The sequence below is a fragment of the Heterodontus francisci genome, unplaced genomic scaffold, assembly GCF_036365525.1.
Source record: "Heterodontus francisci isolate sHetFra1 unplaced genomic scaffold, sHetFra1.hap1 HAP1_SCAFFOLD_329, whole genome shotgun sequence".
In the NCBI taxonomy this organism is placed as follows: domain Eukaryota; kingdom Metazoa; phylum Chordata; class Chondrichthyes; order Heterodontiformes; family Heterodontidae; genus Heterodontus; species Heterodontus francisci.
In genome coordinates, this window is record NW_027140434.1 from 512,082 (window position 1) to 584,170 (window position 72,089).

The following is a 72,089-nucleotide window of genomic DNA, read 5'->3' on the forward strand; positions in this document are numbered from 1 at the left end:
TAGTATAATGGAAATAAACTTTCAGTTCATGATGTTTTCTGACACTGTTGTCTGGGCGGTGAAATGTGAAATTTGTGTACATGTTGGATGGGTGATTCAATGGGATACATGTGACTTGAACTCGGAGGGCTGAAGTTTGTCACACAGTGACCACAGTCGGGGAGGGAAAATGCCGCGGATAGCGGTGCAAAGGAAGCTCGACGTCATTACACTATTAGGTGATATTCCCGGAATCGGACGAGCTGGCGGGTGGAGGCTCCACTTTAAGGCGCTGGTCAGGTAACTGAGCCTATAAAACAGGAAATGCATGGCAATTTTCTAAACCATTCACAATTTAGTGAAAGGCGGGCGAGAACAACATTTTTCAGAGACTCTCCACCTGTAAAGAGGGGGAAGGTCAGTGGAAGGTCAGTTGTGGCTGTGAAAAGCATTACGTCACTGGAGGGAGGGTGAGAATTACGGCATTGGCAATCTGGAGGCTGACCTATCTTGCCGATCACAACAGAGGTATTCAGGGTGAGCATCTTCTCCGACGTGTAACATATGTATACAAAGTAGGAAGATTGGTGACATTGAGAAATAAGTGCAGCTATTTACAATAGGTCTCAGCCACTCCGGCTTTGAGGGCTCACATTGTGGAGGAGCATCAGAGATGGAGAGAGCTACAGTCCCCGGGAGTTGGGCTGCATCACCCAGATAGTGACAAGAATCATGAGGCTGGAAGACAGAGTGGATCAACAGGGCACACAGTAGCACGCAAGCAGCATCTTGAGTGCAGGAGATGCTACCCACCAGAGAGGGTTTACCATCAGGGGCTCTTCTTCCTGCAAATGTCAGAGCAGCAGTCTCACTGAAGACTGTGCCTCTCCACGGAGGCAGTCACTGAGCTGTGCACTATGATGGTGGAGGATCTGAACCAATGAGTGGGGGTACCCCTTCTCCAATTTCATTTATATATTTTGTGACATTTAAGGTCGTGAGCTTAATGTTAGGCTCTGCACTCACCTTGCCATGCTACATACTAGATCATCTTCCTGCACCGAAGCTTCTTACCTGGACCACCACACGGCTGCACACCTGCTCCTCAGTCTCCTGCCATGCCCTCGCTGCCTGCCTAGCCGGCCTCCTTCACCCATCCCGATGGGGAAAGCGCTTCCCTACTTGACCTTGCTACCTGGAGGAGCACTTCCAGGGAGGCATGAGAAAACCTGGACGCCAACCTTGCTCTGGCTGCTGCCATCTGCCAAACACACAAGTTGTCAGTCCTCCCACTCAATGTCCTACAGTGCTCCTGCCTTTCAATCGATTGCTGGGTGCTTAAAAATATAGCAGGGGCCTAAGAAGACTCAGCTACTGCGACACGATATGGTCCTAAAATTTACCAGCGTCTAATCGCACTACAGATGAAGATCAGTCTACCCTGGCCGGCTCAGGTAGATTGACGTCTGATGATATCATTCTAAGCATTCAGTGATACAATTTAATTTAATTTCAGTGAAAATCATTATTTCCTCCCAGGTCTGTTTCCGGGTGATAATGATGATGTTCAGACTGGAGCTATTGAAACTCAGGATGGTCACTTGTTGCTGGACAGTGTTCCTAATGATCTCTTCACACTGACAAGTGCCGGCGGTGATCTCTCCACTCTTGGTGAGTTAAACTCCCACAGTCACCAGCTCTCTGTCACTACTTTGAATTTCATTCCAATCGGCGATGTCACAGACCCTGGTTGATTCAAATTCATGCTGTGATTAAAGGAAATTAGTCTAATCAATGCTTGACTTATTTTAGCAAAGACATCCTGATGTTATTCCGTGTGTGATATCTCTCTTATTAACACTCCCACGGGAAATCCTTCAGGTGCTCAATCTGAGCTCTGTGATTCAGGCTCAGCAGATCCACTTCATCTGCTTTCACCCAGCGGGAAACTAACAACACAGTGAATGGAGCTGGAAAACATTCAAATTCCAGTACCCATCACCTGATTGACACTTATTTCGATGACCCGCACTGAAATTCGCTTTCAGTCCAATCATGTATCCATAATCTTTCTCTCCACAGTCTACAGCTCTCAGACCCGCAACGAACCCACTTTCAGTCCAATCATTAATCCATAATCTTTCTCTCCACAGTATGCAGCTCTCAGACCCACACTGATCCCGGTTTACCGGTTCCCTCCATTCCTGAAGACAATGAGGATGTTCACTGTGACACGTTCACAATAGTAGACATTCCACCAACGATGGGCCGTGACTGTGTGCTTCAACATATTACATCTACATAAACCCGGTAAGACTAATGCTGTATTATTTGTTTCATTTATTTGTGCTGACAGTGTGCAGTCCCGGATGGTTTTTTAATTTATTTTATTTAGAGTTACAGCACTGAAACAGGCCCTTCGGCCCACCGAGTCTGTGCCGACCATCAACCACCCATTTATACTAATCCTGCACTAATTCCGTATTCCTACCGCATCCCCACCTGTTCTTTTATTTCCCTACCACCTACCTATACCAGGGGCAATTTATAATGGCCAATTTACCTATCAACCTGCAAGTCTTTGGCATGTGGGAGGAAACCGGAGCACCCGGAGGAAACCCACGCAGACACAGGTAGAACTTGCAAACTCCACACAAGCAGTACCCAGAATTGAACCCGCTGGAGCTGTGAGGCTGCGGTGCTAACCACTGCGCCACTGTGCTGCCCTGACATTAATATGATAATGAGTGGTGTTTTCAACAGTCAGTGATTCTAAAGTATCAGAGAGACATTCTGTGTACTTACTATTGAAACAGGAGGCTTATTGAAACAGGAATATTCTGAGTCGGGAACATATGCTGTATTTGAGGTGTTTGTTTGATGTTTTGCATTGCTCTAACCCTCTCAAGTCGTTTTTGTTGTCCTTTCAGCTAACAGTCAGCCTCAACTCCTGCAAATGATGTCTGGAGGTGGATCACAGACTGGTGGAAAATATTCTGTGTTAAATCTGAGAGAATGGCATGAACTTTTACAACAGTGTAAACATGCCGAATGTGCTTTACTTCACGATATTAGCACCGCTTTATGTTAATCAATCACCAGATTACTTGGTGTTGAAATAACTAGATTTGTTATTTCTCCACGTTTTGTCTGAAAGTGTGTGTATTCTGTTTAATTAAAATACCAAACAGAATTGATTTCGGATAATTTCTCTGTCTGTACAAATACTGAGATATATCACTCCGCATGTAATTACTGACACTGTCACAGAGATTAAAACCATTGCTTATTAATATTGATTTTGTACGAAGATCGTTCTGTAACCGCTTCACATTTTCATATCCTATTAAAGAATGTTTAAAATACGTCAGGCGGCAAATATATGGTCTGTTTCTTTTACCTGCATTTATTGTAACAGCTTCCTCCACCGCTATATACTCGATGTGGACAAATTACTCCTGTTTATAAAGTAAGTGTTGATGTCCACTGAAAACAATGCAAAAATAATAAAACATGTATTCAATGGGCGCCTTTGTCAATATTACTTCCAATATTATGGTTCAAGTACTAAATATACACCGATTCCTAGATACAATCCAACGTTGTTTTACTGTGCTGCACTATCCGGAGTGTGGCGGGAGAGCGGGGGAATCTGATCAGAAATTAATGTGTTTTTGCACTTCTGTTCTGAATATCTCAGTTAGTCATCAGTGGAATGCAATTGTTAATCAGTCGGAAGAACGACGACACCGTGAATTACTCTCCAGCAGATTGTGATTTTTGTGATTGGTTGGCTTACTGAAGCACCCGTATCCACCAGCAGAGGGCGACCATTACTAGATTTGAAAACAGATTCTGCTGGAAACACTACTGGAAAAACAGGTCAGGTGTCATCTGTGGAGAGAGACACAGAACGAACTTTGCATGTTAATACGATTTCTTCAGAAACATATAATATTAGAGACGAACTACATTTAGCAAATACAGAACCGGGAAAAGGGGGCATGAAGAGAGTTAAATAATTAAGGTTTGTGTTCAGATGGAAGCAGGTGTGATTAAATGAATCCCGCCCGCTTTACGCTCTCTGATCTGTGTCCCTTTGCTCTGCAACACTTCATTCTCTCAACCCTGAAATTATCATTAAACTTGCTCACAATTGTTTTCTGAAAAGAACCCTGGGAGCCTAAGCTCTAACCCTCTGACATACCTTCCCACTTTCCCCTGGACTATGACCACACCAGCGAACATCAAGTCATCCTTTCCCATAGAATCACTGCATATGGAGAGTAGACCTGCGTGAGAAGGGCAGCGGCGGCATGAGATAAAAATCGTTAACAGAGAGCCCCTTCTACCTCTCTCGACCTGGAAGAGCTGAGGTGTGACAGCTCAGGAAAACAGATAGGTGATTGGTAGGTATCTCATCCGGGCCTTTTTTGATTAGCCAAGTGGTTTAAATCACGAGACGTTATTACAGATGATGAGTGCAGTTAAGAAATTCACTTTTAAAGTATTTAGCATCCAAATTAATTAATTAAGTCGAATAGAGACGGCTGGGCAGGCGATGTGTTGCAGCTGTAGTATGTGGGAGCTGAGGGACGCCGGTGCGACCCACAGTGACCACATCTGCAGCAAGTGTTGGCTGCTCGAGGACCTTTGGCTCAGTGTTGATGAGCTGGAGTCCGAGTTGCGGACGGTGCAACAGATCAGGGAGCGGGGAGAGTTATCTGGACACTGTATTTCAGGAAATGGTCGCACCCCTTATATTAATTACATCAAAGTTTGAACATGGTTAGGGAAAGCAGGTGTGACTGCGAGTGAGGCAGGTATGGGGATCTGGAATTTAGCTTTGGAGGAGCCTCAGCCAATCCCCTTGTCCAATAGGTACGAGGTTCTTGCTCCCAGTGTGGACGAGGGCACAGACTGCTTGGAGGATGAGCGAACTGACCACTGCACGGTGGTTGAGTGTGTCATTCAAGTGCGGGGAGAAATGTAGTCGTAAAAGAGGATAGCATAGTTAAGGGAATAGATACTGTTCTCTGCAGCAAAGACAGGAAGTCCCGAAGGCTGTGTTGCCTACCTGATGCCAAGTTAAGGAGATCTCTTCTGGGCTAGAGAGAAACATGAAGTGGGAGGGGAATGATCCAATTGTTTTCGCCCACGTAGGTACCAATGACATAGATAGGAATCAAAAAGAGGTTCTGCTGAGGGACCATGAGCAGTTCGGGGCTAAATTAAAAAGCAGAACCACAAAGGTAATAATCTTCACATTACGACCTGAGCCACGTGCAAATTGGCGTAGGGTAAATAAGATTAGAGAGGTAAATGCGTGGCTCAAAGATTGGTGTGGGAGAAATGGGTTCCGATTCATGGGGCACTGACACCAGTACTGGGGAAGAAGAGAGCTGTTCCTTTGTAACGGGCTTCATTTGAACCAAGCTGGGACCAGTGTCATGCTGCAACGTATAACTAGGGTTGTAGATAGACTTTAAACTAATTGAAGGGAAGTTAAAAAAATCAAAAGGAAACGAGAGATCAGAGGTGCAGGGTAGTGAAGAGGCGAAAAGTAATCAAAGTGTGACAGGAAGGGGCAGAAAATATAAGCCGAAGATTGCAGCAGAAATTAGAAGCCAAATGAGTAATAATGGTAAAAAGTCTAAGCTTAAGGCTCTTTATCTGAATGGGCACACATTTATAACAAGATAGATGGTTTGATGGCACAAATAGAAATAAATGAATATAATTTTATAACAACTACAGAGACAATTTTGCAGAATGACAAAGACTGGAAACTCAAAATTCAAGGATTTCTGACATTCCGGATAAAAAAGGCAAAGCGGGAAAGGAGTTGAGGTAACTTTGTAAATAATGAAAGGTATCAGTGCAATATGTTGGGCTTGTTGACGCTTATTCATACTGAACAAGCTCGGCATGGTGATCAGAATCCTGTGCTGATTGAACCACATTCAGATTGTACCAGCACGGCATGGCGATCAGTATCAGGGGCTGGCTGTCCCATATTCACACTGTACCAGCCGGGTAAGGTGATCAGTATCCTGGACTGGTTGACCCATATTCACACTGTACCAGCTCGGCATGGTGATCAGTATCCTGGGCTGATTGAACCACATTCAGATTGTACCAGCACGGCATGGCGATCAGTATCTGGGGCTGGCTGTCCCATATTCACACTGTACCAGCCGGGTAAGGTGATCAGTATCCTGGACTGGTTGACCCATATTCACACTGTACCAGCTCGACATGGTGATCAGTATCCTGGGCTGGTTGACCCATATTCACACTGTACCAGCTCAGCATGGTGATCAGTATCCTATACTGGTTGACCCATATTCACACTGTACCAGCTCGGCATGGTGATTTGTATCTGGGGCTGGTTGAGCCATATTCACACTGTACCAGCTTGGCATGGTGATCAGAATCTTGGGCTGCTTGACCCATATTCACACTGTACCAGCTTGGCATGGTGATCAGAATCTTGGGCTGCTTGACCCATATTCACACTGTACCAGCTTCGCATGATGATCAGTATCTTGGGTTGGTTGACCCATATTCGCACATTGACAGTTCAGCATAGTGATCAGTCTCTTGGGCTGGTTGACCCATGTTCACACACTGGCAGATCGGCATGGTGATCAGTATCTTGGGCTGGTTGACCTACATTTACATTGTACCAGCTCGGCATGGTGATCAGTATCCTGGGCTGGTTGACCCATATTCACACTGTCCCAGCTCAGCCTGGCGATCTGTAAACTGGGTTGGTTGACCATTATATGGGGGGAAAGCGGGAACAGGTTACTGAGTTGTATGATTAGCCATGATCATAATGAATGGTGAAGCATGCTCGAACGGCCGAATGGCCTTCTCCGCTCCTATTTTCGATGTTTCTATGTTCTATGCAGGGGTCTAACACTGCATTCTTAAAGGCAGGAGGATAGGACGATGCACAGGGATCTTCCTTTGCATTCTGAATGGGATGCGGCCTGGGATTACTGGGGGGAAAGTTGTGCTGGCATGAAGCGCATTAACATGTGCCAGTCCTCCGTTAACAGTGTGCTCTCTGTGTTTGTGAGGGGCCAATGGCACACTAGGCACCCTGCGTGAGTGGAGGGTGCCAGAAAGGGCAGGAGAATTAAGGTTATGTGGATGGTGGGGGCAATCGATTCAGCTGGTAGGATCTTGATGTTGTCATGCTGTGCCACTCTAAGTGTTGGCCAAGTTGGGAAATGCCATGGCACCCCACATAGTTGATCCAGGAAAGCATCTGATGTGCCTACCAACGCCAATCCTTGCCCTATTAGCAGCCTTCGAATATATGAAGGGTGCAACTTTATTTATCACATGGCAACAGATTTGGCTCGTCCGCCATTGTGTGATCCACTGCACCTGAGGATCCGTATGTGCTGGAAGCAATACCAACAGGCAGTTGCGATCCGTGTAGAGGCCCCTGGTCGTGAGCAGCAGACATCAAGGGGACCTGGCCATTACGTTTGCCGTGCATCTACCAGCTCCCACATGATATACCAACAGATGTCAGATCACCAGTGTCAGAGGAGATTGTGCATATAGAGATGGTGGTGGCATGTCTCTGTGCCCTGCTCAAGGATGACCTGCAGCCCATGGGCTCCTGTGGACATCCCATGCCTTTGTTTCTCATCGTTACAGCGGTTCGCGAGCCTAATCCCTTTGAAGACTTTTCGGGGCCCACCAGAGACCTTTGTTGGGTCATGCAGTTAGAAGTGCACCGCTGCATCAGGGAGGTCACCAATGCCCGCACCGGATGGCCAGCGAGGATGTTCACTTCAGGCCGGAGACTCACAGTCAGACCCAGAGGGCTATTGGTTCTGGCATCATTGCCGGAGAAGCATACGTTGTAATGTTCATAGACTGCACACAAGTGGTCATCAGGTCCACTGCCACGCTACCACCTGCAGACGCAATATTAAAGGAGCCCACTTAATCCAGGTGAAGCTGGTATGTGAACACCACAGTTGCTTGCAGTGAATGTGTGACCACCTCTCAGGAAACTGTCATGACACCTGGGTCTTGCACTCGTCCCGGCCACCACCACTATTCACTAAACTGGCCAGAGGGAGGGGTGGCTTCTTGGAGATAAGGGCTATCCATTGCAGACATGGCTCCCAACACCAGTGAGAGACTCCACCACTGCTGCAGAGGAGAAGTACAACGCCAGCCACTGAGCTACAAGAGCCACCATTGAGCAGCTGATCGGCATGCTGAAAGAACGCCTTCAATGGCTGTATGGATAGGGTAATGCCCTGTACTACAGGCCGAAAAGGCCAACTCTTTTCTTTGCTGGTCTGCACAAGTATGCACCCAATCGGGGCCAGGCCTGGTATGATGAGGAGAGACGTCAACAGATTCCTCCTCGGAATATGAGGACGCTGAGGACCGACAACATGAAAGATACATTGGAGGGCAGATGACACCCAGGCTCTGCACACAGGGCTAGCAGTGAGCGAGGGACGTACAGAGGTGTAATATCAGACAAAGGCTGTCTGCTCCATAGGAACCACCATGAGCTCTGCAAGCCACACTGATGCAATGTCCATGTCACTGAGTCCCTGGAGACGCTCATGAGTAGTCATGGCATGGTAATGATGTTATTGCATACGTTGGCTCTCCTGAAGTGCCAAAGGTGCAAAGGGATGTGACGTTGCCGCTACATGCTGGCACATATCACTCCCACAGAGAAAACGAATGTGCAAAATTAAGATTATTCACCCAAGTGCAGCATGCCTACAAGAGGGAATGTTACACTTTAGTGGGTGAAGAGAATCACGACTTCACAGGACATTGGGACGCAGCAGGGTAAGTATGTGACAGCAACGCGGAATGTGTTAGGGTAACTGAGCAGGTCAGGCAGCATCTGCAGAGAGAGAAGCAGAGTTAACTTTCAGGTCTGTGAACTTGGACAAGTTAACTCTGCTTCTGTCTCCACAGATGCTGCCTGACCTGCTGGATTTATGCAGTACTTTCTGCTTTGCTGCCAGATTGACAGCAGCCCCACTCCGCAACAGTCATGTAAGTATTTCTCGGACGGCTGTCAGGAAACAGGTGCTACAGCGCTCTATATTAGTTATCAAGCGTAATTTAACAATTAACCAGAACAATAAACCCTGTGTATTCGGGATAACATCTAAGTTAGCAATTAACTGAAACGTTTTACACTCTACTTTAGTTATCAAGTCTAATTTTACAATTACCAAGAATTTTATACCCTGTGCATTCGGGATGAGATCTTATTTCACAATTAACTGGAACAATTCATGTTATGTATTAGATATCATGCCTAATTTAACAACTAACCGGAATATTATGCCTTGTGTATTATTGGTGACATCTAATTTAACAACCAACTGGAGCGTTTTACACTCCGTATTAGATACCATGTCTAAAAAAGCAATTAACCAGTATATTATTCCCTGTGCATTAGAGATGACATTTAACTTGATAATTTATTAGAATTTGAAGCACGCTATACTAGTTATCATGTATAATTTAACAATTAACTAGAATATTATAACTTGTGTGTTAGGGATGACATCTAATTTAACAATTAACTGGAACATTTTACAAACTATATTAGTTAGTTTGTCTAATTTAACAATTAGCAAGAATATTATACCCTGTGTTTTCCTGATGGCATCTGATTTAACAAGTGGAACGATTTACGCTCTTTATTAGTTATACTGTCTAATTTAACCATTAACCAGAAGATCATTCCTTTTGTATTTGGGATGGCATCTAATTTGACAATATATTGAAATTTTATACACTCTTATTAATTACCATGACCCATTTAACAATTAACCAGAATATCATTCCTTTTGTATTAGGGATGGCTTCTGACTTGACAATATATTGGAATTTTATACACTCTTATTAATTACCATGACCCATTTAACAATTAACCAGAATATTATACCCTGTGTATTCAGGATGACAGCTAATTTAACAATTCACTGAAACATTTTACACTCTACATTTATCATCATGCCCAATTTAACAATTAACCAGAATATTACACCCTGTGTATTCGCGATGACAACTAATGTAACAAATGCCTGGACGTTCTATACTCCGTATTAATCATCATGCCCCATTTCGCAATTAACCAGAATTTTATACCCTTTGTATTCGGGATGACATCTAATTCAACACCTAATGGGAACATTTTGCACTCTGTATTAGATATGATGTCTAATTTAACAATTAACCAAAATATTATCCACTACTTAATATGAATGACATCTGATTGAACAATGCCCGGAACGTTTTCGTCTCTATATTATTTTGTATGTCCATTCAAACAATTAACCTTAATATTATCCCCTGTGTGTTATGGATGGCATCGAATATAACAAATGCCTGGAACGTTTTACGCTCTATATTAGTTATCATGTCCATTTTAAGAATTAACCAGAATATTATCCCCTGTGTATTATGGATGACATTTAATTTAGCTATTAATTGGAACATTTGCACTCTCTATCGGTTATTTTGATTTGATTTAGAGATACAGCATTGAAACAGACCATTCGGCTCACCGAGTCTGTGCAGACCATTAACCACCCATTTATACTAATCATACACTAATCCCATATTCCTACCACATCCTCACCTGTCCCGATATTCCCCTACCACCTACCTATACTAGAGGCAATTTATAATGGCCACTTTACCTATCAACCTGCAAGACTTTTGGCTGTGGGAGGAAACCGGAGCACCCGGAGGAAACCCACGCAGACACAGGGAGAACTTACAAACTCCACACAGGCAGTACCCAAAATTGAACCCGGGTCGCTGGAGCTGTGAGGCTGCAGTGCTAACCACTGCGCCACTGTGTGGAGTTTGCAAGTTCCCCCTGTGTCTGTGTGGGTTTTCTCCGGGTGCTCCGGTTTCCTCCCACAAGCCAAAAGACTTGAAGGATGGTAGGTAAATTGGCCATTATAAATTGCCCCTAGTATAGGTAGGTGGTAGGGAAATATAGGGACAGGTGGAGATGTGGTAGGAATATGGGATTAGTGTAGGATTAGTATAAATGGGTGGTTGATGGTCGGCATCTCGAAACTAAACTAAACTAATGTAACAATTAACCAGATTATCCCCTGTGTATTAGAGATGATATCTAATTTAAAAATTAACTGGAAAGTTTTACACTCTGTATTAGTTAGCTTGTCGAAGTTAACAATTAATCAGAATATTTTACACTGTGTATTAGACATGACATCAAATTTAACAATTAACTGGAACATTTTACACACTCTATTAGTTGTAATGTCTAATTTAACAAGGAACAAGAATATCATCACCTGTGTCTTAGGGATGACATTAAATTTGACAATATATTAGAATTTTAAGCACTCTACACTAGTTATCCTGTGTAATTTAACCATTAACCAGAATATTACAACTTGTGAATTAGGGATGATATCAAATTTGACAATTAGCTGGAACATTTTACACTTTATATTTGTTATGATGCCTAATTTAACAGTTAACAGGAATATTCTACCCTGTGTATTAGGGATGGTGTCCTATCTAACAATTAACAGGAACAATTCATGTCCTATATTAGTTAACATTCCTCCTTTTACAACTAACTAGGATATTCACCCTCTGTATTAGGGATGACGTCTAATTTAACAATTAGCTGCGACGTTGTACTCTCTAAATTAGATATCATGCATAATTTAACACTTAATCAGAATATTATAGCCTGTGTATTAGTGATGGCATTTAATCTAAAAATTAACTGGAACGATTTATGCTCTATATTAGTTGTCTTTCCCATTTGAGAATTAACCAGACTATAAGCTGTGTAATGGTGAGTTCATGTTGTTTAACAATTTGCTGGCATGTTTTATACTCTATATTAATCAAGTCTCTGTTGGAAGCTGCAGACGGAAGATCTCCAGAGGAGATGAGGTCAGTGACAGTCCCGGGGGAATCGGAAGAAGTGTCTGAGTGTTGGCACTGAGCGTCTGCAAGGTGGAGGTCGGTACACCGGACAATAACAGCACCACCCTTATCTGCAGGTTTGATGACAATGTCGGGGTTAGAACTGAGACCGGCATGTTCAGAGCAGGGATAGTTTAGAGTGAGTGTGGGAGGCAGAGAAATTATGATGACGCGCTGACAGTTTTTAATGAAAAGATAAAGAGCTGTTAAGAGGCCAGAGGGAAGGGTCCAGGTAGAGGGTGCATGCTGGAGGCGGGTGAATGGGTCTTCTGGCCGGGGAAGGACTCCTGTGCAAAGAAGTGAGCATGGACGTCAAGGCAATGGAAGAAGAAGTTAATGTCGTGCCAAGCACGGAATTCATTGATGTGGGGGTGTAAGGTGATTAAACTGAATCCTTTGCTGAGTACCAAAAGTTCAGCACCAGAGAGGGGAAGGTCAGAGGGTATAGTGAATACATGGAAAGGGGTCAGATCAGAAGGGGTTGGGTCAGAGGGAAGAGAAACGGAAGGAGGATCTGCAGGGGCATTAGTTCCCATCAGCTGTTGGAACTTGCGTTCCATAGCACATGAAAGGAAGAAAAAAGACTAATATTAATGCGTAGGATAAGACGAAGGATGAAATGAAACTGAGGAATAGAACAGCTTTGAGATAACGTGAGGTGGTGCTTCTTGGTGGAGAGAGAGGTCCAGTGTGTACATGCGGAGGGCACATGCAGAAATCCAGAGTAGATCTCAGGATGCGGCAAGAACAGCTGTCCGACGAACGTTGTATTTCGTAGAGATGCCTGTAATCCTGCTGGATTAAAAAAAAGGATGCAAATTCAGTTGGAATCCACGTGGAATAAGTCGGAGTTGGAGACAGTCACTGAGGAAGGAAATGTTAATGTGAAAACATGTTTTGGTAGACACTTCAGCAAGCAGCACGACGGAAATAGAAAGCAATGAAAGTGAACAAGGTAAAAGAGGCAAACGAAAATCCCGTCGGAGAGAAGAGCAGAACTTCTTCAATGTAATTACTGGAAGAGAAGTGGCAGTGAATTAAACACTAAGATAAAAGCAAAATGCATCAGATGCTGGAAATCTGAAATAAAAGCAAGAAATTCTGGAAATACTCAGTGGGCCTGGCAGCAGTGAGAAGCAGCGTTATTGTTTCAGGTCAGTGACCGATTTTCAGAACTGACAGATATTAGAAATGTAAAAGGTTTTAAGCAACTAAAACGGGGTGGGCAAGAGATAACAAAGGAGAAGATGTTGATAGGACAGGGTCAGAGACTAATTGACCATATTGTCATGGAACAAAGGCAAATAATGTGCTAATGGTGTGCTGACATACAAAGCGTGAGGACAAAGAGGGTGAGAATTGACTGTTGAGCAGAACGCACTCCAGTCACTCACATTAAAAAAACAGTAGGTAAGCATAGTAGAAACAAACTGAAAAACCTAAAATAAAGTAAACAAATAAAAAAGGAAAAAGAAAACAAAATAAAATATAACCAAAAATACAAAGGGGGGCGTCATGCTCTGAAATGATTTAACTCCGTGTTCAAGCCGTCAGGCTGTAGTGTGCCGAATAGGTAAATGAGATGTTGTTCCACGATGTTCTTGTGTTGATGTTCGCTGGAACACTGCAGCAATCCCAGGACAGAGATGTGAGCATGAGGGCAGGGGTGATGTACTGAAATGACCAGCAACCGGAAGCTCGGGGTCATTCTTATGGACTGACTGGAGATGATCACCATGCCGAGCTGGTACAATGTGAATATGCTTGAACGAGCTCAGGATGCTGATCGCCCAGTCAAGCTGGGGCAGTGTGAATATGGGTCAACCAAGCCAGGATACTGTTCACCATGTCGAGCTGGTGCAGTGTGAATATGGGTCAACCAGCCCAGGATATTGATCACTATGCCGAGCTGGTACAGTGTGAATATTGGTCAACCATCCCAGCATACTGATCACCATGCTGAGCTGGTACAGTGTGCATATGGGTCAACCAGCCCAGGATACTGATCACCATGTCGAGCTGGTGCAGTGTGAATATGGGTCAACCAGCCCAGCATACTGATCACTATGCCGACCTGGTACAGTGTGAATATTGGTGAACCATCCCAGCATACTGAACACCATGCTGAGCTGGTACAGTGTTTATATGGGTCACCCAGCCCAGGATACTGATCACCATGTCAAGCTGGTGCAGTGTGAATATGGCTCAACCATCCCAGCATACTGATCACCATGCTGAGCTGGTACAGTGTGTATATGGGTCAACCAGCCCAGGATACTGATCACCATGCTGCGCTAGTACAGTGTGTATATGGGTCAACCAGTATTGGATCCTGATCACCATGCTGAGCTGGTACAGTGTTAACATGGGTCAACCAGCCCAGGATACTGATCACATGCAGAGCTGGTACAATGTGAATATGGGTCAACCATACCCAGGATACTGATCACTATGCCGAGCTGGTACAGTGTGAATATGGGTCAACCAGCCCAGGATACTGATCACTATGCCGAGCTGGTACAGTGTGAATATGGGTCAACCAGCCCAGGATACTGATCACATGCCGAACTGGTACAATATGAATATGGGTCAGCCATCCCAGGATATTGAGCACCATGTCGAGCTAGTGCAGTGTGGATATGGGTCAAACAGCTGAGCATTCTGATCGCTATGCCGAGATGGTACAGTGTGAATATTGGTCAACCATCCCAGAATACTGATCACCATGCTGAGCTGGTACAGTGTGGAAATGGGTCAACCAGCCCAGAATACTGATCACCATGCCGAGCTGGTTCAGTGTGAATAAGCATCAACAAGCCCAGGATATCGCACTGATACCTTCCTTTATTAACAAAGTTCCAATTTTGCCTTTTTTCCCCGAATGTCAGATATCCTTGAATTTTGAATTCCAAGTCTTGGTCAGTCTGCAACCATCTCTCTGTGATTTCTCTCAAATCACATTCATTTATTTCTATTTGTGCTGGCAAATCATCTATCTTGTTGTAGATGCTGCGTCCATTCAGATAAAGAGCCTTAAGCTTAGACTTTTTTCCCATTACTACTCATTTTGTTTCTAATTTCTGCTGCAATATTTTGCTTATATTTTCTGCTCCTTCCTGTCACACTTTGATTACTGTTCACCTCTTCACTACCCTGCATCTCTGATCTCTCATTTCCTTTTGATTGTTTTTAAAACTTCCCTTGATTTGAAACCCCCCCACCCCCGTCCCCCGCACTAATTAGTTTGAAATCGAATCTACAACCCTAGTTATACGTATGGGCATATGGGCAGGACACTGGTCCCAGCATTGTTCAAATGAACCCCGTCCCAACGGAACAACTCTCTCCTTCCCTAGAACTGGTACCAGAGCACCATGAATCGGAACCCATTTCTTCCACACCAATCTTTGAGCCATGCATTTACCTCTGTAATCTTATTTACCCTGCGCTATTTTCCACGTTGCTCAGGTAGTATTGCGGAGATTATTGACTTTGTGGTTCTGCTTTTTAATTTAGCACGAGCTGCTCATAGTCCCTCAGCGGAACCTCTTTCCGAATCCTTCCTCTGTCGTTGGTACCTACATGGGCTACAATAACTGGATCCTTCCCCTTCCATTCCAAGTTCGTCTGAAGCCAAGAAGAGGTCTCCTCAACCTTGGCACCAGGTAGGCAACGCAGCCTTCAGGACTCTCTATCTTTGCTGCAGAGAACAGTACCTATTCCCCTAACTATCCTAACCCCTATTTGTACATTTGTCTTTTCTTACCCACTTGAATGGCGCTCTGAACCATGGTGCTGTGGTCAGTTCGCTCATCCTCCCTTCAGCCTGTGCCTTCGTCCACACTGGGAGCAGGAGCCTCATAACTATTGGATATGTCTCCTCCAAAGCTAAATTCTAGATCCCCATACTTGCCTCACTCGCAATCACACCCTCCTGTCCCTAACTGCAGTCCAAAGTTGATGTAATTAATATAAGGGGCGCGACTGTCTCCGGAAGCACAGTGTCCAGGTAACTCTAACCCTCCCTGCTGTGTCACATTGTCCGCAACTCGGACTCCAGCTCATCAACTCTGAGCCGAATGTCCTCGAGCAGCCAACACTTGTTACAGATGTGGTCACCGTGGATCGCACTAGTGTCCACCAGCTCCCACATAATACAGCTACAACACATCGCCTCCCCAGCTATCTCTATTCTAATTAATTAATTTGGATGTTAAATACTTTAAATATGAATTTCTTATCTGTACTCATCATCTGTAATCACGTCTCATCATTTAAACCACTTGGCTAATCAAAACAGGCACGGATGAGATACCCACCAATCACCTACCTGTTTTTCTGAGATGACACACCTCAGCTCTGACAGGTGGAGAGAGATAGAAGGGATTCTCTGCCACAGCTTTTTATCTCATGCCGCCGCTGCCCTTCTCATGCAGGTCCACTCTCCATGTGCAGTGATAGCATACGAAAGGATGACTTGATGTTCGCTGGTGTGATCATGGTCCAGGGAAATTGGGAAGATACGCCAGAGAGTTAGAGCTTAGGCGCCCCAAGGTTCTTTTCAGAAAACAACAACAGAGATTCCATTGTCAGCAGGTTTAATGACAATGTCATGGTTGAGAGAATGAAGTGTTGCAGATCACAGGGACATCGATCAGAGAGAGTAAAGGCGACGGGATTCATTTAATCATACCTGCCTCCATATTAACATAAACCTTAACTATTTTATTCCCTCCATGCCTCCTTAGATTAGATTTAGATTAGAGACGCAGCACTGAAACAGGCCCTTCGGCCCACCGAGTCTGTGCCGAACATCAACGACCCATTTATACTAATCCTACACTAATCGCATATTCCTACCAACCATCCCCACCTGTCCCGACATTTCCCTACCACCTACCTGTCCTAGTGACAATTTATAATGGCCAATTTACCTATCAACCTGCAAGTCTTTTGGCTTGTGGGAGGAAACCGGAGCACCCGGAGGAAACCCACGCAGACACAGGGAGAACTTGCAAACTCCGCTCAGGCAGTACCCGTAATCGAACCCGGGTCCCTGGAGCTGTGAGGCTGCGGTGCTCACCACTGCGCCACTATGCCGCTTTTCCCTGGTTCTGTCTTTGCTAAAAGTAATAATCTCAAGCATTACATGGTTCTGAAGAAATCGCATTAACGTGCAAAGCTGGTGCTCTTTCTCTCTCCACAGATGATACCAGACCTGCTCAGTGTTTCCAGCATTATCTGATTTCAAGTCTGATAATGCTCGCCTTCTGCTGGTGGTTACAGGTGTTTCAGTCAGCCGACCAAAAACAAAAATCACCATCAGCTGGAGAGTCAGCACGATGTAGTCGTTCTCCCGACTGAGTAACAATTGCACACCACTGATGACGAACTAAAATACTTAGAATTAAATTGCAAAAACACATTAATTTCTGATCAGATTCTCCTGCTCTACCGCCATACTCCGGGATAGTGCAGCACAGTAAAACAACATTGTATTGTATCTAGGAATTGGTGTATATTTAGAACTTGAATCATAATATTGGAATTAATATTGACAAAGACACACATTACAGCTAAAACATGGAATCAATGTTTTTATTAATTTTGCATTATTTCCATTGTACATCAACACTTACATTATAAACTGCAGTAATTTGTCCACATCGAGTAGATGGCGGTGGAGGAAGCCGATACAATAAATGCAGATAAAAGAGACAGACCATTTATTCTTCGACAGACGTATTCTAAACATTCTTTAATAGGATATGAACATGTGAAACGGTTACAGAACGAATTTCATACCAACTCTTTATTGATAAGCAATGGATTTAATCTCTGTGTCAGTGTTGGTAATTACATGTGGAGGAATGTATCTCAGTATTTGTACAGACAGAGAAATGATCCGAAATCAATTCTGTTTGGTATTTTAATTAAACAGATTACACACACTTTCAGAGAAAATATGGAGAAAAGCCAAATCCTGTTATTCCAACACCAAGTAATCTGGTGACTGATGAACGCAAAGTGATGCTTATATCGTGAAGTAAAGCACATTCAGCATGTTCACACTGTTGGAAATGTTCATGCCATTGTTTCAGATTTAACACAGAATATTTTCCACCAGTCTGTGATACACCTTTAGACATCATTTGCTGGATTTGAGGCTGACTTTTCAGCTGAAAGGATAACAGAAACGACTTGAGAGGGTTACAGCAATGCCAACCATCAAATAAACACATCAAATACAGTATATGTTCTCTACTCAGAATATTTCTGTTTCAATAATCCTCCTATTTCAATAGTAAGTACACAGAATGTTCTCTGCGATACTTTAGAATCACTGACTGCTGAAAACACCATTCATTATCATATTAATATAAGAACCAGCCGGGACTGTACACTGTCAGCACAAATAAATGGAACAAATAATACAGCATTGGTCTTACCGGGTTTATGCAGATGTAAGATGTTGAACCGCACAGTCAGTGCCCGTCATTGGTGGAATGTCTGCTGCTGTGAACGTGTCACAGTGAACATCCTCATTGTTTTCAGGATTGGAGGGAACCAGCAAAGCTGTTTCAGTGCGGGTCTGGGAGTTGCATACTATGGAGAGAAAGATGATGGATTAATTATTGAACTAAAAGTGAGTTCAGTGCGGGTCATCTGTATAAGTGTCAATGAGGTGATGGGGACTGGAATTTGAATGGTTTCCAGCTCCATTCACCGTGTTGTTATTTTCCCGCTGGGTGATAGCAGATGAAGTGGATCTGCTGAGCCCGAATCAGGGTGTTTAGATTGAGCACCTGAAGGATTTCCAGTGAATGTGTTCATAACAGAGATAACGTCAGGATGTATTTTCTAAAATAAGTCCAGCATTTACTTTTGTTCAGAGATACAGCACTGAAACAAGCCCTTTGGCCCACCATCAACCACCCATTTTCGAGTAATCCTACACTAATCCCATATTTCTACCACATCCCCACTTGTCCCTATATTTCCCTACCACCTACCCATACTCGGAGCAATTTATAATGGCCAATTTACCGACCAGCCTGCAAGTCTTTTGGCTGTGGGAGGAAACCGGAGCACCCGGAGAAAACCCACGCAGACACAAGGAAAACTTGCAAACGCCACACAGACAGTACCCAGAATTGAACCCGGGTTGTTGGAGCTGTGGCTGCGGTGCTAACCACTGCACCACTGTGCCGCCCCATTGAGGAGACTAATTTGCTTTAATCACAACATGAATTTAAATCAATCAGCAGTCTGTGAGATCGCCGATTGGAATGAAATTCAAAGTAGAAACAGAGAGATGGTGACTGTGGGAGTTTAACTCACTGAGAGTGGAGAGATCACCGCCGGCACTTGTCAGTGTGAAGAGATCATCAGGAACACTGTCCAGCAACAAGTGACCATCCTGAGTGTCAATGGCTCCAGTCTGAACATCATCATAATCACCGGGGACCAGACCTGAGAGGAAATAATGATTTTCACAAAAATCACATGGTAACACTGAATATTTAGAATGATATTGTTAGACGCCAATCTACTCAGGCTTGCCAGGTTTGACTGTGATATTCTGCTGGAATGAGATTTGAGGCTGACGAATGGTAGGACCATGTCGTGCCGCGGCAGTTGAGTCATCATAGGCCCGTCATATATTTGAAACGGCAGCCAGCAATCGATTGAAAGACAGGAGCACTGTAGGACATTGGGTGGGAGGACTGACAACTGGTGTGTTTGTAAGATGGCAGCAGTCAGAGCAAGGGTGGAGCCCAGGTTTTCTCATGTCTCCCTGTACGTGTTCCTCCAAGCGGCAATGGCAGGAGGGAAGCGCTTTTCCCATCGGAACGGGTGGAGGAGGCCGGCTAGGCTGGCAGGCAGGGCCTGGCAGGAGATTGAGGAGGAGTTGCGCAGACGTGAGGTAGTCCCATGTAAGAGGCTTCAGTGCAGGAACAGGATCAATGCCCTGATGTAGTATGGCAAGGTGAGTGCAGTGCCTTACATTAAGCTGACAGCCTTAAATGTCACACAATATGAAAATGAAATTGGAGGAGGGGTGCCCCCACTCATTGGTTCAGATCCTCCTCCATCAGATCCTCCTCCAGCTCAGTGACCACCTCCCTGATATGGCACAATCTTCAGTGACACTGCTGCTCTGACATTTGCAGGAAGCAGAGCCTCTGATGGTAAACCCACTCGTGGGTAGCATCATCTGCACTCAAGAAGCTGCTTGCGTGCTACTGTGCTGCCCTGCTAATCCACACTCTGTTCCAGCCTCACGATTCCTGTCCCTCTCTGGGTGCAGCAGACCAACCCTTGGGGACTGCTGTTCTCTCCATCTCTGATGCTCCTCCACAATGGGAGATCTCAAAACAGGAGTGGATGACACCTATTGTAAATTGCTGCACTCACTTCTCAAACCCTTCATTGTTTTCATTTTTTATACCTATCTTATAAGTCAGAGAGGATGCTCATTCTGAATACCTCTGTTGTGATCGCCAAGATCGGTCAGCCTCCAGATTGCCAATACCGTGATTCAATATCTCTCCCCCTCCCTCCAGTGCCACAATGCTTTTCACAGCCAAAACTGACCTTCCTCTGAACTTCCCCTTGGTTATCGATGGCGAGTCTCTGAAACTGTTAGTCTCGCCCGCCTTTCACTAAATTGTGAATAGTTTGGAAAATTGCCATGAATTTCCTGTTTTCTTTGCTCCGTTATCTGCCCAGCGTCTTAAAGTGGAGCCTCCACCCACGAGCTCGGTCGACTCGGGGAATATCACCTAACTGTGTAAGGACGTCAGGTTTCCTTTGCACCGCTATCCAGCGGCATTTTCACTCCCAGACTGTGGTCACTGTGTAACAAAATTCTGCCCTCCATTTAAAAGTCACGTGTATCCCATTGAATCACCCATCCAACATACACGCAAATTTCACATTGCACCGCCAAGACAACAGTGTCAGAAAACATCATGAACTGAAAGTTTCATTCCATTATACTGCTGGATACAATCGGGATGATTTTGTAGAAATCCAAATTATTTCTCCATTTTTTTAAGCTAAACTCACTCAGCAAATCTCCATGTCTTCAGCAGCATCATTTTCGGGCGAGTGAGTTCTGATTGATTTAATTGTTGATTTTAGATATCAGACAGAGTGATGGATTAAAAAACGTGATGGTAACAAGTAAAAATGTACCCACCCCGAATTCTAGAGATGTTCCCTTCAGGATATTCTGATCCAGGATCCGTGTCACCCAAACTGTAACTGGTGTAATATTCAATCTGATTGAGGGACTCAATGGAATCAGTAACTGTTAAACACAAACATGGATGGTTATTGGAGAGATTGATTGGCACGTTCGAATAAATAACATAATACCGTCATCATCTGGTGACAATGTCCTGGGACTTTGTATCTGACGTGATTGTGGAAAATTCATCACAGGGACTGCAGTGGTTCAAGAGCAACTAGGGTTGGACCTTAAATGTTGGCTCATACAGCGAGCCGTTAAAACAATATGCAGTACAGCCGGTCGGTCAGATTTCAGACATCAGAGCAGAGACAATAGTGTAAAACATAGTCAGTGAGCACAGTTTCTTAATCCAAAATCCCTCCACCCTGTCTCTTTCCCTTTCAGAGTCTCAAACGGCAGGTGGTGGGGCTCCAAAACCGAGCCCCACCCCGGATAATGGGGTAGAAAAGTGTGCAAGGAGGGCAATAACGGATTTGAAATTCGAGTCATAGAGTCGCACAGCATAGAAACAGGCCCTTCGGCCCACAGCGTCCATGCCCACCATAATGCCTATCTATACTCTTCCCCCTGCCTGTATTAATTCCACATCCCTCTATGCCTTGCTCATTCAAGTACCTGTCCAGATGCCTCTTAAATGTTACTACTGTTACACTCTCCACCACCTCCTCTGGCAGCTCATTCCAGATAAACACTATTCCTTGTGTGAAAAATTTTATCCCCTTTAAACCTCCTCCCTCTCACCTTAAATTAATGCCCTATAGTTTTAGTCACCCTTAACATGGGAAACAGACTCTAGCCAGTTAACCTATCTGTGCCTCTCATCATTTTATATACCTCTATCATGTCCCCTCTCAGTCTCCTTCGGTCCAGGGAAAACAGACCCAGCCTATCCAATCTCTCTTTATTAATCAAGCGCTCCAAGCCAGGCAACAGCTTTGTGAATCTTTTCTGAACCCTCTCTAGCTTAATCACATCTTCCCTGTAGTGCAGCGACCAGAACTGCACACAGTACTCCTAGTGCAGCCTAACCAACGTTATGTGCAACTGTAACATGACGTCCCAACTTTTGTACTCAATGCCTCGGCCGATGAAGGCAAGCATGCCATTCGCCTTCTTCACCACCCTGTCTAACTGTATTGCTACTTTCAGAGAACTATGTACATGCACCCCAAGGTCTCTCTGCTCAACAACACTCCCAGGGCCCTGCCATTCACTGTTTATCTCCTTCCCTGGTTTAACTTTCCAAAATGCATCATTTCGCACTTGCCTGCGTTAAATATACCATTTGCCAATCACTTGCCCACTTTCCCAGTTGATCTATATCCTGTTGTAGCTTTAGATAACCTTCTTCACTGTCCACTATACCACCAATTTTGGTATCATCTGCAAACTTACTAATCATGCCCCATGCATTCTCATCCAAGTCACCAATATGTATGACAGACAACAGAAGGCCCAGCACCGATCCCTGCGGCGCACCACTGGTCACAGGCCTCCAATCTGAAGAACAACAATCCACTACCACCCTCTGCCTCCGATCACTAAGACAATTTTGTATCCAATGTGCTACCACACCCTGGATCCCATGTGTTCGAACCTTCCGGAACAACCTACCATGCAGGACCTTGTCAAAAGCCTTGCTAAAGTCCATGTAGACAACGTCCACCGCCCTGCCCTCGTCAATCCTCTTGGTCACCTCCTCAAAAAACTCAATCAAATTCGTAAGATATGTTTTCCCACGCAGAAAGCCATGGTGACTATCCCTAATCAGACCTTGCCTTTCCAAATGCATATAAATTCTGTCTCTCAGAATCCCTTCCAATAAATTCCTCACCACTGATGTAATGCTCACCGGCCTGTAGTTCCCTGGCTTATTCCTGCTACCCTTCTTAAATAAAGGCACAACATTAGCTCTCCTCCAGTCTTCCGGTACCTCACCCGTTGCTAATGATGATACAAAACTCTCTGCCAGGTCCCAGCAATCTCCTCCCATAGCCTCCTAGGATACACCTGGTCAGGCCCCGGAGATTTATCCAACTTAATGTGCTTCAAAACCTCCAACACCTCCTCCCTTGTAATGTTGATATGCTCCAGGATATCGCTGGTCCTTCCCTTGAACGCATTAGCTTCCGTGACGTTCTGAACGGTAAATACAGACGAAAAGTATTCATTTACGACCTACCCCATTTCCCGTGGCTCCACACATCGATTACCACACTGATCCTTAAGGGGACCTACTCTCTCCCTAGCTACCCATTTACTCTTAATATACTTATTGAATCGTTTAGGATTCTCATTTATCTACCAGGGAAATCGTCTTTGTGTGTTTTGTTGTAACCTCAGAAATTTATCTCAATGGTTAAATCGCTCCTTAAATATATCACAGGACAAAGCTTTCATCGATTTTCTCGTGTTGTTGCCCCAGTATCATGAAGTGGAATTTGCAGATATTATGTTAAGCTTCAGAATACAAAGTGTCAGAATAAGTTTTTTTGTAGAAACCACTGATTTCAGGTAAGGAGTTCCTGATGGGAACGTGTTTCTGATCCAGAAATCCAGTCACCTCGAGAAATAAAATCTGAGTCAATGTAACTGTCTCCTCCTGAGAGCAGTGATTATTTATGGTCTAGTTTAAATGGAATAAAATTACATGAAAGTTACAAACAAACTGAAATCACGTTCTTTAACCATTCGCGATGGGTGGGAATCTTCCCAAACCCATTGCTCATCTTACTATACACACTGATATGGACACACTCGCACTGTGATAGGCCACCTTCACAGGGTGATAGTGAACGGATTTCTGACAGTGTTCAGTCAGTAAACTGACCATTAAAATGGGGTATTTAAGTGGAAGTGACATTTGTCTGGACAAAATTCGGTATGAAATATAAAACACAGACCTGAACGCCGGATCTGATAGGAATCCTTGCCAGGTGGAATATTCTCAATCTCTTCATAAATTGCTTGGTATAAACCAGCCGGTGAACCCTTGCCACCAGTGACAGAACCTGTCAGATGAAGAGTAGGGAGATTAAAGTTTAGTTGCAAACCACGAGCGTTTAACAGTAAATTATCTGCGAACACATCCAAATCACAGAGATGCCGATAGTAAAGAGACAAAGCCAGGTATTGTGAATGCAGAGTAGTTTTGTTGTGCATATTTTCGGATAAGTCTATGTATCTATTTTTTTTGCATTCTCATATATTTACCTGCAGCAGACTGGGGACAAATTCAATCAAGTTTGTTAGAAACGATCTCCCCCTGACAAAGCCATGCTGAGTTCCCCGATTAATGCATGCCTGTCCAAGTGGAGATTAATCTTGTTCCTCAGGATTTTTTCCAATAGTTTCCGTACCACTGATGTTAGATTCACCAACCAGTAATTATCTGGTTTATCCCTGCTACCCTTCTTGAATAATGGTACCACATTCACTGTCCTCAGTCCTCTGGTACATCTCCTGTGATCAGACAGGATTTGAAAATCTGTGTCAAAGCCCCTGCTATCTCTTCCCTTGTCTCACGTAACAGTATGTGGCACATCCTCCCAGGGCGGTACTGTGGCGCAGTGGTTAGCACCGCAGCAACCCGGGTTCAATTCTGCGTACTGCCTGCGTGGAGTTTGCAAGTGCTCCCTGTGTCAGCGTGTGATTCCTCTGGGTGCTCCGGTTTCCTCCCACATGCCAAAGAATTTCAGGTTGACAGGTAAATTGGCCATTGTAAATTGCTCCTAGTTTAGGTAGGTGGCTGGGAAATATAGGGACAGGTGGGTATGTGGTAGGAATATGAAATTAGTGTAGGATTATTATAAATGGGTGGTTGATGGTCGGCACAGACTTGGTGGGCCGAAGGGCCTGTTTCAGTGCTGTATTTCTAAACTAAGCTATCTCATCTGGGCCTGAGGATTTATCCATTTTAAGCCCACTAAAACATCTAATACTTCCTACCTTTCAATGTTAATTTATTCAAGTATATCACAATTCCCTTCCCTGATCTCTACACCAACATCATCCATCTCCATGGTGAACACAGATGAAAAGTAATAATTTAAAACCTAATCTATGTCATCCGGCTCCACACAGATGGCTACTTTGGTCCCTAATCGGCCCTACTCTTTCCCTGGTTATCCTCTTTCCATGAATATACTTTAAAAACTCCTTGGTATTGTCCTTTATCTTGCTCACAAGTGTTTTTGCATGCCCCCTCTTCGCTCTCCAAAGTCATTTTTTAAGTACGGCCTGTGCTTTCTATACTTTTTTAGGGCTTGCGCTATTTTCAGCGCTCTGAATCTGTCATAAACCTCCTTTTTATTCCTTATCTAATCCTCCATAACCCTTGACATCCAGGGTTCCCTTGGACTTGTTGCTCCTACCCTTCAACTTTACGGGAATATGTTGGCCCTGATCTCTCCTATTTCCTTTTTGAAGGTAAGAGCCCATGGGATCCAGGGCAATTTGGAAAATTGGATCCAAAGTTGGCTTATTGCCGGAGGCAGAGGGTGACGGTCAAGGGTTATTTTTGCGATTGGAAGCCAGGGACCAGTGGTGTACTGCAGGGATCGGTGCTGGGGCCATTACTGTTTGTAATGTACATTAATGATTTAGACGTGGATATAGGAGGTATGTCAGTAAGACCGCAGATGACACGAACACTACTGGTGTCATAAACAGTGAGGAGGAAAGCCTTAGATTGCAGGACGATATAGATGGGCTGGTAAGATGGGCGAGGGAGTAGCAAATGGACTTTAATCCAAAGAAGTGTGAGGTGATACACTTTGGGAGGACTAACAAGGCAAGGGAGTATACAATGGATGGTAGGACCCTAGGAAGTACAAAGGGTCAGAGGGACCTTGGCGTACTTGTCCATAGATCACTTAAGGCAGCAGCACAGGGAGATAAGTTGGTTAGGAAGGCATATGGGATACTTGTATGTATTAGCCGAGTCATATAATATAAGAGCGGGGAGGTTATGATGGAGCTGTATAAAATTATAGTTAAGCCACAGCTGGAGTACTGTGTACAGTTCTGGTCACCACTCCAAAGGAAGGATGTGATTGCACTGGAGAGAGTGCAGAGGCGATTCACCAGGATGTCGCCTGGGCTGGAGCATTTCAGCTATGAAGAGTGACTGGATTGGCTAGAGTTGTTTTCTTTAGAGCAGAGAAGGCTGAGGTGGGACCTGATTGAGGTATGCAAAATTGTGAAGGGCATTGATATGATAGATAGGAAGAAACATGCTCCCTTAGCGGCGGGGTCAGTAACCAGGTGGGATAGATTTCATGTAAGGGGCAGGTGTTTGAGAGGGGTATTGAGGAAGAAACTATTCACAAAGAGGATGATTGGAGACTGGAACACACTGCCAGAAGGGGTGGTAGAGGCAGTACCCCTCACAAAATTTAAGGTATTTAGATGAGCATTTGAAATGGGATAGCATGCAAAGCTAAGGGCCAAGTGCTGGGTAACGGGATTAGAATAGATAGGTGCTTGATGGCTGGCACAGACACGTTGGGCCGAAGGGAGTGTTTCTCTGCTGCATAACTCTATGACTCCATGACCTGATCTCGTGCTTGTGATCGTTTGCAAACTACTTCCAGTCTAGTCAAGTTACAAGGCTCGATCTTTTCAGCTTTATGATTGTCTTGTTACAGAGGCTGTTCTGGCCGGGTCCTTGGCAGAGATAACAGGTCTATGCTGTCCTAGCTATGGACTCTTTCTTATTCAGAGAGAGAAAGAGAGATTTTTCTATAAGAACTCTATATTATTATGAAAAGTGCTTTTTATTAAGAGGTCCATTTCTTATAATAAATCAGGAGTGGGTTAGATGGGTGAAATATGAGTGCAAGCGTAGTTTTGGAATGTCGAATCACCGCTGGTGAATACAGGAGGTCCTATACAAGTATCACTTGTCAAAATAACTGACAGGCCCGGTTAGACAACTCGCGATTGGATGCCCAGAGCCCGAATCTGAAGGGCAGGAATTGATACCCAATGGATGAAGGAAGATGAACAGTCAAATAAATAGCTGAATGCACAGCCCAAAAAATCAAATTATCTTCCTGATCCATTGTTACAATAAGTAAATTCTTCCATAGTTTCATGTATTATGTGATGAACTCTCACAGTGAATGTGATCACTTCAAATCACTCTCCGTTTTGAATGTCACATTTTATTCATTCTGGAGCACCTTGAATGGAGAAAACCAGCAAAAACGACTGCAATGTACTTCTAACAAGGTCACCTGACAGACCATAGAAAGCTGCATTGACCGAAAGTCTTGCAAGTATATGACATGAAATCTGCGATTTTCTGTTTGTTCCACGGTAAGATATGAGCCTCACCTCTTCTGATTGACTTTTTCTGTATAACCACCATCAGTGAGACCAACACACAGATTAGCAGGACTCCGAAGCAGACTGCAACTAGGATGGAAGTAGTTTTATATCCCTGTTCTTAATGACAAAAATAAAGAAAGGTTTAGCACAGACACAGTCCATCTTGTGTGATAAAATATTTGCAAGAAGTATTTAATAATTATATCCACTGCTTCCAGGCAATGAGTTGGGCTGAACATTCCCCATTATGTGGTGCACATTGCACCAGAGGAAAGTGTGAAACAATCTAAATTACAGAGACAGTGCCCCCATGTTTCTGATCAGTGCAGGACAGTTCAGGTACAGCCAGAAACTGGGATTAGCGGAATTTAAACTGGACCATTTGAAATATGCGGTGAGGCAACAAAATGTTCCAGTCAATGAGAACGTGCACATAGCATCTTCAGAAAATGACAACAATACCAATTCAACTAATACAAACTCTAATGCTAGCTGGACTATTAATAATGGTAAGTACCTGCAGATGTGGATGGGAAAGCAATTGGAGGCACATCGAACCCTATGGAATATATTGTACAAAAAGTTCAGGAGGATGAAATTTCAGCACTTTCCATTTAAACGATAAATACTGTTCTTAATTTCCCGAACTAATGAGTCAATTTAACAAAACAAGGTACCCTAACCCCACTCTCCAAACCCTGCCACCCTCACCGGAACAAATCACACTGGCATCTTCCTTGTGATCACAGTCAGATTGAGCCGGCGATGAGGAAGGACAGTCGGCCAGAGAAGATTCGCTTCCAGTGCACTTCACCTCATCCAGCCAGATAACACCGACACCCTGAGAAAAAGTAGCTCCTCCAGGGGCCAATAGAGCGTGACCACAACCCAGCTGTCTGCAGACAACATTGGCATCGGACAAATCCCAGGAGTCATCACAAACCGTGCCCCAGCTGTTATTGCACAATATCTCCACTCTCCCAGAGCAGTTGGTGTTACCTCCAAACAGGCGCAACCAATGTCCAGAATCTGGCAAAGAGAATCAATTATTATTATTGATGTAGTATAAGACAGGAGTACAAGTCAGATAGTTGGTATAATAAAGAGGAAGTAGCACCTGGTGAAAGTACATGTTTACAATCATATTCTCGAATGCAGTCCTCTGATCGATGGAGCTGCTCCTCAGTTACTTTTGCTTCTGTTGAGAAGAGAAACATGCTGACTGTATCAGCCACCAATGTTTGAAATGACACTCACAGATTGAGACGTTTGTTGTGTTACCTGAACAAATAACACCAGCATCCTCCCTGTGTTCACAGTTGTGTTTCCCCCACGGTTCTGTTTGACACTGCCAAAGGAACGATTCGTGTGAAATACACTCCATCCCATCGAGCCAAATGGGTCCAGATCCTTCTCCGAATGACAGAGTGTAATAATCGATAGAACTGAGGGGACCGCACTGTAACTGTTTACAGATCACTTCTGCATCAGGTCCATCAAGTGTATCCGAGCACACTGTTCCCCAGGTGCCATTGTAGAACACTTCCACTCTCCCCTCACAGCGATGCTTCCCATTCACCAGCCGCAGCTCTTTGTGCTCTGTCAATGACACAAGAAATATCCAGATAGTTAGATTGATAACTCGTTGTATGTTCATACTGCACAGCTCAACACATGCTGCACCAGTTGTGTTCACTGATTTCCGGTAAGTATTCAAGAAAAGCGATAGAAAAACACCGGCAGCCCATAATGTATTAAAGAATAATCAACACGGATTGAACAACAGAAAGACAAACAACGTTACTGAATTGTTTTCAGACGTTACAGAAAGATAACGGGGATAATGCAGTCGACGCAACATGCATGTTTTTTTCAGAAGGCCTCCGACAAGGAACCACATCGTGAGATCATGACTGGGGTCAGAGCATGTGAAGTCAAGAGATCAGTGGAAGAATAGTATAAGACGAGCTACAAAGCACACTGTCGGGTTTAAATGTGGTAACCCAGAATGGCGGAAGGTGGGAAGTCGTGTTCCACAGGTCTGGGGTCACTGCTGCTCAATATTTACAAAAACGATTTTGACTTAGACAAGGGAGACATGATTTCAAAATTTCAGATGACAGCAATTTGGGGATATAGTTAACACTAAGAACAACAAATACGAAATACGGAAGACGTTAGTAAAAGAGCCGAATGGGCAAACAATTGCCAAATGAGTTGAATACAGATAAGTCTAAGGTGGTCAGTGTTGATAGGAAGAATAAAGAGGCAACGTACTTCTTGTAAAATAAGGATTAAAATGATGTATAACAGCAAAGAGACATCGGGATATAGGGGCACTAATCACTTATAAAGTGACAGAAACCGAAGCTAGTGATCATAAATATTGGATGATCATGAACAAATCTAATAAGATATTCAGGAGAATTATTTTTTTTAGCTCGGAGTGGTTTGAATTTTGAATTCCGAACACATGCAATTGTTGAAGTGATGAGCGTCGATGCCTTCAAGGTAAAGCTGTATAGGTACATGAAGAAGAAAGAAGTAGGCGGATATGCAAAGAGGGTTAGATGCAGTGATATGGGGCGATACTCGTGGGCAGCATAAACACCACATTGACCAGTAAGGCCGAATGGCCAGATTCTGTGCTGTCCATTGTATGTAATTCGATGTCATATCTTCCCTGTGAAGCCATGTGCACAACACTACGGAAAATAGGCACATGGAAGCACCCTTACCTGAACACAAGATCCTCACATCTTCTTTATGAGAACAGTCGTGGTTACCCCACGATGCTGAGGGACATTCCCAGAGAAATGATTCGTTACCGAAACACTTCAGTTCATCCAACCAAACTGGCCCTGAGCCTCGTTCACAAGATGCCGGAAGTGCCAGGTCCAAGGCCTTTCCACAACCCAGCTGTTTGCAAACCACGTCAGCGTCCGCCAGATCCCAGGAATCATCACAGACTGAACCCCATATCCCATTGTAATAAATCTCCACTCGGCCAGTACATGGGCTTCCACCGTCAGACAGCCTTACCTGCACGTGGTCTGTTGGACAACAGTACAGGAGGATTATACTTTCAATAGACATTCACCTCATCACTCAATGCAACTCATTGCACCATCACCAGCTTTAAAACAAGACATGTTAAATGCGCCTGCGACAGGTAAATAAAGCTATAAAACAGAATATCTGTTTACACATGCTTCTTACACAGAATGTAATGAACAGAAATGTTTCAGATATCCTACTACATCTGGCTTTGACATGTTATGTTCTCCAGTTCCCATTTTATGTTTTGAACGCTGTGTACGTTGTTGTACAGGCGATCACTCACACGAATAACAATTAATTTATACCCATGTTTTATTACTGTATATGTTCGTTGTCCATGTATGTTACCCTTATCTGTTATCTTGGTCAGACATTTACTGTCATCTCCTATTGCCTTTATCTTGAATTGCAAGTGACTTGCATTTATCTAGCGCCATTAACGTAATGCAACATCCCAAGGCGCAGTGCAGGAGTGATATCAAAGAAAATTTAACACAGAGCACCAAAGAATATATTAGGTCACATGACCAAAAGCGAAGTCAAAGAGTTTGCTTGTTATGGAGTATCTTGAAGCAGGGAAGAGAGGTTGACAGGCAGAGAGATTTAAGGAAGCAATTCTGGAGCGTGTGACCTTTGCAGCTTAAGGCACGGCCGCCATGGTGCGCAATTGAAATCAGGAATGCTCAAGAAGCCAGAACTGGGAGCTGTCAAACTGGAGCCGATTGCAAAGAGAGGAGCTGCGAGGCCAAGAAGGGATTTGAAAACAAGGATGAGAAATTTAAAACCGCGCATTGCTGGGAAAAGTAGGTCAGTGAGCAGAGGGCAGATGCCTGAGTGGCAATTGGTCGAGACAGCAGAATTTGCAGAGGTTGGAACTAAGGAAGCCAGCCAGGAGGACATTAGAATTATCGAGTCTGGAGGGAAAAGGGCAATCGACAAGAATAGATCACGGCAAATTCGGGTGATGTCATGGAGGTGAAAATAGACAGTGTTAATGAAGATATGGAGATTTGGTAGGAGGCTCACCCCGGGATCAAATGTAACACCAAGTTTACAAGCAGTCTGCCTGAGTCACAGACAGTTGGTGTGGCGAGAAATGGAGTTGGCAGCAAGGAAACATGCGATGGGGACTGATGGTTTCTATCTTTTCAATACTGAGTTGGAGGAATTTTCTGCTGATGCAGTACTGAATGTCAGACTGGAATTCTGACAGTGTACAGGCTGTGGAGGGCTCAAGAGAGCTGAATGTGAGGTAGAGTTGGATACAGTGAGATACATGTGGAAACTGAGGCTCAGTTTGTGGATATCACTGAAAGGCAGCATGTAAATGAGAAATGAGGTATCAATGGATAGATCCTTTGGTGACACTGTAGGTGACTTTGCAGGAGCGGGAAGAGAAGACATTGCCGGTAACTTTCTGACTATGACTGCACAGATAAGACTAGAACCAGCTGAGTGCAGTCCCACCCAGCCAGGGGATAATGGAGAGGGGTTGGAGAGGAATTTCATGATCAATCATATCAACATTTGTAGACAAGTCAAGAAATAGGAGGAGGAAACGTTTAGATTTGTTACAATCACTTAGGATGACATTTGTGACTTTGATAAAAGTTATTCTGGTCTTGTGGTGTGGATAGAAATCGGATTTGAGGAATTGGAACATGCAGTCCATAAAAGATGAGCATGGATTTGGGAGGCGACAACACATTCAAGGACGTTGGCGAGCAACGAACAGTTGGAGCTGGGGCAATAATTTGCATGGACAGGTGGTCAATGGTTTCTTTCTGAGGAGAGGCATGATGACTGCCGATTTGAAGGAGAGTGGGCTGAACATGAAGAGAGAAAGAGAGAATCGTTAATATTGTCAGCTGTCATGGGACCCAGGAAGGGAATGTCTCTGTTCAGTATCTTAGTAGAAATAAGGCGCACACAGCAAGACGTGGATTTCATCAACAGCATAGGTTCAGAGAGAGCGTGAAGGACTCTAGGAGAGAAACAAGAAAAGCGAATTCAGGGTGATGGTGCGGGGTGGGGTTGAACAACTGATAGGAAGTTAGGCCCGGTGGATTGGGGAAGAAAGGTAAGTTGTGGAGGCGACTGAACAGATATTTTTGAACTTTGTGACAAAAAGTCTAGGAGTCCTCTCATTTATTTTTGGAGTTCAGGGTGGACGAGGCAGGGGAGTGGTTCAGGGGGAAGATTTATGATGGAGAAGATATGCTGCGCGTTTCCTTTGCCTTCCTGGATGATCATTGTCTAACGGGTGGTTTTAGCAAAGAAGAGCAGGAACCGATGATGCTTTATGTGATTGATCCATTCAGGATTATATTACCAGATTGTTGGCCAGATGTCACCCAGCCTTTCTGTTTTTTTTAAATTCTTTCATGGGGTGTGGGTGTTACTGGCAAGGCCAGAATTTCTTTTATCCACCCTATATATTACTTCCAATTCATACTGGAGAATGTAACGTCCACAAGTTCTACCCTTGAACATCAGTCTTGCAATATACAGTATCTTCGTGTAGAACTATGTTCCAGGGTCGTGTTGATTATAACATTATCATAAATAGATGTAATATTAATTGCATAACAGAATCACTTACTTTTGTAAGGATGGGACTCTGTATTTGACAATGAAGACATTTGAGTAATTTTAGAGATAAACCATACGTCTGAACAGAGAATATGCAGACCTCTCTGTCCAGACAGGCTGCTGCTATTATGTTCAATGAGCAGACGAAACTTGTGAGGCATATTATCAATTGCTATTGTCTGTAAAATATCAATGATCTAAACTACCAATTATATCAATATATGACTGTTGGAGTGAACAAAGAGGGCAGAAAACAGGATCTCTCTGCAAAATGTTGGACAGGATCAGGAAGTGTCATTGGACAATTGAACTCCAGATGTGTAGACCTCCTGGCTGAGCAGGAAACCAGTATTTAATCTGGACGAGACAAAAATGATTGGACTAATTGCGTCAGGCACTTTGGGGAATAAGAATCAGGATGTGACCCATCAGATAGAGAAGTAGAAGACAAGGAGAAGACACATGGCTTCTGTAGGCGGACATAAATGTTGGGTGGAGCTGAACATCTACCTAACTAAAGAACAAGATGACATACTCTACTCTGTCCAGTGACTGAGTGTGTAAGAACCATTCGGCACTGTAAACTTCTGACGTGAAACGATGGAATGTATTGAATGCCGCTGTGTCCGAAAAAATACTTACTGTAACCAATCGGTATTAAATCTGAATCATTAACTATCTCATATGTTGTAAGTTCCACTCTGTCATATTTAAATAAATGTTCGTTGGAACAACCCCAAACTATCATTAGCGAAATATCAGCACGGTTTTGTGAAGGGTAGGTCGTACCTCACAAACCTTATTGAGTTTTTCTAGAAGGTGACCAAACAGGTGGATGAGGGTAAAGCAGTGGATGTGGTGTATATGGATTTCAGTAAGGCGTTTGATAAGGTTCCCCACGGTAGGCTATTGCAGAAAATACGGAAGTATGGGGTTGAAGGTGATTTAGAGCTTTCGATCAGAAATTGGCTAGCTGAAAGAAGACAGAGTGTGGTGGTTGATGGCAAATGTTCATCCTGGAGTTTAGTGACTAGTGGTGTACCGCAAGGATCTGTTTTGGTGCCACTGTTGTTTGTCATTTTTATAAATGACCTGGAAGAGGGTGCAGAAGGGTGGGTTAGTAAATTTCCGGATGACACGAAGGTCGGTGGAGTTGTGGATAGTGCCGAAGGATGTTGTCGGGTACAGAGGGACATAGATAGGCTGCAGAGCTGGGCTGAGAGATGGCAAATGGAGTTTAATGCGGAAAAGTGTGAGGTGATTCACTTTGGAAGGAGTAACAGGAATGCAGAGTACTGGGCTAATGGGAAGATTCTTGGTAGTGTAGATGAACAGAGAGATCTTGGTGTCCAGGTACATAAATCCCTGAAGGTTGCTACCCAGGTTAATAGGGCTGTTAAGAAGGCATATGGTGTGTTAGCTTTTATTAGTAGGGGGATCGAGTTTCGGAGCCACGAGGTCATGCTGCAGCTGTACAAAACTCTGGTGAGACCGCACCTGGAGTATTGCGTGCAGTTCTGGTCACCGCATTATGGGAAGGATGTCGAAGCTTTGGAAAGTGTGCAGAGGAGATTTACTAGGATGTTGCCTGGTATGGAGGGAAGGTCTTACGAGGAAAGGCTGAGGGACTTGAGGTTGTTTTGGTTGGAGAGAAGGAGGAGGAGAGGTGACTTAATAGAGACATATAAGATAATCAGAGGGTTAGATAGGGTGGATAGTGAGAGTCTTTTTCCTCAGATGGTGATGGCAAACACGAGGGGACATAGCTTTAAGTTGAGGGGTGATAGATATAGGACAGATGCCAGAGGTAGTTTCTTTACTCAGAGAGTAGTATGGGCGTGGAACGCTCTGCCTGCAGCAGTGGTAGACTCGCCAACTTTAAGGGCATTTAAGTGGTCATTGGATAGACATATGGATGAAAATGGAATAGTGTAGGTCAGATGGTTTCACAGGTCGGCGCAACATCGAGGGCCGAAGGGCCTGTACTGCGCTGAAATATTCTGATTCTAATTCTAAAAAACAAACATCGGTCGAGGCTTTCATTCTGCACAATACAACTTCCCCAGAACATATGCCTGCATTGACATGCTGCACAATGGAACTTTCAAGCATCTGGTCCAAAACATCTGTCTACTTTTATACACAGCCTAATGAAACTTACACCAGAACAACTCCCACACAGCTACCTGCTCTTATATACTGTACAATGGAACTGATTGCAAGCTCGACGCCGGATTTGATACCACAGCTGAGAGTCCAATTCTGTATTCTATTTATCACAAAATAGAGATCTTTCACGTCTATCATCATTCACCTCCCTTCCTGCCGCAGCCCATCTGCTGCTGAAATGCTCACCCATGCTTTGCTGTCTGTGGAACAGCATATTTCAATGTTCTCCCGGGTGATAACCCATCCTGCATCCTCCAGAAACATCAGCTCATCCAAAGCTTTGTCGCCTGCCCTCCATTAAGCCCCTCTCAGGAACGCCACTGCACTCACTGGTATCCCTGCTGCCAATGCATCGAGTTTTCAATTATGATCTTCATGTTCAGACACCTTCATGCTCTCCCCCTGCCATCAGTATAACCTCCTCCAGCCTGAATCATTTCGAGAGCTCTGCATTTATCTGAATCCAGCTTCTTGTACATCTCCCACTTCCATCCCCCACAACTTTCAGTCTAGCCTTTAACCATCTAACCACCCAGATGAGAATTTCCACCCCAAACATCTCCGTGTCTCCGCCTCTTCAAATCCAACCATCTGACTAAAAGTTTAGTCACCCACTCGAACATCTCTTTGACTGGCTCTGTGTCAGTTTTCTGTCCGATTACATTCCTGATAAACTCTTTGTGATGTATGTGTTTATTGAAAGTTCTGTGAGAAAAAAGTTCTTGTTGTTTAATTGTGTCCGTGTTCTCTCTCCCTGAACACCACCCCATCCATCCCCAGCTCCCCCACCGCCCACCCTGCTCATCCCCTACCCCCAAATGAAATTACTGATTTGAGACACCCAGGAACAACCTGTATTATCACTTTTCTCAGCAGATTAGACATTTCACTTCTTTGTTATTGTAAAAGCAGTGAAGAATTTGTTTACCTGAACACAGGACCCCAACATCCATACTGTCAGTGAGAGACGAATTCAATGTGAACAAACTGCAGTTCTGGAGCTGCAATTCATTTCCTCCACATTGGACATCATTCACCCAGATGGGTCCTTCACTCTTTCCGTCCTTTGAATAGTTATAAGCGGCTGTCGCTTCACCGCAGCCCAGCTGTGTACAGACCACGTTGGCATCATTCAGGGTCCAGAGTCTGTCCTGCAATCTCCTCCAGCTGCCGGTGTAGTAAATCTCCACTCGCCCATCACACCAGCTTCCCCCGTTAGTCAGCCTTAGTGACCAATTTTCATCTACAATATGAAACACAATGGTGAAATTGAAGCATAATTCACTGCCACCAGAAAAGTTATTAATTTTGATGGTTACTATTTCTGTCATCATTGTTCAGAAGGCGTGTCGGCAGATGTTGCTCACCATCATCTTTTCTCAGTAAATACATTTTGGAGACATACCGAGTCGCTTCCACTGTTTAAACTGGGGGCCAAGGGTAAAATGAACTGGAGGTGAGCGCGGCACATACCGGCAATTGATAAGTGATGAGACCGAAGGGTGGGGCAGGGGCTTTAAATGGCTCCTGACAGATGACAGTTCCTTTCATCCCATATGGAGAGAAACAGACCAGTTTACGTTGCCACAATGCTTCCGATGACATCTCAAGTCGCCTCACAGGCAATGAAGCACTTTTGATTCGTGGTCACTAATGCAATAGGTGACAGACCCGAGGGACTGAAGGTTGTCCTCCTGTCCACATGTACTGATATTTCCTGCTCTCGCCCTGTACTTGAAACAGCATCAACGTTTCTTCCAATTTCTCCCCCTCATTTTCACATAGTCCATCTTCAACTCTTCCATTCCCTTCCACAACATCTGTGTCTCTGATTCTGGGGACTCTCACAGTTATCTTGTCTATGATTCCTCACACCACGAATACTAGAATGACTCTATCACATTCTTCCACTTTCTCCATCTGCATTGTATCTGGTGATGCAACCGATCATACCAGTGCTTCCAGATATGTCTTCCTTTTTCCACAACCGAGGACTCTCCTCACCTCCTCATCCACCCACCATGGTTGACAGGGCCACATCACGCCCATTCCATTTCCCATACCTCTGCTTTCACCCTTTCCCCCCTCGCAGAACCATGATAGGATTCTGCTTCTCCTCATCTTCCGCTCCATCAGCTTCCATATTCAACAGATGATCTTCCACTATTTCCACCACCTTTAATGTGATACCACTACCAAGCACATCTTCCCCTTCCCTCCACTTTTAACATTCTAAAGGGACCATTCCCTCTGTGACACCCTGATGCACTCTTCAATCATTCTCAGCAACCCTTCCCACAGGAACTTCCCAGGCAAGCGCAGAAGATGCAACCACTGCCCTTTTACCTCCACCTTTCTCACCGTCCAAGCCGGCAAATACTGCTTCCAAGTAAAACAACGATTTGCTCGTACTGCTTTCTCTTCAGTATACTGTATTTGCTGTATTGACTGATTATGATGCGTCTCCTTTACATTGGCACAGCAAACACAGTCGAGTGATTAATTTGCAGAACACCTTTGTTTAGTCTGCAAACTTCACCTTTATCTTCCTGGTATTCATTGTATACTCCACTCCCACTCTGACCTCTCCCTCCTCTTTCTCATACACAGTTCCAATGAAGGTTAACATAAGTTTGAGAAATAGCAAATTAAAAGCAAAATTCAGCGCGTGCTGGAAATCTGAAATAAAAACAAGAAATGCTGGAAATACTCAGCAGGTCTGGCAGCATCTGTGGAGAGAGAAGCAGAGTGAACGTTTCAGATCAGTGACCCGCCTTCACAACTGACAAATATTAGAAACCTAACAGGTTATAAGCAAGTTAAGTGGGTGTGGGGCAAGAGATAACAAAGGAGAAGGTGTACATAGGATGAGGTTACAGAATAGCTGACCAGAATGACTTGGAGCAAAGATGTGTTAGTGGTGTGTTGAAAGACAAAACGTTAGAACAGAAAGGGTGTTAACAGACTGAAAATTGAACAGCCACAAGTACAAACATAATAAAACAGTGGGTAACCCAACTGACCAAACTCAGATGAAACAATATAAAAACAAAAAAAAAATTAAAATTGGAAAAGAAAAAATAACTCAAAATAAAAGTAAAATGGAGGGCCCATCATGCTCTGAAATTATTGAACTCAAAGTTCAGTCCGGCAGGCTGTGGGGTTCCTGATCGGAAAATGAGATGCTGTTCCTCGAGCTTGCGTTGATGTTCACTGGAACATTGCAGCAATCCCAGGACAGAGATGTGAGCATGAGAGCAGGGGGAGTGATAAAATGGCAAGCAACCAGAAGCTCAGGGTCCTGCTTGAGGACTGTTGGAGGTGTTCACAAATCAGTCATGCAGTCTGCGTTTGGTCTCCCCAATGTTGAGGAAACCACATTGTGAGCAGCGAATACAATGTACTACATTAAAAGAAATACAAGTAAATCGCTGTTTCATCTGCAAGGGGTGTTTGGGGTCTGGAATAGTGAGGGGAGAGGAGATAAATGGGCAGGTATTACACCTCCTGCGATTGCAGGTGAAGGTTCTGTGGGAAGGGGATGAGGTGGTGGGGTAGCGGAGGAGTGGACCAGGGTGTCACGGAGGGAACGATCCCTTCAGAATGCTGACAGGGGTAGGGAGGGGAAGATGCATTTGGTAGTGGCATCACGCTGGAGGTGGCGGAAATGGCGGAGGATGATCCTTTGGATATGGTGGCTGATGGGGTGGAAAGTGAGGACAAGGGGAACCCTGTCACGGTTTTGGGAGGGAGGGGAAGGGGAGAGGGTAGAGGTGCAGGAAATGTGCCAGGCACGGTTGAGGGCCCTGTAAGCCACTGTGGTTGTAAGGACCTCCTATAAGGACTCCATTCCATTTTCCAAGATTCTCCGTCTCCGACGCATCTGCTCTGATGATGCTACCTTCCATGACAGCGTTTCTGATATGTCTTCCTTTTTCCTCAACCGAGGATTCCCCCCCCCACCCCCACTGCGATTTAATTGTACTTCTTTCAATGTAATGCACTGCATTCGCAACAAAAACGACTTGAGAGGGTTACAGCAATGCTAACCATCAAACAAATACTCCAAATGGATGATCTCTTCAGAATATTCCTGCTTCAATAAGCCTCCTATTTCTTTATTAAATATAGAAAATGTACCCTGATACTCCCTTTTAATCATTCTCAACACCCCTTCCCACAGGAACTTCCCATGAAAGCGCAGGAGTTCCAACCAGTGCCCTGTTACCTCCACCTTTCTCACCATCCAAGCCCCAAAACACTGCTTCCAAGTGAAACAACGAATTACTTGTACTGCTTAATCTTTAGTATAATGTATTTACTGCATTGACTGATCATGATGCGTCTCCTTTACATTGGCAGACCAAACACAGTGGAGGGATTACTTTGCAGAACACCTTTTTCAAGTCTGCAAGCTTTACCTTTCGCTTCCAGTTGCCTGTCATTTTCATTGTCTACTGCACTACCACTCTGACCTCTCCCTCCTCTTTCTCCTGGACAGTTCCAATGCAGGATAACATAAGTTTGAGAAACATCACTTCCTCTTTCCACTAGACTCTTTACAGCATTTTAGAATGAACACTGAGTTCAGCAATTTCAGATCAGATTCCCTCCCCCTTTTTTTCTTTTTTGGACGATATTTGACTTCCAATTTGCACCTCCTCCAGAAATGTGCTTTTTACTTGGCTCTTTCTAACATACTTTTGCTCTGCATTGTTCGTTTTACCATTTCATCTCTCCTGTCTTTCACCACATCACGGAGCGTTCCTTTCATTCTTTCCTTGTTTCCCCCTTTCTTTAAAAAAAACTGTTAAATCTCTAAGTTCTGATGAAAGATCCACAATCTGAAAGGTTGATACTCTTTCTGTCACCACAGATGCTGCCAGAACTGCTGAGTATTTCCAGCACTTCCTGTTTTTATTACCTATATTGTAAATTGTGAAACGTGGGAGCACTTTTGCATTGAGCAATGTCCCACATACAGTGATCAGATAACTGAGCAGATAATCTGTTATATGAGGGTGCTGGCTGAGAGATAAGTATAATCCTGCAAATTGGGAGAATTTAAATTTACATCATGTTTGTGAAATTTTCAAAGACATAGCACATTGGTGAAATAACGAATTATGCCATTCACTATCATTTTATTGCAACCGGTGTGGTGGAACTTAAAATATATCTCACACTATGTATCTTACAACAAGTTCACAGTGTTTTCTATTAAACAGCTGATCTTTGCAGAGAATTCCATGATCATTCATATTTGAACTGCCTACATTGATAACAGTTTCAATGCTCGAGCAACATATCCATTCCATGGCAGTGGTCCTGGGAGCATCTTGCTGATTCTATAGCCCTTGAAAAATGCTCCAGATTTACCCGGAAATAGATATTATATGACGAGAAGTACGACCAACGAGTCATTGTATGTATAAATGTTTACTGGAGTGAAGCTTTGATTCATTTGTAATTTAATTCAGACCAATAAGCCCACAAACACATCTCAGAATCTTAGTGACAAAGGAAGCATGGGATCAGCAAAACGAGTGAATCAGAGACCTGTGGAAATAGTCAATGATGCTTGACAGCAGAGCGGTTGCTGTATTTCAGTTCAATTGACTGAGATGACTCACCCGTACAGATGACACCTGCATCGTTTTCATGGGAGAAGCTAAACTGTTCCCAGGATGAAACAGGACAATCCCACAATCGCGTCTCGTTCCCCATACACCTGTAATTTTCCTTCCACACTGCACCAGTACCCTTTCCAAAGCGGGCTCCTCCCGGGATTGAGTTTACTGCCCCACACTGTAAGTGCTCACAGACCACTTTGGCGTCTTCCATATCAAAGTAAAGGTCACACAGCGTCCCCCACTGGTGGCCATGCAGCACCTCCACCCGACCGGAGCATCTGTCCATCCCACCAACCAATCGAAGTTCAGGTTTTCCTGTATTGAAAACAAATACAAATCCAAATGATTTCTAAATCATCCTCTGCATAGAAACAGCAAAATAGAAAATGGGTAAAAAAAAGGAGAATTTTATCAACACGATTATCCAACCATACTTTACACAAATTATCTATCAAAAAACAATTAGAATTACTACAGCAACACAAAAGTAAAATACTGCGGCTGTTGGTGATCTGAAATGAAACAGAAAATGCTGGAAATACTGAGCAGGGCGAGCAGCATCTGTGGAGAGAACAAGAGAGTTATGTTTCAGGTCTGTGTACTTTCCTCACAATAATTATTACAGGACCTCTTTAAGAAGTTGGCTGAATACTCAAAAGTTAACAGTTCTTCTTTCAAACGTTAATCGACAGTTGGACTTTATCTCTTGGTACTTGGAATATAAAACTCAGAAGGATGTGATGTTTCTATTGTATCTGTTGTCGCTTTTGGGCATGGCACTTCACAAAACCATCGGCTTTGGAGTAGGTGCTGGACAGAGTCACTAGAATGACAACTATGCTTAAAGCGTTACATTATTGAAGACAAGTTGCATAAACCTTGTTTGCAGTAGATTGCGTTTAGAAGGATTAGACATTATCGAGTTGACGTGTTTAAAATGTTTAAGGGGTTTGATAGATGCGCTAGAGAAGATCAAAAGAATAAATACAAAACAAGGCCATTTAGGAGCTGCTTTTCTTCATGAGGGATGTGGACATCTCTGGCAGTTATTGCTCAAATTTATTTGCCATTGAAACCGTTGTCAGGACCTTCTTCTTGAACTTAATTTGATTGCCTGGGCAATGTTCTTCTGCAAGTTCTGAGCTAGGTAGAGTTCAGTCAAAGGTTTTAAGCATAGTGTGTACCTTTAGCTGCATATGTTACAAACAGAGTGGGAAGTGTAGAATTTGGTAATTAGTGTGAAAGACTGAAATCTAGCCTTAACATTTAGAATTTAACTTGCAATATAAAAAAGCTGCAAGGCAGTTCATGTTAGCAGTTAATCGTGCAAGTCAAGTTAGCAGTAAGCAGTCAATCAGCTGTGATAGTCCGATCTGGGGTAATTACTGTCTGCTGGAAACGGTCTAAACTGTTGCAACTTGAATGTGCCTGCAAAGGCAAAGAACATTAGACTTAATTGCAAGTGGGTTTGAGTGCAGGAACAGGGATGTCTTACTTCAGGGCCTTGGTGAGACCACATCTGGAGTAATGTGTGCAGTTTTGGTCTCCTTATCTGAGAAAGGATGACCTTGCCATGGACAGAGTGCAAAGAAGATTTACTGGGCTGGTTTCCAGGCTGGCAGGATTTACGTATGAGGAGAGATTGGGTCTACTAGGCCTACCTTCACCAGAGTTTAGAAGAACGAGATAGGATCTCATAGAACCCTATAAAATTCGAACAGGACGAGGCCGGCTCGATGCAGGGAGGATGTTCCCGATGGCTGGGGAGTCACAGTCTCAGGATATGGGGTATGCTATTTAGAACCGAGATGAGGAGAAATGTCTTCACTCATTGGGTGGTGAACCTGCGGAATTCTCTACTGCAGAAGGCAGGGGAGGCCAAACCATTACATATTTTCAAGAAGGAGATGGATATCTTTCTTAATGCCAAAGGGATCAAGGGGTATGGGGACGAAACGGATCAAGGTACTGAATTAGATGATCAGACATGATTATTTTTTATTGCTTGACAGGCCCGAAGGGCCGACTGGCCTACTCCTACTCCTATTTTCCATGTTTCTATTTTTAGACTTCTAGTAAGGCAGAGTGTAACCACAGATTGCAATGTTAACTGAATAAATAATGAACACAATGGGAAGTTAGAGTTTGCTCAGAGTAAGAATTCGGTGCAGAGGGGGAAAAGGATGTTTTTTTTTAATTCTTTCACAGGGAGTGGAGGTTTTTGGCAAGGCCAGCATTTATTACCCAACCCGAATTGCCCTTGCAACGATGGTGGTGAGCCGCCTTCTTGTACTGCTGCAGTGCATGCACTCTCAGTACACCCACAGTGCTGTTAGGAAGGGAGTTCCAGGATTTGACCCAGCGACGGTGAAGAAACATTGATATTGTTCCAAATCAGGATGGTGTGCGTCTTTGATGGGAACTTGCATATGGCGCTGTTACCATCCATCTGCTGTGCTTGTCCTTCCAAGTGGCCGAGGGCTTGGGTTTACAAGGAGGTGCTTTGTTTTGTCTGTTCAGCTTGAGTAAGTGTGTGGAGTCACCGATTTAAGACAGCACCACATCCAGCAGCAGCAGAGCCTATTGGGAGAGGCAGGCACCAGACAAATAGAGGGGAAGCAATTGTCAAGTCAGAGTATGAGGGGATGTGGATAAGTTTCAAATAAGTATTACGTTAATTGGTGAGTGCTCAGTGTTTCGGCATTAGCTAACCAGTAAAATAGCTTTAAAGCTAAAATGCATCGACAAATAATTTTAACTCTAAAATAAAGACAGACTAAGTTATGGCAGATCAGTTATTTTTTTCTGGATATAGGATTTTGTGGATGACGCAATTATCCCGAGGGAACATGTCCATAGCAGATGTATCCACCTGCAAACTCTCTGGCTCTGGGTCATAAAGCTGGATGGGGAATTGGAGATACCCCAACACATACAGCAGCAAGAGGAATATTGGACAGTTTGCTGCAGATTTCAGTCACAACAGAACAATTATTTAATATCCTAGTACAAGTGGTGGGTACCACCACTTGTTGAAGGTGCGGGATCAGAATGAGGTTGTTGCAGCTTATAGTGCACAGTAATGGAAATCCAGATTTGTTGGTGAACGAGGATATGCAGAAAGTGAATCTATCCAACAGGAACAATGTACTGGCTATTTGTGAGGATAAGGATGAAGACTGTCAGAAGGACAGCCAGAATGTTGACCGTGATACGTTGGAACAGGAAGCTGTGGAAAAGGTGGAGGAGTGGATCATAATGTGATACTTTTAAGTAGTTCAATAGTTAGGGTTTTAGGAGTCCCAAACAGTATTTCCCCAACTTGTGCGAAGTGAGGGATATCCCAAATCAGATTGGGAGAATGCAGGGGAAATATCCTGTCGTTGTGAACCATGTAAGGACCAACAGCATAGGAAAGATGAGGAAAGAGGTTCTTTTCAGAGAGCACCAGGAGCTGAACTAAAAAAGAAGATCTCAAGGATTATAATCTCTGGATTATTATACAAGCCGCTTGCACATTTGTATGGGGTGTGGGTGGGGGTGGATTAGGGTGGTCAACACGTGGTTGAAGGTGTTGATGTTGGAAAGAGGTGTTACTTTTCATGGCATCCACCACTTGTACTGGGATATTAAATAATTGTTCTGTTGGAATGCGCTTCACCAGAACCGGGTTGGGATCAGGGTCCTAGAATGAAGGATAAATAAGGTTGTTACAGGAATGATAAACTAGTTAGTGGGTGAAGGGAGGCTGGTGGGGGGGCGGGGTGAGGGGGTAGAGCACAGTTGGAAATGTAAAATAAATAGGCACCACCGGGAGAGGAAAAACAGAAAGATGCTACATTTGCGTAAGGCAATTTTACGGGTTTTCACCACGTGAATTTGCTCTTAAAACAGCAGTTCTTTCTTGAAAAAGGAGTTGTTAGAAATATTGGCAGACCTCGACATTTTGAGCAGTGTACTGTGCCCATTGTCTGGAGAAACAACTGGAACTAGTGGAAGTTATCGGTTTATATGTAGTGGAGAAAGGGAATATGGACAGGATCTTACTAGTGATAGGTTATTACATGTTCTTGTTCTGGCTGCTATTGGTCTGTTAATTATTTTCTATGATAGGTCGGTATATGCAATTGTCCTTGCTGCTTTTTGTCAGCTACTCTGTATCGTGGCAAGTCATTCCATACTATTGTTCTGGTCGTGTTATGTTGGCTGCAGATCAGGTGATGGTGTGTCTCTTGAGGATAGACAACCAGATATCCACTGAGGAACAGGCCACTGTTAGGGGGACAGTATGGTGTTTTTAGATCTCCATAGCTTCCCTGATGCAATGAATGAGACATGTCTGCCACCGTCAAGTAAGCTCAACTCAATGACCACAGCATTAAATGGTCCAATTCCAAACTCACCTCATCTATTATGGACTGCCGTGCAAGACACAGTAACATGATCAGCATAAAAGAAAACAAAAACATGGAAAAATGGGGAAAAGAGCCCAGATTCTCGTGAATGGCAGATGTAGAAAGAATAGCAAAGGGTGACAAAATAGATCGCAAAAGCTACACAACTTTTACAATCACTTCTAAAATAGGTTGTAAGTAAGAGCAATGTAGCCTCATTAAAATGACAATGGTGATATTATAAATGAAAATAAGGAAATGGCGGGAATTATACATAATTACTTTGCATTAGTATGGACATGGACGTCACTTTTCTTAAGGTTCCTTGTTGCCACAGTTGACCAAAAGCCGCCTTGACGTCGAGGACAGTCACTTTCATCCCACATCTGGAATTCAGCTCTTTTTTCCATTTTTGGACAAACGGTTTAATGAGGCCTGAAGCTGAGTTGTCCGACAAACCCAAACTGAGCATCAGTGAGTAGTTTATTGGTAAGTACTGCTTGATAGCGCTGCAAACAACACCTTCCATCACTTTGTTAATGATTGAGAGCAAACTGCTGGGTCAGTAATTAGAAAATTGCAATTGTTACACGGCTATTTAAAGAATGTTATCGAGGGAATCGAGGGAATTATAGATTGGTTCGCCTAACAGCTGTTGTCAGGAAATTACTAGAGTGTACATTTAAAGATGGAGTGTCTGATCACCTTGAAAAGTTACAACCAATCAGAGAGAGAGCCAGCATGGATTTGTAAAAGGTAGATCATGCCTGATTAACCTGATCAATTGTTTTGTGGAGGTAACTAAAGTAGAGGGCAGGGGAAGCTCAATGGATGTTAATCAGATGGACTTCCAGAAAGCAAACAACAAAATCCCTCATAACTGATTGTTGGCTAAAGTTGCAGCTCATCGGATTTAGGGCAAATTATTGACTACTTAGGACGTGAGCTAAGTGGCAGGAGACAGACAGCAGGGATAATGGGCAGATCATATAACTGGCAGGATGTGATAGCGCCGTCCCACAGGAACCTCTACTATTTATTAATGATTTAGATGGCTGGACAGAAAGCCGTATATAATTGACATACTCAATATTGCCATTGAAAAATATCAACGATATTGTAATCATGCATATTTTAAGCATAAATTTGCAACAACAAAAAAAATAGATTAAGTGACTGTGTAAAACTATTACAATATTGGCAAGTGTGAGGTGTCCAATTTGGAATTTAAAATGTTCCAGTATTTTCGAAATGGTGAAAAAACGGAAAATAGACTTCAGGGTCATGGGCAAGGACAGGAAAAAAAACAGCAAATGGAATGCTGGGCTTTATATCTAGAGGAACGGAATACAAGGGGCTGGAAATGATGCTACAGCTAAAAAAAAATCCTGGTCAGGTCACATCTACAGTAGTGTTCGGCTGTGTGCAAACAAAAAGTATTTTGGGCAGTTAGAACTGTGCAAGAAGTATTGTGCGACAAGAACTGATGCTAGGAGTACTATTGATCATATTTTGCATAAATGATTTCGACTCAGGGAGGGACATACAATTACAATATTCATTAATGACATGTACTTGGGACAATGGTTAATACTAAGGCAGATTGTGATAAAATACATGACGTTAACGAAATTGTAAATTAATTCTAATGCAGATAAATGTACACTTACAGATTAGGGTAGGAAGAATGAGAACACATTTTCCTTGGACAATGATAATCTAAATTGTGTCGAGGAGCAATGGGATTCAGGGGTGCAGATAGAAAAATGAATACAACAGCAATACGGGTTAACAAAGCTGCAGAAAATACAAAAACATTGAGGATTATTTTCAGAGAGATACGTTGAAAGGGGAGTCATACCCAGCACAAGGAAAGATTTGCTGTTGATTGGAGTCGGTTGATTGGGTGCGAACTGGTCAGTGTTTCCCTGCTTTTCTAGGCAGTATGCAACTGGGCAATTTTCCACCGGATCAGTTGGATCCTAGTGCTGTAACTGTACTGGATCAGCTAGGCTCCAGTTGTTGCTAGTTTTAGAGCACTGATCTTCAGCACTGCAGCTGGAGTGTTATCGGGCCCCTAGTCTTTGTTATGTGCAGTGTGCTCAGCCGCTTCTTAATGTTGTGCACTGTCAATTTTAGAATGGACCGAAAAATAGAAAGCATTTGCACAGCAGTAGCTCATTGGCATGGATTGTCACGCACTACTTCTCAACTTTTGCCAGTCTGAATAACTACCTTTAACCCACACTTTGTTGACTGTTTTGCAGCCAGTTTTCTACAGTCTGTCATGATCACCCTTCACATTATGCAATTAATTACCTTGAAACCACATTCACAGTTTTAGGTTTAAAAACTGGACAGACAGCTTCTGACCAGCAAGATGCAACAGTCAGCATATAATCATAGAATGTTTACAACACAGAAGGAGGACATTCAGCCCGTTGTGTCCATGCTGGTTATCGGCAAGAGATCCTCAGCTGGTCCTATGCTTCTGCCCTTTCCCCATAGCCATGCAAAGATTTTCTCTTCAGGTGCTTGTCCAATTCCACATTGAAAGCCACAATTGAACCTGTCTCCATCAGACTCGTAGGTAGAACATTCCAGATCCTAACCACTCGCTGTGTAAATAACTTATTCCTCATGTCACGGTTGGTTCTTTTCCCATCCACCTTATAACAGTGTTCTCTGGTTATTGACCTTTCTGCCAAGAGGAACACTTTCTCTCTCTCTACTCTGTCTATTCCCCTCATGATTTTGAACACCTCCATCAAATTTCCTCGCAGCCTTCTCTGTTCTCAGGAGAGCGACCACAGTTTCTCCAAACGATCATTGTAACTGAAGTCTTTCATCCCTTGAACCTTCCTTGTCAATCCTTTCTGCACCCATTCTATAGCATTCACATTCTTCTAATGTGCCGTGCCCAGAATTGTACACAATACGCCAGTTGAGGTGAAGCCAGTATTCCACAAAAGTTCATAATAACTTCCTTACTTTTTTACACTATACCGCTACTTAAAAAGGCCATGCGCAGGCAACTGCGGGATCTTACAGAGCAGTTATCTTTGTGATTCCCACAATAACTGTGGACCCATTACTTCAGCTCCCCGAGGCTGAGGAAACTCCCTCCCTCCCTCCCTCCCTTCCCTGCTCCCCAGTCTCAGCTTCACAATCTGTGTGATATATCAGATCTGAAGCCAAGCGATCATTGCAGGTTGGCAGCCGGGCGGACAGTACATGCCCGGCAGCGGCTGTTGGGTTGATGAATGGAGATTTGGATTGAGATTGTGACATTTCCAGCGGTTCAGATCATTCACTGCGGATCTGGGGAAAATCTCAATAGAAACTGCTCTGTCTGCATTGTAAATGTGCTGAGTATCAGGTATTGGCTGCTCCCGGTGGAAAATGTTTCTTAAATATAATACTAATAATATAATTTTAAACAGTGATCCTAATATTAACAATAATTCTAACCAGAGATAACTGGAATTATTATCATCTGACTTTCTGGGTATGGACCATCGCGGATTGTTTTACTTTCACTTCTTCACAGAATCTAACAGCCGCGGTGGGAGATGAGAGACTGAGAAAGATTTTTACCTGAGCAGATGACGCCGGCATCATAGAAGTGTGACCAGGTATAGTGACCCCATTGAGCTGACTTACAGTCCCGCAGAGAGGCTTCGGTCCCGCCGCACTTTACATTCACCGTCACAACGGGTCCGGACCCTTCCCCAAAGTGAGCCCGGCCCGGTGCAGAGACTGCGGTCCCGCAGTCCAGCTCCCGACACACAACAGCGGCGTCCTGCAGGTCCCAATCATTGCCATACACAGTCCCCCACTGCCCCCGGTAGTGAATCTCCACTCTCCCAGTGCACCGACTGCCCCCATTCACCAGTCTCAGCTTCACCGTCTCTGTAAAATATCAGAAATATCATCAAGCGGTTCTTGTGTGTTAAACCCACAGGTTCCCAGTGCACAGACCCTCCCCATTCACCAGGTATGAATTGACAGGAATATCAGTCTGCACTCAGAACCCTAATAAAACCCGGAGTATATATTACACATGAAAAAAGGAAAGGGAAATATTAATACACGGTGCAAACGAGCAGGGAACCCGGAGACAGCCGAATATTCCCACCAGCACAGCGGCTCGAAGGAGAACTGGATGGGGACAGGCTCAGAATAGTTTTAACCTGCAGAAGTGGGGAGATGGGCGTGGCTGTAATGATCACATGTTTACGTACTCAGAACTCATTGGACGAACACAGTGAGACCCCAGCACCAGGAAAGAGCAGAGGAAATTGCACCCACACCCAGTACAGCCAATGAAGACAGGGCTGGATGGTGATGTGATCTTGATGTCAGCGCAGATTGGTTAGCTGGACCGTTGGGCCGGCAGCGGTGTCAGTGGAGCTGATCCTTCACACTCTGCTCTTCAGAGACCCTCAGTTATTGTCCCTCTGCATGAAGACAGCAGTCATCTCTCAGCTAGGTAACAGTGTGAGTGGAGCTGATCCTTCACACTTTGCTTTTCAGAGACCCTCAGTTATTGTCCTTCTGCATGAAGGCAGCACTCATCTCTCAGCTAAAATTAAAGATCTTCAGTCACAGTATGAGGGACACCCTCCCTTTCTGACTCTCAACTGGGCAGCGGGTTAATCCGTGATCAAAGAAAATGCTGAGATTTTCGCCCAAGCTTCATATTTAATGGGATGGATTAGAGCAGAGAGATAGCAGATAGTGTGAAAATAAAGGGCGATTACCTGACGGGTCAGCCTTACTGTTCCCAGGTCTGCCTGAAATGAGAAGTTAACAATTAGAGTTCACTGGGGCAAGAAATGAATGAAACTGTCAGAAAGAAAAAACACAAATACAACTAACTGCAGGGTCATTATTCCCGTGCCTTGCAGAAGAAATTATATCGGGATCTGTGATTTCATTCCTTAAAACAGAAAATACAGTTTCTGCACAACATTAATATTGGTAATGGGATAAAATATATCCAGAATTGTTTTCACATATACACACACTGACATCCGGATACACTCTCTCCTTGTGCTGACGGTGGGTGGGCTTCATGTATTACCAGTGTGAAGGTGCCTGAGAAGGCGATGGTGATGGTCCTCTCCCTTATAGAATCTTACAATGAAACAGCACAGAGGGACGCCATTCGGCCCATGGTGCCTATGCTGTCTCTTCGTCAGAGCAGTCTAATTAGTGCCACTCCCATTCCCAATCGCCCTGTAAATTTGTGCTGATGGTGCTCTGATCATTGATGACCCGTATGTAGATACCCTGAGAAGAGGGTAGTGATGGATACCCTTTTAAACCCACACTGATGGCACTGTCAGTGAATTCAGCTTTCCGATCTAAAGTTCGAGAAGGGATGGCAACACAAGTTAAAGATTTTCCGATCCTGCGGTAGATTTCAATGCCTTTCAATTTACTGCAAATTCTTCCACCTGTAACTTTCAAAGTATCTGTAAACGTGTAATTGGGCTATTCTGTCGTTCAATAAATTACATAGCTTCCTCAAACGAAACAAAACAAGATTAACGGTCTGTCAGCCTCCTAACTCCGTGCTGACTGTTTCTCAGTAAGCTCCTGCAGTTCTGATTCTCTTGTAACCTGCCATCACCGACGTGCCCTGTTCTTTTACCCATTAATAATGTTCGATCAATGGTCCCCCCGTTTACTGGTTAAGCGTTTCTGCTTTTCAAAAATTCAGTTACTCGGTTGACCTGAACCCAATCCCCCTGATCACAATGTGTCTCACAGATCTCCAGGTGTTTTTCTATTCTCAACATTATATACTACAGACGGTGTGTTGACCTGATCCCAATCCCACTGATCACAATGTTTCTCACAGATCTCCAGGTGTTTTTCTATTCGCAACATGGGGTGGCACAGTGATGCAGTGGTTTGCACCGCAGCCTCACAGCTCCAGCAACCCGGGTTCAATTCTGGGTACTGCCTGTGTGGCGTTTGCAATTTCTCCCTGTGTCTGTGTGAGTTTTCTCCGGGTGCTCCGGTTTCCTGCCAGAAGACTTGCAGGTTGGTAGGTAAATTGAGCATTATAAATTGCCCCTAGTATAGGTAGGTGGTAGGGGAATGTAGGGATAGGTGAGGATGTGGTAGGAATATGGGATTAGAGTCGGATTCGTATAAATGGGTGGTTGATGGTCGGCACAGACTCGGTGGGCCGAAGGGCCTGTTTCAGTGCTGTATCTCTAAACTAAACTAAAATTATATACTACAGGCGGTGTGTTGACCTGTTCCCCAACTCCCTGGTGAAATTATATCTCCCATGTATTATTGTCTCTTTGTATACTCTGGTGATATATTATAGACAACGGGACACCGATTCCTGTCCTCAGCTGTGCTTCCCGAGTAATTTTGAATGTGTTACTGTTTCCCAACTATATCTCACTGGTCTCTTAATGATCCTAATTCTGGAATGTAAAGAGTGTGTGATTTCCTCCCAGTCCTGGAGCCTGAGCATTCCTACTAACTTTCCCTGATAATAGTCAGTTCCCACAAATTCCCCTTTTCCAGTCACCCAATGACAGACGTGGGGGAGGGGGGGAATAATCTTTCAGTATTTACTGAAAAACGGTTCCAGTCTCAGTGTTTCTGTAGAGTCCGTGAATCGTCTTCAATCCACTCATTCATTTCCCCTACTCTTCATGCATTTATCATTTCAGCCTGTAACCATCCATGTCACGTGGGATTTTTTCTCCAAATAATCCAGTGGTTCAAGGAGAAAGCCCACGAACACCCTCTTAGGGAAACTAGGGATAGACAATACATGGGTGGAGGACAACGTCGCCAACATGACGACAGTGGTTCAAGAAAACACCCCGTCATCCTGTCTGGATAACTAGGGTTGTTCAGTAAATTCTGCCTGGCCAGCGAACTCATATCCCGAAAATGATTTTAAACAATTATAACCGAGATACCCATACTTGTCTATTCGGCCTGTTTATCTCTTGCTGTCTCAGAGAAATGTTCAGTCAATCCCCTTTCTCAATCAATACTATTTTTCCATTTATCTGCACTACTCCTCATTTCTGCTGATTCCTCCATTTTGCTCTCAGATCCTTCCTCGCAGTTTCTAACTGCTCTCATTATTGTTCTTGAAAAAGTTTGAATGCATTTCTGTGTACCGTTTTTCAAATCTCCGATATATGCAGAGGATATACTCACTATTCCAACACTCTTCTGGTCGGCCTCCTACCCTAGGTAAACTTCAGCTGATCTAAAACTCTGCTGCTGTTCTCCTGGCATGGACAGTCCCGCTGTCACTGACTCCCGGATCCCAACGCCTTAGATTTCAGTGTTCACACCGTTACCTTCCTGATGTTTAGACTAATGGGTTTAGTGCAAAACTGTTAGGTTATTTTAACATTTTATACATATGTTAAATTACTATGGTACCGTATTACTGCAAACAGTAATATAGAAATATTAATTATTAATAACAATAAACTCAAAGGAGGTGAACAGAAATGGGACAAACGTTGGATATTCAAATCCCAAAATTTAAACTCTTGAATGTGTTACAAAACCAGGGACAGCGGTGGTTTAGGGGATACAAAATACAGTCAATGCAGAGAGTTTATGAGTACATGCTTCGAATGGCAGATTATTAGATGGGTCAATAATCAAAATAATTATATTATATCAAACTATTTTACTTGAAATTTGAGCTACTTCCACAAATAAATGAGGTATTTTGGATTTCAGAAGCAAATTAATTGATAGAATTACAGTTATTGTAGCTTACACTCACAAGCAAAGCACTGGACAGAAGGAAGTCATATCAAACAATCCGGATTCTGTGTGTCAATACTATTATCAGTAACGTTTAGCATCTATCTCCATAACACATCAACGAGTGTCTGAAGAAACGTTACCACGGTTCGAAATAACCAAACACGCATCGAACCTTTACAGTACCGAGAAAAAATGTTCTGTGCACTGTCTGTTGAATTTCTATATGCAAACAAATTCAGGATTTGTTCCACAAGGTGACCAGAGTATGGCACATGTAGAAGGAGATAAAAGAATTTAATAGGAGTAGGATTAGGCCATACTGCCTACCCAGACTACTCCGCCATTCAGTAAGATCATGGCTGATCTATTGCCCCAGATCAACTTTCCACCTTTTCCAGAGATTGGGAAACAACTCTGGATCTTTCATTAAACACTGCATCGCACCATATATAAAGTTTGGGATATGTGGAAAGAGATTCCAAAATACGTCTGGATATTAAATACTACATCAAATGTATGAATCATGTAGAAAGAGACTGAGAAACACTAATTATTACACAACACCGTGCATATAAATGTATGAAATAGAAATCATGATTTAATGTCAAAAGACATAGTTTTGAAGATTGTCAGTGACGAAATAAAATTGTTCATCCGCCAAATCGCCTGAAAACAGCAGCATACTTTCTGGAGGGTATAATCGATAATCAGTAAAAATGAAGCAATATGTATTCCACCTCCAGCTAATATATTGTACAATATTTATTGTCCTTTCTGAATATTCCAAATGCTGTACAAACTATTTAATCTAATTCTCTCCAGCACATGGCACTTCACTGAGACATTCCGGGGACAGAAATCTCAATGTGCGATGAGTCAACTGGATGCAGATCCCGGTATTCTACAGTTCTGACTCCCATACACTCGATTGTAACACTGACTACTTTCTACTTCCAGGAGTCTCCGTTTTAAACGTCTGATTAGAATTTTAACTTCAGTCTGCTGCGTCCGTACGAGAGCCATAGGAAACAATATAAAACCAACTCTTGCCGCACTTCTGTTTGATTTTGGTAATAAAACAAAATTTAACTCAAATTATCTCTGGAAATGCAATTAAATATTCATCAGATGACAAATATTAGATCCGTTTTTGCTTTTTGCGACAAAAATGAATAACAGTTCCTTATTTGAATTTGATGAACTTAAAATCAAACAGGACAGAATGTGTTCAATGACAAATTTATAAATTAAGGAAACTGTTTCAATATTCACTTGTACGATTTCAATAAATGACAAATCAAAATAAATATGCACATGCCCCATAAATTGATTTTGATCTGGGGCTAATAGCTAAAAAAAAGTTTCAGGGAGTCAGATAGATTTCATACTTTCTCTCTGTCCTATGGCTTGCAGAAAATATTCTTAAATTACCTTAAAAATCAGAATTTTAGAATGCAATCCCTTTCACAAAACCAAAAGAAAATTAATCATGGAAGTCTGTAATAACATTAAGGGAGCGTTTCCCTGTCGTGAACCTGCATTTGCTGTCGATAGGCATTAACAAATGTCACCAAACCCGCACTGGAAACAGTGAGAAACTGTCATATTAATTATTACTTGACGCTGTTCATATGAATATGTGAAATAAGTTGAGAATTTATAATACAAAGTTCTAAAGTTCAAGGTCATCATTAAGTAAACAATAACAAATGGAAAATCGTCCGGAGATTTTGGAATATTCATTAACATTATCTTTGGGAACGGCACTTCACAATGACAGTAATAACTAATGCTAATTGAAATAATATTGGTTCTGCTACAGTTAATACATTATACAATATTTATAGATCATGTACAACACTCGAACGTGGAACAAACTATTTAAATCATTTCAGTTCCACTCAGTATATCACACAGGGTCAGACAGCACTTCTACTGTGAAATAACTGGGACAGAAATGCCCGCGTGGCTTCGGTCAGCAGTAGATTTAGCTTTGACTGCTGTTCTATAATCCCTGCATTACCATCGACCCCACACCCCGAGACCTTCTATTCTCACTGTGATCACTTTCTACTGCTAGATTGCTGTTGTTAAATAATCTGCTTAGAATTTCAACTTCAGTCAGTTGTGTCGGTACGAGTGCCGCAGAGGACCAAATAACACAAATTGCCACGATATTTGTTTTCAATTTTGCATTTAAATCAAAATTCTGCACATGTCCCACTTGGGAATTTAGAAGACGTGTTAATAAGATGCAAGATATTATAAAAACAATGTTTTTTGATCGCAAAAGAATGGATAATTGTTCCCTATTTAATATTGATGGAATGTAAAATCAAACCAACAGCCCAAGATTCGTATTCAACGTGAATTCTACAAATGAGATAAACTATTTCAATATTCGCTTCATATGATCGCAATGAATCACAGTGTTTTTTGTCATAAAGCATGCCTGCTTTTTAAAAATGATTCTGAGCAACTAGCGATTGGAGAAACGGATACAGGGAGTCATGTGCAATTCATTGTTTATCTTTTCTGTGGCTTGAATACAATTTTCTTTAAATAATCCACAGAACAGGCTTTTACAATCCAATTAGTTAATATTCACGGAAATACAATTCGTTAAACACATCAAGTATCTGATAACACTGGGACTAAGCTGGCCTGTCAGTAAACCAATAAAGTTTGTAACAGACAGAGATTGATAAATGTAACCAAACACACACGGGAAATAGTGAGAAACAGAATGGAATCATCAATGGAATAAAACAACAAATATCGAGCCGTTGGAACAATCATAAAGAACAATATCGCTAACTCTTTACACACAACATGTCACTGTGTGAAAATATGTGATTGGGAAAACTTAACTATCTTCAGGCACTGTACAAAAAAATGGAGGCAATAGAATAATTAATTTAATATAAAAGATACTAATTTTGAAGATCATCACTAACTGATCAATAATACAGAGCAAATTCCCCAATGATTTAGGAACTTACAGTGACATCATTTTTTGCAGAGTGCTCTTGATAATTATACTAATCATGAAAACGAATTGAAAAATATTGGTTCCACCTCCAGTTGAGTGGTTATTATAGATTGAAGGTAACACTTCAACATTGAACAAATTATTTTAAAATATTTAGTTTCATGAACTGTATCACTAGGAGAGCAGACAACACTTGTGTTGAGAAACATCTGTTTCAGAAATGTGTGTGGCGGTTCATGGTGGCAGTAGATGTAGTTTTGACTGGTGATCTGCACTCAGTGAGATAACTTACACCTGACTCTGATACACTCTATTCAAACAAAGACGGCGCTCTACTTCTATCAGACTCGCTTTAAATACTCAGATTAGAATTTCAATTCCAGCTGGCTGTGTCAGTATAAGAAACACAGGGGGAAATATAAAACAAACTCCCGCAGTCTTTGTGTTCGATACAAATTCAACTGGGAATTTAAAATACCTGTTAATTAGATGTAGAATATTCCAAACTCGTTTACTGTAACCAAAACAATATTACTGTCAGCAATAGCTCAATTGCTAGCACTCTCGCCTCTGAGTCAGGAGATGGTGGGTTCAAGTCTAATTCCAGAGACTTGAGCACAGAATCTAGGCTGCCACTCCAATGCAGTGCTGAGGGTGTGCTGCACTGCCCAAATTCTTTCCATCGGAGGAGACGTTAAAGCGAAGCTCCGTCGGCCCTTTCAGGTACACTATTTGGAGGAAGGGTAGGGGTATTATCCCCAGTGCTCTGGCGAATGTTGATCCCTCAATCAACATGTCACACACAAAAAAAGTATTCTGGTCATTATCACATTGCTGTTTGTCGGCGCTTGCTGTGTGTAAATTAGCAGCCACGTTTCCTATATTACAGTATGGACAACACTACAAAACAATATCGAATTGACAGCAAAGCCCTTTGGGACGTCCTGACGGCGTAAAATGCGCTATGTAAGCGCAAGGCATTTTTATATAAATGGGGGTTTATTCCTATTTGTAGTTGAAAGAACTTAAAATTGAAACATTCAATCCAAAATTTGTAGTAAATGAAACTACTACAAATTATATTACACAGTATCCATTTCATACCATCCCAATGAATGACAACTGAAAATAAAATAGATCCGTTTTACGTAAATTGATCTCAGACACTGACATATTCTATTCTAACAGCGAAGTGTCTCTTTTTCTAACAGACCCTGCTTAAATCGACCCATGAGATTTTCAACGCCAGTCTGCTCTGTACGAGCGGCTGGTAGAAGGCAATAAACAAGTGCCAATATTTCATTAAACTCTACACAAGAAAATTAAAATGTATAAAGCATTATTTACTTTCTACATCTCCTGAATGGGTTCTGTATTAAAGATGATAATTAGATTAATAATATACATCTTGTAATAATAATCAGTGTATCAGTAAATAACATAATGCATTCAAAAATCTGTAACTTACAGTTCAAAAGCTGCAGTAGAGACAGGGTCAGGAAGGTTTGCATCATGGTTCTGGCGCTGGGTACAGCGATGAGAACAGAACATTACCCGAACGCAGTTCTCAGACACTAAGAGCTCCTTGCAGCAGCTTCTGAAACTCTGGCTGTTGTGGAAATTAATTCTTTGACAGAAGTTTCTGCAGAAAAAATGTTTTCTTCCAAATAACCAATAGATTTTGACTTGTGTGAACCGTGAATTACAAGCTGGTAAAATACACCAATGAGACGAAATGTGACCATAAATGGATAAAATGAACCCAGGTTCCAACTACCAGCCTATCCTGCGAGGATAATGACGTGTGACAGTTTGAAAAGTAAATGAATCACTGATCTGGCGTCCAGATCATAGATTCATAGATGCACAGGAAAGGCCATTCGGCTACTTTAGTCAGAGTCGTCCCTTTGAAAGAGCTGTCTAATTTATTGTCACATATGTAGCTTTTTCACGTAACCTGGAAATTATTCCATTGCAAGCACTTGTTTAATTGTCTTTATAAATTCCTCTGGAATCTGATTTCATCACTCTTTCGGGTCGTGCTTTCCAGATCTAAACAAGCCTTAGTGTGAAGAAATGTCTCTTCACTACCTTTCTAGTTATTCTTCCGGTTCGACAGAAGGTCTCGGACCCAGGCCCATCTCTGGAACCGCAGAGAAGAGGTAGGTGAGGCGGTGTCACCAGAGCCAGTACGCAAGGCCCCGGCGAGAGGGCCTGGGCGGTTTTCTTGTGCTGCAGGTGGAGGGAGGTCCCAGGGAATGAACTGGTTCCTGGTGGGGGTGCTCTGTGCGTCACAAATTGGCCATGAAGGAGGCAACGCCCCACCGCACCCACAAGGCCACAGGGAGAATGCTTCGTTTTACAAGGTGTCCTCTCTATATGGTGGAGGACATCGCTGCTGGTAAGATCCCAGCGGCGGTGGAATGATCCCATAATTGTCCCTTAATTGGCCACTGAAGATCCTCAATCTGCCATTGGGCGAGAAGGCTCTTGTCGGTCTATGCTGCCTCCAGGATCACTGGACGATGGGGAGGCGCTGGGATCCCCATCCTGCCAAGTCCCTTGTCACACACCGCTTTTCTCCGTGCCCCCTCCCCACCCCTCCCGGCTTCCAATCACGCCTCTGGGGGCCAGTAAAATCCTGGCCATGATCTCTGATGACAAACGTATTCATGAGAGGAAATAAGTTCGCATTCTTACTCTACCATAACCCCTCATTATTTTGAACTCTGTTAGATCTGGGATGGCGGGACTGGCGTATGAGGAGAGATTGAGTCGGTTAGAATTATATTTGTTGGAGTTCAGAAGAGTGAGGGGGAATCTCATTGAAGCCTACAAAATTCTAACAGGACTTGACAGGGTAGATGCAGCAAGGATGTTCCCGATGTTGGGGGAGTCCAGAACCAGGGGTCACAGTCTAAGGATGCAGGTAAACCTTTCAGGACAGAGTGAAGGAGAAATTGCTTCACCCAGAGTGGTGAGCCTGTGGAATTCGCTACCACTGAAAGCAGTTGAGGCCAAAACATTATATGTTTTCAGGAAGGAGTGAGATACAGCTCTTGGGTCCAAAGGGTTCAAAGGGTATGGGGCGAAAGCGGGAACAGGTTACTGAGTTGGATGATCATCCATGATCATAATGAATGGCGGAGCAGGTTCGAAGGGCCGAATGGCCTACTCCTGCTCCTATTTTCTATGTTTCTATCCCACTGAACTTTCCCTGCTCCAATTCGAAAAATCCAAGCTCCTGAATTCTGTTTAGTTTTTTTTAGTTTAGAGATACAGCACTGAAACAGGCCCTTCGGCCCACCGAGTCTGTGCCGACCATCAACCACCCGTTTACACTAATCCTACACTAATCCCATCACATCCCCACCTATCCCTATATATTTCCCTACCACCTACCTATACTAGGGGCAATTTCTAATGGCCAATTTACCTATCAACCTGCAAGTCTTTGGCATGTGGGAGGAAACCGGAGCACCCGGCGAAAACCCACGCAGACACAGGGAGAACTTGCAAACTCCACACAGGCAGTACCCGGAATTGAACCCGGGTCGCTGGAGCTGTGAGGCTGCGGTGCTAACCACTGCGCCACTGTTCTCTCCCTGTAAATGAATTCCCTCACCCGTGGTGCCTTCTTGATAATCCTCCTTTGTACGTTTTGCAGGGCCTTGAAATTCTTCCAAGGTATTCGTGCCCGGAATTGCACACAGGACGACAGCTGAGTCATAACAATTGATCTATTAAGTAGCAGCTTGATGCCCTTTATGTTTGAATTCAATAACCCCATTTTCAAATCAAATATCTCGTACACTTTCTCAATCAGCTTCTCTACTTGCCCTGCAATCCTTAAAGATTTATGAACATGCATTCCCCTGTCCCTCTGTTCTTGCACCTCCTGCAAATGGTACTATTTATGTTATATTGACATGATGCTGTCACAATGAACATCACTTCTGACTTGACCACAATAAATTGCATCTACCGTTGATCTGCCCATTTCAGCAGACTGTCTACCCTGAAGTCTGCGATTATAATATTCACGATTTAATGCAGAGCCATGTTTTTCACCATCCACAAATGTAAAAATTATACATTCTAAACCCAAGTCTATGTAACTTGCATGAAGAAAGTAAGAACAATAATCTTAAGACGAACCCCCGGGCAACAGTCACTCTCGCCTGTCAGAAGAGCATCCATTCACCATTGTTCCCTCCCTCCTATCTCTTACCCAATCGACTACTCGAGCTGACATCTTCCCTTTAATAATATGCATTCCCATTTTCTGAATAAGTCTGTTATGAGGTACTTCGTCAGCATTGGATGCCCAAATACACAAGGCCTACTTCAGTCTCTGACTTGATTAAAGAACTCAATCAGTTAAGTTACACGCGATTGGCCTTTTATAAATCCGAGATGTTTTTCTCATCTTACCTCATGCTTCTGCAAGTGAGAATTAATTTTGTCCTTGATGAAGGCCTCTAGTAGATCTCTCAACTTTCACTGTGGTTAGACAGATTAGCGTGTAGTCACATGGTTTACCCTCTCCTCTCGTTTTGAAAAGGAGTCTAACGTTTGCCAAATTCCAGTTCTTTGGCCCCAGTGCGATGTACAAGGAGTATTGAAACATTGTGGTCAGACCTGATCTTATCTCCAACCCAGATTCCTTTATCTCCCAGAATGCTTCCCATCTGGACCAGGGATGTTGTCGACATTTAGTGACAAACTGTTTAGCAACGCGTTCCCATCTATTTTATCCTATGCAGGATATCTGCATCCCTCTCCTCGATTGGGACATTAATTTCAGCCTCTTCTTTTTTGAAGGCAGTTGCAAATTACTCATTCTGTACCTCAGTCACGCCCTCTGCCTCGACAGGAATATTTATTTGCTTCTCCATAATCGGCTGCACCGTTCCTTTATTTTTACTTGTATATGTTTGACAAGATTTCTGAACCCCTTTACTCTTAGCTGCTAATCTTTTCCATGCTTTCCCTTTGTCCTTCTTGTATTCTTTTCCAATTCTCCCTGTGCACTCTGCTTTCTATTTGTTTTGAGATTATATTCTTGATTTGGAATTTGTAATGAATCTCTTCTTTCTCTTTTCCTTTAACTGACAATTCATTTTTCATCCAGAGAGTGCAGCATTTAATTCCCCATCTTCACCTCCAGATTTGAGTACTCCAATGCATTCGTGGCCAAACTCCCTGTTTGCATCCTCAGTCATCCTGAGGACATCCAAACCTCTGCTGCCTACATACAACTCTCGCAAGGAGACGTTCATCCATCACCTCTACACTCACATTAGCTTCTGGTCACACACCTAAACAATATTGAAATTCCCACGTTTATTTTATAATCTCCCCATGAGCTCTTCTCTCCCTATCTCTGTAATCTCTTTTAGCCCTATAAGATATTTGTCCTCCTTCAATTCCGGATACCTGAGCATTCCCAAATTTAATCGCTCCACCGCTGCCAAGATCCGAAATTCTGGAATTCCCACCATAAACCTCTGCCTCTCTACATATTTTTCCTCCTTTAAGATGCTGCTTAAAACTTACCACCTTGACGAAGCATTTGGTCATCTGACTTAATATCTGTTAACGCTGCTCGCTATCAAATTGTGTTTGATAATATGACTTGGAAATTTTAACTATGTAAGGACACCTCATAAATAAGAAGTTGTTGATCTTGTTTTCCACCTTCTCCTTTACTCTTCTCCAGTTAGAAGTGTGCTTTAGAATGAAGTGTATTTAGCTCTATGCCACCGTGGCTGAAAGGGCCTTTGAACCTCTCCATTCCAGTTCCACTATCATTCCTTCCATCCTTCCTTAACCATAATGAAGTTGCGCTTACCCTCAACTTTCACTCCACCAGACTCTACATTCAATGAAATATCCTCCATCACTTCTGCCAACTTCACCACAATGCTCCCACCAGACATCCTCTGCTCTATTTTCAGCATTCTGAAGGTACAGCTTGACCCACTCTTCCTTCACTCAAAACACCCACTACTCTTCCAATGTCACCTCCCCAGGCAAGTGTTGGTGATGCATGACCTGCCCTTTCACCTTCTCTTCTTCAACTGTCAGGACCACAAACAGTGATTTATTTGTATTTTTGTTTTTGTTTAATCAATGCATTACTTCTTAACAATTGTCCTCAACACCATGGAGATGAAGCATACATTCTGCAATTGCTTTGCTGAGTTCTTCCATTATGCCCAGTAGCTTCCATTCACTTGCCATTACAATTCCCTGTCCCACTCAGAGCTGACCCCTCTGTGTTCAGCCGCCCACATTGTTTCAATTTTTCTGACTCAGCATCAACTTCAAAAATAAACACGTGGGAACTACTGCCCCCATTTGTTTTTGACAGCAGGTTCTGGTAATGATTCTGTTCTTCATTTAATCACGACTGCCTTCCACCCCATCACAGTTTCTCTCTTTATCTCCTTCCTCTGTTCCCATTTTCCCAGCCTCTGTCCTTACTGAAACACTGTTACAGCACAAACCTTTCCTGTTCTGAAGAAAATTCTCTTTCTCAAAATGCTACCTCGCCTACTAAGTAGTTCTAACATTTTCAGTTCATGATTTAGATTTCCAGCATCTGCAATATTTTGACTTTTTAAAGAAGTTGATGTCATAGAGAAATGTGGTTAGGTTGCAATTGAATATAAATACATACACACAATAGATAAATAACTTCGGAGAGAGTGGCAAATGGGAATATGATGGGATCAGGAAAGTAATCTTCTTCGGCAGACACTTGGTCAAATGTTGACTTGTTGCCCAGGGCAGCCACCTCGATTACCATTACCACCATTACCAGCAAAACAGCAATCACTGCTTTTCTGCTCAGTTTTGCTGTATTTGCCCACTGTAGAACAGCAGAGTGTATCTGAGACATTCCTCTCAAAACTGCTGCACTCCATATAAGGACTGTGCAGCTTTATTGGGAAAACTGCCAAATATTTGAGGAAATGTGATCTCTAATTGAGACTGTCGAGAGACGCAGAACACACTGAGACACTGAGTGGTCATCATAAGTTGTGAATGTTCACCATCGTTGAACTATACAGGGAGGGATGTGATGTGTTTCCTCTAAAACAAAGGAATCTGTTTTCTGGAAGGTGATCACTTGGAGTCAGGAACGGCTTTCCATTGCCGAAATATGTGAAAAGCAGCTCACAGTCTGCAGAACCTCAGAACAGCCACTGTGTGTTTTTCTGTTCTGTTGAAATGAGAGGAAGCACCTGGCGTTGTGGTGATTTCTCTGCTTCCGTTTTTCTTGCCTGCTGCTCTGTAATGTCAAGATACTGCAGCAGCATATTAAAACTCGGAATCTGAAATTACGTTGTTTAAAATCCAAAAGGACAAAGTATCGGGGGAAGAATTTCTGGGCAATATCATTAATTCATTGGAAATATTTGACAGCTTAGTGTCTGCAAGTAAACGTACCTCTTATCACAAAAACTGAATCACAGCACAGAATATCTGTAATCTGTGTACAATTTCCAAATGTATAACACACAATATCAACAGGCCATGATAAATCACTCTGAGTCCAATTCAATCAGCAAAGTCAGATACACCAAAGCATCAATTCTCGCTGAGGTTTTAATTTAAAATAGAAGAACCCATGTGATGTTGCCTGTCCAGGTTCATGAAGCAGGAATACTGTTAAGAATCAAATACAGTCAGGAGGATTGAGCCTGTGTTAATGTAAAGTGTTAACTCGCTGCGATCCGATCACTGGAAATGCAGCCTGTGTCAATGTCAGTAGTTAACTTGCTGTGATTCAATTCAAAGAGGGGATCTGAAGGTAGACAGTTGCTTCAATAAATTGTCCACTGTACCTCAATAAATAACATTTAATGTCAGCCTGATTTCTCTGGGAATGAAAGTAAATCTGGGTAATGAAAAGAGTCTGAAGAACTAAAACAGATCAATAAATGAACACAGCTGAGCAGCCACTGTAAAGTTATCACAGGTAGAAAATGTTCAAATGATTAATTCCTCCGGATCTCACATAGAATGAAACAAAAACTCCCCAGAAATGGACATTTAATAAAATAATTCCACAAACTGCATTGTCAATCTGGACAAAAATGATTTGAAACGAGGTAAATCCCCCATAACATTGCCACACACTCTTTGGTTTCTGAGGATGTGTCAGGTACTTTCCCAATCTGATAGACTTGTCCCCCTGAGGTGTGTTTTGCAGATATCACAGACTGACAATTTCAGTATGAGCCATGGGTGTTGACAGCAACTGGTTGTCAGAGAAACTTGAAACACATGCACAGAATGGTGGGGATTGAAGATATTTGGGTCAATATCTTGTATCTGTGAGGAGCTGATCGATCCTGTAAACAGTGGCACTTACACATGAACATACTGAGAAATGGTAGCGCTAACCAAGGAACTTGCAGTAAGCACTGATACTCAGCAAAGAACCTATATAAATTATGTTATACATGCAAGATCTCCTCAGACTTTCTCAAATACTTAAGAGAACGCAGTATGAAAGTAAAGATCTGAGGATCTCTCTGCCAACACTGTCATTTTCTGGGGTCACTGTTAATAATGTGACACTCAGGCAACCTAATAAACACTGACCTTAAATCAGAAAGTGCTGGAAATACACAGCAGATCTGATAGCATCTGTGGAGACGGAGTTAGCATTTCAGGTCTGAGACCTTTCATCAGAACTGGAAAAGGTTAGAAATGAAATAGTTTTTATTAGAAACTGAAAAGAAGGTGGCAAGAAGAAATAAAATTAAGATGTGTGATAGGACGGAGGGCAGGAGAGATTGTTGTTGTTTTTATTATTATTCATTCATGGGGAGTGAGCGTCCCTGTCTAGACCAGCATTTATTGACCATCCATAATTGCTGCACTCCTTGGGGTGTAGGTACACCTACAGTGCTATAGGAAGGGAGTGCTAGAATTTTAATCCAGCGACAGTGAAGGAACGACTGTCTTGTTATTTTTCTGGATGGTGAGTGGCTTGGAGGGGAATATTAAGGTGGTGGTGTTCATATCCATCTGCTGCCCTTGTTCTTCTAGGTAGTAGGGGTAGCGGCTTTGGTATGTGCTTGGTGTGTTGCCACAGTGTACCTTGTTCTTGATACACATTGCTTCCACTGTGTGTCGGTGGTGGAGGGAGTGAATGCTGGAGGTTGTGAATAGGGTGCCAATCAAACGAGTTGCTTTCCTGGATGGTGTCGAGCTTCTTGTGTGTTGTTGGAACAGCACCCATCCAGGCAAGTCTAGAGTATTCCATCATACTCCTGACATGTGCCTTGTAGATGGTGGACAGGCAATGGGGAGACAGGGTATGAGTTACTCGAGGCAGAATTCCTAACATCTGACCTGCGCCTGTAGCCACAGTGTTTACCTGGCTGGTCCAGTTCAGTTTCTGGTCAACGGTCACCCACTGGATATTGATAGTGGGGGATTCAACAATTCTAATACCAGTGAGCATCAAGGGGAGATGCTTAGATTACCTCTTGTTTGAGATGGTCACTGACTAGCACTTGTCTGGTGTGAATGTTACTTGCAACTTATTAGCACAAGGCTTGATGTTCTCCATGTCTTTCTGCATATGAGCACAGGCTGCTTTAGTATATTCTGATTCACAAATGATGTTGAACATTGTGCAATCAGCAGCGAACATCCCCACTTCTGACCAGATAATGGAGGGAAGGTTATTGATGAAGCAGCTGAATATGGCTGTGCCGAGCACACTGCCTTGATGTTCTATGGCTGAGATAATTGAGATCCAACAACAACAACCAACTTCCTTTGTGCGAGGTACTACTCCAACAAGTGGAGAGCTTTCCCTCTGATGTCCTTTGATTCCAGTTTTTCTCGGGCCTCTTAATGCCATGCTCAGTCAAATGTTGCCATGATGTCAAGAGCAGTCACGCTCCCCTCACCTCTAGCGTTGTGCTCTTTTGCCCATGTTTGGACCAAGGCTGTAATGAGGTCAAGAGCTGAGTGCCAGTGAGCAGGTTATTGCTGAACAAGAGCTGCTTGAAAGCATGGTTGATCACCCCTCCCATTACGTTGCAGATGATCGACAGTAGACTGATAAGGCGATAATTGGCCAGGTTAGATTTGTCCTGTTTTTTGTGGACAGGCCATACCTGTGCAATTTCCCACATTTCCATGTAGATGTCAGTGTTGTAGCCGTACTGGAGCAGCCTGGCTCAGCGTATGGTTAGCTCTGGAACACAAGTTATCAGTACTATTGCCGGAATACTGTCAGGGCACAGAGCATTTGTAGTGTCCGGTGCCTTCACTATTTCTTAATATTTCGTGGAATGAATAAGATTGGCTGAAGACTGACATCTGTGATGCTGGGGACCTCAGCAGGAGATCGAGATGGATCATCCACTCTGCACTTCTGGCTGAAGATGAATGTAAATATTGCAGCCTTGTCTTTTGCACTGATGTGCTGGGCTCCACTATTAGTCAGGATGTGGATATTTGTGGAACTTCTTCCTCCTGTTGGTTGATCATTTGTCCACCACCATTCGTGACTGGATGCGGCAGGACTGCAGATCTGTTTCAGTGTTATTAGACCTGCACTCATCCAGGAAAGTGAGTGGGGACAGTATGAAGAAAGATTTTTCAACTGTGAGCTTCTGGGTTTAAGAGAGCACACAAAGCTTGTGGGATGGGAGAGGAGGAGTTTTATATGAATTGTGGGAAAATTGAGTTCATCGACCAAAAGACTTACTTGTTTTTTCTACAAGTTATTTTATCTGGTGTGTCATGTGGCTGGAAGCCTTGCCTGATTCAACAGGCTGAAATTTTCAAGCATTTTGGAGATGGTCTGGGAGTCAGGACGGCTGGCAATACTGGTGGGGAAGACATCGAGTTGGGAGCTGATCTGTGTGTTGTGGAATTGTTTAACTCTGTCTATCACATGTTGCTTCCACTGTTGGGTATGCAAGTAGTCCTGTGTTGTAACTTCACCAGGCTGACACCTCATTTTTAGGTATGCTTGTTGCTGCTCCTGGGAAGCCTTCCAACACTCTTATTGTACCAGGGTTGATCCCACGGCTTGATGTTAATGGTCGAGTGGGGATATGCCGTGCCATGAAGTTAAACATTATGGCTGAATATAATTCTGCTGTTGCTTCTGTTGCCTATGGAACAAAGCGTCTCGTGGTTACCCAGTTTAGAGTTGCTAGATCTGTTTGCAATCTATGCCATTTAGCGTCGTGACAGTGCCACACACTACAATGGTGAGTATACCTCAATATAAAGACAGGACCTTGGCTCCAGAGGGACTGTGCGGTGGTCAATCAGAGAGCCATAGAGTAATACAGCACAGAAACAGGCCCTTTGGCCCAACGTGTCTGTGCTGGCCATCAAGCACCTAACTATTCGAATTCCATTTTCCAGTACTTGGCTCGGACCATTGTATGCTCGGGCGTTTCAAATACTCATCTACATAATTCCTAAATGTCGTGAGGGTTCCTGCCTCTACCACATCTTCAGGCAGTTCGTTCCAGACACCAACGACCCTCTGGGTTCAAATTCTTTTCCTCAAATCCCCTCTAAACTCCCTGCCCCTTACTTTAAATCTATGCCCCCTGGTTATTGATCCCTCAGCTGAAGGAATACGTTTCTTCCTATCTGACCTATAAATGCCCTCAGAATATTGTTTCCCTCAATCACGTCCCCCCTCAGCCTTCTCTGCTCGATGGAAAACAACCCGAGCCTTTTCAGTCTCTCTTCAAATCTGAAATACTCCAGCACAGGCAACATCCTGGTGAATCCCCTCTGCAATCGCTCAAGTACTATTACATCCTTCATATAAGGTGAAGGCTAGAACTCTACACAGCACCCTAACTGTGGCCTAACTTATATTTTATACAGCTCCATCATAACCTCCCTGCTCTTATATTATATGCTTCGGCTAAAAAAGGCAAGTATCCCATGCGCCTTCCTAACCACCTTATCTAACTTTGCTGCTGCCTTCAATGATCTATGGACAAGTACACCAAGGTCCCTCTGACCCTTTATTTCCTAGGGTCCTACCATCCATTTTGTATTTACTTGCCTTGTTATCCCTCCTATGCATCACCTTTGCAGGGTTAAACTCCATTTGCCACTGCTCCGCCCATCTCACCAGCACATCTATATCGTCCTGTAATCAAAGGCTTTCCTCCTTCACTATTTACAATATCATCAATTTTAATGCCATCTGCAAGCTTACTAATCATACTTCCTATATTCACGTCTGAATCATTAATGGACACTACAAACAGCAAGAGTCCCAGCACCGATCCCTGTGGTACAACACTGGTCACACGTCTGCTCTCCCAAAAACAACCCTCGGCCATCAGCCTTTACCTCCTGCCACTAAGCCAAATTTGGATCCAATTTGCCAAATTACCCTGGATCCCATGGGCTCTTACCTTCTTAACCAATCTCCCATGCGGGGCCTCAGCAAAAGCCTTACTGAAGTTCATGTAGACTACAGAATCCACTTTACCCTCATCTACACATCTAGTCACCTCCTCGAAAAATTGCAATCAAGTTTGTTAGACAGGATCTTCCCCTGACAAAGCAATGCCGATTACCGCTGATTAATCACTGCCTCTCCAAGTGAAGATTAATCCTGACCCTCAGAATGTTTTTCCCAATAGTTTCCATACCACTGATGTAATTATCTGTTAGATCCCTGCTCCCCTTCTTGAATAATGGTACCACATTCAGTGGCCTCCAGTCCTCTGGTAACTCTCCTGTTTCCAGAGAGGATTTTAAAATTTGAGTCAGGGCCCCTGCTATCTCCTCTCTTGCCTCATATAACAGCCTGGGATGCATCTCGTCTGGGCCTGGGGATTTATCCACGTTAAATCCCACTAAAACAGCTAATACTTCCTCCGTTTCAATGCTAATTTGTACAAGTGTATCGCAATCCCCCTGCCTGATATCTATGCCTACATCCTCCTTCTCCATCGTCAAAGCAGATGAAAACTAATCACTTAAAACCGTACCTATATCCTCCGGCTCTACACACAGATTGACACTTTGGTCCCTAATGGGCCCGACTCTTTCCCTCGTTATCCTCTCGCCCTTAATATACTTATAAAACGCCTTGGGCCTTTCCTTTGCCTACACATTCTACAGGCTTGAGGGGCAGAATAGCCTACTCCTGCTCCTATTTTCTATGTTTCTATTCTCCTCCATGGCCGCCACTGTTTTCAGCGCTCGAAATATGCCACAAGCCCCCTTCTTTCCTGATCCAATCCTCGAGATCCTTTGACGTGCAGAGTTCTCTGGGTTTGTTAGACCTCCCTTTCATCTTTACGGGTACGTGCTGGCTCTGAACTCTCACTATTTCCTCCTTGAATGACTCCCAATGGCCTGATGTAGACATTCCTTCTATTAGGTGCTCCCAGTCCACTTTAGCCAGATCCTGTTTTTCATATTGATATTGGCCTTCCCCCAATTCAGTACTTTTATTTCCGGTCCCTCCTGGTCCTTTTCCATAGCTGCCTTGAATCCTACAGATTTATGACCACTAAGCCCGAAATGCTCCCCCACTGATACTTCTATTACTTGTCCAGCTTCATTCCCTCGGATTAGGTCCAGTACTGCCCTTTGTCTTGTCGGACGTTCTACGTACTGGCTCAAAAAACTCTCCTATATGCATTTTAAGAACTCCGCCCCCATTCAGCCATTTCCACAAAGAATATCCCAGTTAATATTGCTGGAACATGAACTCCCCTACTATAGCCCTATCAGTGTTACACCTGCCTGAGATTTGCCTACGTATCTGTTCCTCTATCTCTCCCTGACTGTTTGGAGGCCTGTAGTACACTCCCAGCCAAGTGTTTGCCAGTTTTTTTGTTTTGAAGTTCTACCCATATACCCTCATTTGAGGATCCCTCTAAGATATCATCCCTCCTTACTGCAGTAATTGACTCCTTGATCAACAGTGCAATGCCACCTCCTCTTTTACCCCCTCGTCTGTCTCACCTGAAGATTCTATACCCTTGAATACTGAGCTGCCAGTCCTGCCATTCCCAAAAATATGTTTCTGTGATAGCATTAATATCAAAATCCCATGTAATAATTAATGCCATCAAATCATTTGCCTTGCTAGTAAGACTCCTCGCATTAAAAAAATAGATGCAATCCATCCTTGCATTATTCGCTCGTGCCTTAACAGGTCTGTATTTGCTCTGCCTTCCAAACTGATTTAGATGTTCTTCTTCATTTGACTGTGCATCATCCCGACTGTACCTCCAGTCTTATATCATTGCGCTGCCAAATTATTTCACCCCCAACAGCAACTCCACCCCCCAACCCCAACAGCACTAGCAAATCTACCAGCAAAGAGGTTGATAAAACACACACACAGGCACACACACACCGATCAGACCCCAGGCGCTGAGCGAGACAGCTATATAACCACATACACAGACTGACAAAGAGAATCACACACACACACACACACACACACCGACCAGACCCCACGTTCTGAGCCAGACAGATATACAAACACGCATACACAAACAGAGACACACACAAACACACACACACACAAACACACGGAGGGATGGGAACCTTTGCAAAGAGTCAGAGGAGGGACGATCAAAGACAAGGACAAAACACAGTAAGAGGAATAGGAAAAGTGAAAGCCAGAGAAATCAAGGGCCAGAATCAAACATGGCCACAGTGAAAAATAGTGGGAAGGGGCCAACTAATGTTTTAAAACAAGCCTTAAGGCTGTGTGCCTTAACACGTGGAGCATTCACAATAAAGTGGATGAATTAATCGCGCAAATAGATATAAACGAGTATGATGCAGACGGGATTATGGAGACATGGCTGCAAGGTGATCAGGGATGGGAAATGAACATCCAGGGCTATTCAGTATTTTGGAAGGACAGACAAAAGGCAAAAGGCGTTGGAGTTGCATTGCTGGTTAAAGAGCTTTTTAATGCAATAATCAGGAAGGATATTAGCTCTGACGATGTGGAATATGTATGGGTAGCGCTGAGAAACTCTAATGGGCAGAAATGGTTAGTGGGGGTTCGATATTGATCCCCAAACTGTAGTAGTGATGTTCGGAATGGCATAAAACAGGAAATTGGAGACGCATGTATTACGGGAACATTTGTATTTTCGGGTATCTTTAATCAAACTATAGAGTGGGCAAATCAACTTAGTCACAATACCATAGAGGAGGAATTCTGGAGTATAAACGGGATGTTTTTCTGGACCAATACGTTGAGGAACCAACTAGGCAAGAGGCCTTCCTAGACTGGGTATTGTGTAATGACAGAGGAATAATTGACACTCTGGTTGTGCGAGACCCCATGGGGAAGAACGACCATAATATGATAGAATTCTTCATCAAGATGGGGAGTGACATAGTTGATTCTGAGACGAGGGCCCTGAATCTTAGTAAAGGAAACTATGAAGGTATAAGGCGCGAATTGTCTATGATAGACTGGGACACGTTACTTAAAGGGACGACGGTGGAAATGCAATGTCAAACATTCAAAGTTTGCATGGACGGACTGAAACAATTGTTTATTTCTGTCTGGCGCAAAAGTAAAGCAGGAAAGGTAGCCAATTCATGACTTACAAGGGAAATTAGAGAAAGCATTAGATCCAAGGGAGATACATATAAATTCGCTAGGAAAAAAGCAACAAACCTTAGGATTGGGAGCAGTTTCGAATTCAGCAATAGAGAACCAAGGGATTGATTAAGAAGGGGAACATGGAGAATGAGAGCAAGCTTGTGGGGAACATAAAAACTGACTGTAAAGGTTTATATAGATATGTGAAGATAAAAAGTTTAGTGAAGACAAATGTAAGTCCCTTACAGTCAGAAACGGGGAATTTATTATGGGGAACAAAGAAATG

The 72,089-nt window shown here is 43.3% G+C and overlaps 1 protein-coding gene across 1 annotated transcript; it reads right to left on the reverse strand.

Annotated features, from left to right (window-relative positions):
* Positions 1 to 29,675: 29,675 nt before the first annotated feature.
* LOC137359794 (deleted in malignant brain tumors 1 protein-like) lies at positions 29,676 to 57,789 on the reverse strand. The gene is made up of 7 exons (XM_068025493.1): positions 57,656 to 57,789; positions 50,183 to 50,215; positions 49,017 to 49,331; positions 41,026 to 41,340; positions 36,321 to 36,635; positions 30,316 to 30,624; positions 29,676 to 29,716 (listed from the first exon to the last, which is right to left on the reverse strand). Exons 1-7 carry the CDS (start codon positions 57,699 to 57,701, stop codon positions 29,676 to 29,678), a joined length of 1,374 nt encoding a protein of 457 aa, XP_067881594.1. The 5' UTR covers positions 57,702 to 57,789.
* Positions 57,790 to 72,089: the final 14,300 nt, after the last annotated feature.

Coding starts and splice junctions, on each gene's coding strand:
- LOC137359794 (XM_068025493.1), bottom strand. CDS start 57,701: ATGATGCAAACCTTCCTGACCCTGTCTCTACTGCAGCTTTTGAACT. Junction 36,636..41,025: donor TGCAGGTGTCATCTGTACGG/GTGAGTCATCTC, acceptor TTCATATTGTAG/ATGAAAATTGGTCACTAAGG. Junction 30,625..36,320: donor TGTTGGGGTCCTGTGTTCAG/GTAAACAAATTC, acceptor GTTGTCCAACAG/ACCACGTGCAGGTAAGGCTG.